This window comes from Pseudopipra pipra, chromosome 3 (genome assembly GCF_036250125.1).
Source record: "Pseudopipra pipra isolate bDixPip1 chromosome 3, bDixPip1.hap1, whole genome shotgun sequence".
NCBI lineage: Eukaryota > Metazoa > Chordata > Aves > Passeriformes > Pipridae > Pseudopipra > Pseudopipra pipra.
In genome coordinates, this window is record NC_087551.1 from 8,323,595 (window position 1) to 8,395,683 (window position 72,089).

The window sequence follows — 72,089 nt, forward strand, 5'->3', positions numbered from 1 at the left end:
TGACTCATTTGGAATAACTCTTTTCCTTACCTTTTTTGAAAGGTGCCTTAGTGAAAGCTTGTACTATCACAATTATAAAGGGGCGTTGATATAATTATGTAGTAATTGCAGTAAATTATCAAGATGAAATCATTAAGGCAGCTTTTTCTATTATTGCTGCTTAAAGTAGATATTGTATATATTTGGAAGAGAAGAAAAGAAGAATTCTCTTGCAGCTTTAGTATTACTAAAAATAAAGGAAGATTGTGCTCTTCTGCTGCTTCTTACTGACACTGTCAAGAATAATGTGAGTGACATGGAACCAAAGCAAAGTGTGTTCTTCCCTGAGCTCTGAGTAGCATTTTAGCTCATCTTATCAGGCTTTCAATCATGAAATGGTCTTTTTTTCTTGAACTTACAGGCAGAGGAAACAACTTCACAGAATAAGGATATTTTTATGCTTATGAGTTAGCCATTTGCAGAGAAAATGTTATTTACATTGATGAATTCATAGTAAAGAACATTAAATCAACCATTCTCTTTTCTTTCCTTATGGAAACCTTGTGTGGATATTCTTGTTTTCTGTTAGGGTTGTAGGAGGAAAAAAGGGGGGAATATTGCTTCAGTCTGTTCCTCTTAATAGGCTTTTTAAATGGGCATAGAGTCCAGAAAATCTACTGGTGGCAATGATATATCTGGTTTCCAAGATTTGATGTACAGCAAGATATTAACAATGATGCAACATTTGTATTACTTCATTCTTGTTTATTCCTTTGTGTATATTTATCTGTGTTTTCAAGGCAAAACTTAGTAGTGTTTCACTCAGGGGATTGGTAATTGGATATAGAGCCTTTCACCTCTAGGTCAGCAGTTCAGATTTGTTACAGGTCAGTACTGCCTGGGAGTTGCTACCATGTGACAGCTGCTCGGTGGCCCTTTATGAAATGAGTTGGTGGTCCCAGTTCGCTGCTTTGAGAGCAGGTGTCTTCAGCACAGATCAAACTTGAGGGCACTGGTGCAAAACCCATTGTTGGTAGAAAAGAGGAATTGCACTTGGGTGTAGTGCTCATAGTTTGCATGAACTTAAAAAAAAAAAAGAGTCAAGAGAGCAAATAGACGTGTCCAGATCCTCAGCTGGTGTAGATTTGGCATAGATCCATTAAGTGTAGCTGCAGTGATTATCGCCAGCTTATTAAAATAGTTCACTGTGAATGGGCTGTTCCAGTAATCTAAAGGTTACTGACACTTCTGTAATATTTTAATTAAGTAAAGACTAAAATTTTCAATCCAAGTACCTTAGAATTGAAATCACATTTAAAAGAAGGCTTCCTGAAATTTGGAATAAAACTAATTCTTCCATCTAGCGATGCCCTGAGATAACCATAGAATTATGGATAATGGATTTTACTGTTTGTTGTCCCAAAGGAGATGAGATTGGATTTCAAAGACACATTAGTTTCCAACTTTTAATGACTCTCTGTTTTTAATGGCTTTGCCTGTGCTTCTGCCGAAATTTCCAGGGCAACAAACCCAGGTAAGCAATTCTGAACTGTTGAAGTGTAGTAATGGAAGTGAAGTCTTCCACCAAGAAGTCTTCTCCTAACACTAGAGGAGCATAAATGTCTCACAGCACTTACTTAAAAAAAAACTTTTAACAGTTGAGAAGTAGTTTAGTTATCTCTGATATCACTGAAGTCTTGTTTAAGAGGAGTCTCAGTTTTATCTGACAGTATCCAAGAGAAGGGTAAGAGAACAATTTGCTCTAGAAAAAAGTATTTCTGTTATGCTCAGATTTTGCTGCAGTATTTCAAATCTGAGTTATTCTAGTACAAATTTCAACTGGGACAATAAAAAGGCACAGGGTGTCTTAATTTTGTTATCAAAATGAGCTTGAAGTGAAATATTTATAAATTCATACAAGTCATTCTGTGCTTTAAAGAGCAAATGCTCTGTTTGTAGAGGGTTCGTCATGGAAAGAAGTTGAACTTCTTTGAAATGCAGACTTCAGCCTTAATTACAGAGCAGTGACTAGCACTTCCATTGCTTTAGGCTTAAAAATGATGGAGACAGATGAGTAGCCTCTTCTCAGTAATTGCTTTTCTTCATAATGTATAACTTACGTTCTCTTTCTTGAAATTCACTAATTCCCATGGCTGGTATAATTTAGGGAGCAGGCTAGTGCACTGGTTGTTGCTTTTCCTTACCTTAGAGCTACCAGATGATGGGACAAAAAGGCAAGCAAGTAAAAAGGAGAGAGGGTTGAAACTACAGAATGGGTGGTGAAATGGCATTTTTGGTGATCCAGTCCGTGCTGGATGATTTAGTCTTATTTTCTGTGGACCCTTGGCTGGCTGATGATTATGGAGAAGAACTGGAAGACTTGCTAGGTATCTTAGAGGAAAAAAATAAATTATCAACTTGTTCTTATCCTGTTTAGTGTCAGATTCCTTCATGAACTTGTACATTGTGTCATTCGTAGCTCAGTAACTCTGTATATTATTTGTTTCTCTAAGTCTGACCTTATCTACTGTCTAGAAACAATTAGTGCCATGACGATACAAATACAGTATCCAAGGATGTTTACTTCAAAAGGATCAGTTTCAATATTTACAAAACTGAAGGTGGTGGGATTCAGCTACAGATTAGTCCAGCCATTAGAAAAGAAGGCAAACATTGCTTGCGCAAATACTTCTGCTACATCTAAATTGAATAAACTAAGGCTTTGGAAGAAGGAAGGGTAAGAATTCCAGCTGCCTCCTTTCTTTCTAGATGAAACTTGGAGGTACAAGGGCATATTTAAGTGTACCTTATTCAGTCACCCAGAAAAAGACACCATTTGAATGCACTCTCTGAATAGAAGGCACAATGATAATAGCAACGTCACACAACAGAATGGCTACTGCCAAATCGCTTTAGCCTGTCTGCATGATCATCAGGGCCAGCAATCTGTTAACCAGCCCATTCTCTAGTTTCTTGCTGTAGCACTATGCTTTAATTTGAGATTACTGTTCTACCTAACAAGAAACAAACAGTTCTTGAGAGATGTTTTAAAAAGATTAAAGAGAGAAAAAAAAAATCAACAAAAGAAATCGCACAATCCCGAAGAGCCAAATATTGGAAGGTGAAGGGAAGATTAAGAAGAAATTGCCTGTTACAGAACTTCATTAAAGCCATTTATTAGCTTTGTAATGCCTAACAGTCCGCTGGCTCCAGAATTTTTTCATATAGGGGGGCGGATAAGGGAGCGTTTCACTTTCATTTGCATTCTTGATCCCTGCTGCTCTGTTTATGGCATTGATGCTATTCATACAGTCTTTGCAATATTAATTTTTAATTTATGATGCTCATTAGGAGACACTTAAAACAGAACAATTATCATTTATCTTGATATATTATTTACTAAGACTTGCTGTCATGGTTAGGGACCTGTGATTAGTGGGAGGGGAATAGAAAACAGCTCCGAAAGGTGCTTGGCTGAAGGGACTGAATCTGAGGAAACAGTTGTCACCACCAAAGGCCTGAAGTTCTGATGTCTAAGCAAAAGACTTGCAGCACCTAATCAAAACTCAGGAGGAACCTTCGAAGATGAGTCTGGGACAGTGGTTAATGAACCTGCAGGATAATATTAATGAAACTCTCTTGTAAACCACCAGCTCATCAATTATTCATCCTGCTATCATCCTGGTACTTTACTGTCTTCTTTTTTTGTCTCAACATGATTACCTTCTTTTTTTTTTTTTTTTTTTTATTCTCTCTATCCTCATTTTCCTTTTGTGGATTTGCTGACATGTACCCCTGGTAGCACTTTTTCCCTGGGAAATTGTGTTTCTCGAGGCAACTGTGCAGTATCCACAGGAACAAGATGGGTAAATTCTGCTCTTTGAGGCATTTGGATAAAAGTGCTGCATTTATTAAGACTTAATAAACCATATCACTGATATGACAGCCCTGGAGAACCTGATTTGTTAAAGGCTACCATATTAGAAACTCATCATCATCTATACATTTCTTAATTTGTAGTATTTAGCAAATTGTTGTGACACTATCTAGATAGAAGTCTATATGGCAAAACAGAATTTCAAATAGTAGTGACCTACTAGGAATACACAGACATGCTTTTCCCTTCTCCCCTCCACAACTGTCCCTCATACAGGACTTCTGGGAATCCCTGCCTTCAGTCTGAGTTCCCAGGTTGTTTATAATGTATGGTTGTGCAGGAGAGAAGGCAAATTGGATGTTTTGGAGCCTGATAATTGCAGCTCTGCATCTGAAACCAATTGTGGTATTTTTAACTCTGTTTTATTTAGTTATTTTTAGACTTCCTGAAAGGGGTTTTATTTCTGTTTGTTTTCTGTTTGACATCAAAGCAGGAACAACAAATTACTAATTTTGTAACCTATTCCCTGGACACTTGGCTTTCAATTTTTTGAACCATTGCACAGCAGCAGCAGAACTGCAGAAAACCTCAAGGACTGATACCATCAAACACCTTTGAGTCACACACACCGTTCCCTGCCTCTGTTCTGTTGAAAATCTTGACAGTAATCTCAAAGGCAACCACTGTATTGATAAACTATATTTTCTGGGGGAAAGGATAGAGAAGGAGTTATAAATTCTGTGGTTCAGCAATTCTGGCACTTCCCTACACCAACACCCTCCCCCTCACCCCCCTGGATTTTGCAAGCTTGTATTTAAAATGTATTTGTACCAGAAGGGGAAAACAAAAAAGTCCTCTGCCTGGTGTTATGGGAAAGCTGATGCAATAGTCAATGATGACTCTTTCAAAGTAGTGTAATGAAGACAGCTCACGAAGCTACAGCCAGTATTTATGCTATGTAGCCCATTTCATCTCCAAGCCAGTTTAAAACCTTAGCAGATTGATCTCTGCAGCACCCCTGTGAGCGAGGTATGTGGGCATTGTTAGCCTCTTTGTTATATTGCATCAGAACTTTGTTAGGCCCTGGGATGCAAATGCAAAAGGTATGGGAGGAAGTATTCAGCACACAAATCAATTGCTTACATTATTTTGCTCCCTGTTGTAGATTTAGATTGTTTTGTAAAGAAGACACTGCAGAATGGTGATTTCTGCCCCTTCCCCAGAAAGACCAGCTCTGACTACTGCTGTAAATAATTGCTGGTGTTTAGAGCTACTCATATGCTAAACCCAAGCAAATTTATCTGACGATATTTTCTCCTCATTAACTGACAAAATATTCCCACAGAATTTCCCGAATTGTTACACCACACGATCTCATTTAGGTAGGATTTCAAAAACCACGAGCGTGATTTGGAGGTGTAAATCCTGCGCTCTGATGTGACACGAGCACTCAGAGCTGCAGCCTGACCCACATCTGAGCGAGGTGACACATCCACATGTCAAAATGCAACCCCACACAGGAACTAGCTTGTCTCCTGGAAACCTTATAGCTGTGTTAGTGTGGCATGTTCCTGGTCTTACTGTGAAGGAGCGGGGAGATGAGGAGACATGCAGAGTTACACTCGTACAGTGATAAATAGAGGTTTCCTCGTGGCCCTGTGCTCTCTGTGTAAGCAGGCACCAGAATTTGGACAGACCTTCTTGAAAATGAGTGCTGGATTCAAACCATCAAGACACTCCAGACTTTTCTACCCATTCCAGCTGGTTATAGGGGGTTTCATTCATCACCTCTAAAGAACGTTTTTTGGATTAGTCTTACATCTTTCCAACCAAATCCAACCTTTGCTGCTCTGGTAATTTAATGTTGGAATCGCAATTTACTATAAACCTTCTTAGCAGGCAGGTAATCAACTTAACAGAGTTTATTGCACAAGCAGCTGTTCAGCAATCTAATATTATTATTTTTTTTTACCTGTTATTTGCAGCTGCAGAACAGGATAAATCCACATTAGTTCCAGTCTCTGCCTGACAAACAATCTCATCTCTGCCATGTTCTAATTTTCGATAACTTTCAAGATCTGGGTTCTGCAAACTATGAAGAACATAAATTGAACAAAATAACTTTGAATGAAGCAAGCCTGCTTAGTTTCTCTGTTGTGTTACATGCTGAAGGCTTAGCATTTATTTGGCATGTTCATGACTTCTTTTTGTTTGGTTGGTTCTGGCTTCTGCTTTTTTTGTTTGTTTGTTTTCAAAAAGGGTTCACCTCCTTTTGTTGCTGGTTAGCAGAGTTGCTAACGTTTCTAACATGATAAGAAGAATAATAACCCCAGGTGTTTATAGCATTTGAAACAAGGCATGGCAACAAGCTGAGATGAATAGGTGTGTTCTTTCTAAAGATGGTGTGTGTTGTATGCTCTTGCAGTAGCAATGTCAGGGCTTTTAAACAACAATCCTATTTCCCTAAAGCTTTCTTCGGCTTTCTCAGCTTTCATTGCAGCTGGCAAGGGGGGAAATCTGGTAGTGTGTGTGTTGCAGAGTAGCATGGTGTAGCTCTTTTAATGCTGGCTCTTTATAATCTTTGTAAGGTCATGTAACTTTTCTGATTATTGCCCAGGGATAACTTTTCCCTTATTTTAACATATTTCCTTTTGTCTGGTTTGGCCAGTAATTGACTTTGTCCTTTTTTCATTTATTTCTCTGCCTCCTGGTTGTAGCATCTTCTCCCTGGAGTCTCAGGTTAGAAGTTTTCCCTTTTGTGAAACCATGACAGGTGCCTAATTGAATGATGAATGTCCCTTTATTACTCTGTAATTGAACTGCCAGCTTTTTGATTGGTTTGTAGAGATGCTCCACTCCTCATCAAGCACTGCGGGGGGCTCCAGGGCTGGCAGGCTGGGCCTACCCTCCATCTGTCTAATCGCATCTCTCCCCTACTTGGGTTTTGGGTGGGGAGGGGGCTCGGGGGGAGGGAAGTCATAATAAATTATGCTAATTCGGCGTCGCTGTGACAATAAGAATATCGCATTGTTACGTGCGTGGTGGCGGCAAATGCGAGAAGACGTTTTGTCGTCGTGGCTGCCTGGCCTGACAGGCCCTCGATGAAGATTAATGGCCCTCACCTGAGTGACAGAGCGGGGGATTGTGGGGCAGAGAGGGTCATTCATCATACTCTGACAGGTGTCATTCACTCCGACAGCCGCACCACTGTCGCCTGGCTGGCGGTTCCATTTTTCTGCCAGTTAAGCAAGGAGTTTAATAACATCCCCAGAATTAAAACTCATTCTTTGTAGCAGGTCTGACAGCTGAAAATAAGAAAATCAATTCTTCACATGTTATAGCCCAGTTAACTGACTAGGGTTTTGACTTTAATTTAGTCTTTGGGCTGAATTTCAAGTAGGCTGCTTTTGTAAGACATCATCTATTAAAATATACCAATAGCATTAACTTCACTGTTATTATTGTGGCTGGATTAAAATGCAGCCTTTAATAGTGGATGTCATCTTCATTTGGTGCAAGCTCAAGCTCTTGCAGCTCTGGTGGGGGATATTCCACTTCATCCTCATTAGTGATGTTTATAGCTTCTCTCTTCATTAATATTGATCCCTTAAACTACAGAGAAAAACAAGACAGACACTAATTCGAACAATTTTGTATCATTAAACTCTTTGAATTTCTTGGTTTCAGTCATTCTGGCAAGCTGAATAAAATATTTCAGAAATAAAAGAAGAAAAGAAGAGACAGCACAAACTTCTGTCAGTCTTTTGCTGCTCTTGGTGGGAAGAGCCAGGTGAGCCTTATAGCCCTGTGTTTCTGAGGTTCATCTGCTTCTGAATGGGGCTGGCTAATCCTGGGGAAGGCTTGGAAGTAGCCCCTGAGAAAACCGGCCTAAAATAACCACCTTAATATATGTTTAATATCTCAGCTAGTGAAGCCAGGACGAAAATATTTGTTGCCTGTTTCATTTAAGTCATTAAGACTATTGTGGCCCAGAGGCAGGCGTGACTAGCTGGAAGCTCTGCTGTGGAAACACGCATGGAGAAGACAGATTGATGTCTGTTTGTCTAACTTAGGAGGTTTGTGAATCATCAGTGTGACACCACTATGAAAAACGCAACCACGATGCAAAGAAGTGTGAGACTGAGTATTTCCAGTGGACCTAGAAGTTTTATTGCTGCTGTATAAGAACAGAATGAGGCTGTATCTGCAGCAGTGTGTGCATTTTGGGTCAATGTAATCGTGAAGGATTAATTCAATTGGAATAAGTGCCAAGAAAAGGCTACTAGGATGATCAGAAAAATGCAGAGCTGTCTTACAAGGAGGGAACAAAGGACTCCAGCTTGTTTGGACTAGAAAAATGAGGGCTGAGAAGTACTGTGGCTGCTCTCTACAAATACTTCAGGGCAGGTAAACATAAGGAGTTCAGGAGAGCGGAGTCTTCATGGGATAGCCCAGGGCATTGCTTCCAGTCCTGTGTTCTTATAAAAGCAACAGTAATTTGTCTCCATGTAGATAATAAATCAAGAACTGTGAGAGAAATTGCATGTGTACCTCTCGCTCTCACGGAGGGGTTGTGGAGAAGGAAAGGTTTTGTTTAGGGGTGGTGGGGGAGGACACGAATTTATCACACTTTAGGAAATTTATTTCTGTCTCTGTTGCAAGTGGAGAGGGAGTGTAGGACAGCCAGGCTCCTCCACAGACACCTCATTCGGGTGTCTGGAATTATATGGGAAAAGTTTGTACACCTCAGTTGAATATGAATAAGGAGTTCTGCCCTTATTTTGTTTTACAGAGAGGATGCTACAGCACACTTTAAATTCTTGTAAATTTTTCCCTCTTCTCAATGTAAAATGTTAAATTTTGTCCTGTGGATGTCAAAATGCTTTGAAAGGAAAAATTTGCTTCTCTCTTTGTTGTTAGAGATCTGTGTTATGCTAGTGGTATGAATGACCTGCATTTAAACAAACAGTGTAGAAGTAAACAGGGGCATAGTGTAGAACAGCAGTTTGACTATGCAAAGTAATAGATAAGAACATTTTACAAGTCTCTACTTGATCTTAAGTGATTGTGTTAGTTCGATATTTGATATTAGGTTCTTCTTTCCAGTGCAAAGAAGAGTCAAGAAGTTATTCTTTCATTTTTATTTTTTTTTCTGAAATCATTAACAAATGAAGTTCTTCCTTGTTCCTTCAGGTTATTGCAGTTTTTTGCATGTGAGGCATTAAATAATAAAATAATACTGGGCAGACTCTGGAATATTGTATGGATGATGCCGTATGTGCATATCAGAGTGAAGGAATATCTCTGACCAAAAGTATAGTGGCATGTTAGAGACCTGGCTGACTCTTGAAAATTAAATAGCCCCTTGGGCTCTTTTTGGTTCCAGTTCAGAATGGATTGGAAGAGAAGGATCATCAATGTAGCTGAACTGATATAATAAATTGGTTGTAAGTTCGTTGTTATTATTTTTAACTGTAGTTCTAAACTACAGTTTGGAACTACAGTTTATTCAGAATACAGTTTATTCAGAATAAACATATGTTTATTCTGAATATTTTTAATGTGGAGCTACATGGTGTATGAGTGAAGCAAAAAATAGAGAAAAGGAAGGGTTTATGTGTTTTCTAGTAGAGTAGTTCTAGTCTTCAGTATTGCTCATGGAAATGAGAGCTGTTTTAACAGTATGTGAATCACTGGCTATTTGGAAAGCAAGTCTTTTCATTAAAGGCAGGTTCTTCATAAGGCAACTCTAAATAAAACAATACTTAAGAACCTAAAGAAATATGCCCTATAATAATTTTTATTTCAGTTAATAAGAGAAACATAATTAAACCACTCCTGTTACCTGACTAATGCAAATGCCTCTCTGTTAAATTATTTTGATTTTTCCCTTCTCAATCTGGCTGGGTGGGTCTGCACTCCAGATAGAAAATTCAATGAGACTTACATATGCAAAAAATAGAAACTTCACAGTCAGAAATACCTGCTTATAGGAACAAATTAACATAATTTTGTTGGGTTTTCTTTTATAAGCTGCAACTATAGATTTATCACCTATCTGTCCTCATCTTTGTCATTCCAATCTGTTGACAAACAGTTGCCCTAGAACTTCCATGTTTTTATACATTAGTGCAATTTATGTGTTCAGAGGCAGCCAGTGATCTGTCAGAAAAATACTGTAGAATGTTTTAGAAGTTTCTCCTCAGTATGAAAGGGACCATTTTGGTGCTTTCTGCGGTACTTTTCCGCAGAAGAAATTCTAAAAATGCATATTGTGCTTGCTAGGCTTAGTCAATCACAAGGAAGATATTTTTCTATTATCATTTATATGTAATATAAATAAATATGTAATATATGTGTGTTACATATTTACAGTAATATTACATTTGTAATATATGTATATTACATATATATGTAATATATGTCTATATGCTTTTCAGTTGCTCCAAAAATTGTATTAACTAAAGAGCACTGGAAAGTTGTGGATATTTTATACTTGTAGCTGCCGAAGACAGGATGTGATATTAACAAGGGCAGGGTGGGAAAAGTGATACTGAAGGCCACAAAGTGAGTGGGTGACTATTAGTCTAACAGGTTTCTTTAAAATCTGACTGTTCTGCCTTAATTTAACAGCAAAAAGTAACCATGTATAGAACTTGCTATGCGACATCATCAATTAGGACAGGATGCGTAATTCCAGTTTAGGAAGTGCTGACACTGGTGAATTGTGAGGCAGAGATGAAATTAGCACCCTGTTCTGCGTTCCCTCAGACAAGCTGGCCTAGTTATTTTAAGATATAGGAAGGTATTAACCAGTGCAAATAAAAATAGCAAAAGGAGTGTTAAAGTAGCTTCTACTGAGCTGACTGTATTTCCTGTTCTAATTATTTTCACCAAGCCACTTCTTAAAGTACTGCTGATAGTTCACTCTCTCTCTTTTTTTTTTTCTTTTTTTTCCCCTTCACTGTGATTCCTGGCACCTGTATGTACATCATGGCTTTGTTCTGGGGAACAACATCTGTATGGAAATCTTCAACGATGTTTTGGGTTTTTTGAGTGGATTCTTATTACATTAGTTAATGAAATGTGTTTCTAGGGCACGGACAGGTGCCTGGCTTAGGATGGAGGTTTCAATGACTATAGAGGGCCTTGTTGACTAGAGTAAATTAACTGTCTTGGGCATTTGGGGTGAATTTCCCAGCCATCCAGAAGGAATCTCTTAACTACCCATGCCTAGAAGCCACAATGGAAAATCTTGAAAACCACAGAGCCTTTGGCTATATATTGTACTGTGTCCACTCACTGCTGTGCCACACAAGAAGAATCCCCTGACCCAACTGAAGTCAACAAAGTCACCTAACTTAGCTGAATGGACTGCTTTTTAATTTTGCCATTAGGTATTGACCTATTGTGTCAGCTGTCTTGTGGCTGTAAAAAGTCATTCAATTCAATTTTTATGTAAGAGATGTTTTTATCCAAGATGACTTCAGATGCATAGTCACTGATGAAAGCGTAAAGTATGGAAAGTTTGACATTAAGTCATGTTCTCATTGCTGTACACTTAAAGAGGAGGTTATGCAGGCAATACAATTCTAGCAGGCTCAATTAGAGTAGGATTTAATTTGATAGGGATCATAGACCTACACTGTAGCCAATTAGTAGGATGAAACTGGAGTACACACAACAAAAGGGCCTGATAATAAGCAAAGTGCTTAGGAATAGAAGCCAAACGAAAATGAAATAAAAGGCTGTGATCCAAAAATCTCTGGTCTTGAGAACATGAGACAGCCTCCAAATGGATGATTATGGCATTTATCACAAGGTACATTGGGTCAAAATACTCATTAAGGTTGGTACAGAAATTTCGTAAACAGGAAACTGCATAAAGAAAAAGGTGATTCGGAAAAGGAGAAACATGTTAATCTAATTTGCTATCAGTTCTCTTGGATCTAAAAAGACAATATACATGCTTAGGTTCATTCTGCCTAACTTTCAGACCATAATTCCTCATCTGAGTAGGATCCTGTTTGCTTTAGCTTTGGTAGTGGTACCATGGCAGAGAGAGGTATTTCCAGAGGCTGGCCCCGACCTGGGGTGGTGACTACACTTTAGAGGTGACCATTTTCTCTGACAGGCAGGGAGTTCAAGGTGCATCAGATCGGAAGTTAAATTGTGGCACCTGTAGTATTACAGGGATCTGTCTGGCTGTAAGAGAACAAATGGAGGGGTGGACACAACCCCAAACACAGGCACTGCACGGCGACACCACAGGTAGATGCAGTTTCAAGGTGTTATGCCACAAAATAAGGTGTATGATTTTAGGTATAATGCTACAGCGTGACTTCTGCAAGCTGCAAATGTTACCATAATCTAGAAGAGTTAGAATAATAAGGAAAGAGTTACAACAAGTAACATAAACCAGGTCGGTAATATGGACCAGATCCTTGTGGAAACTGGCCTAATGGCACAGGGGCACAGTGAGGTGATATACCATGGAAGCCTCTAGGAAAGCTGATACACCACTAAAGAGTAACCCTCCAGAAGTTTTGCTGCAGAAGGAATGAAAATGACACTGCAAGTAGAAATAGCAAGAGACAGACCCCCACCACATTGGGATTAACAATTCTGAGGGTGTCCGAGAGAGCTTCATCAAAGGAAGAGCGCTTGAGATCATGCTGGGGATCCATGTGCTGCACATTGGAACCATGCTAATAGTTTCATTTTAGGGCCTGAAAAGGCCGTTATGATTATCGCTTTTGTAACACAAACCAGAGCGCCTTATCTTTTAATTTTGCATTAAGCTGCTAATGTTTATTATGTAAGTGCACCAGATGCTTACACTAAGAAGGCTGCTTTCTAGAAGGTTTCAAATTGTGAAGAATATACCATGTTTTCCTTGCTTAAAGCGTTCCTTTTGCTAGTTATTAATTTTGTCTTTGTGGCTACCAACTATTTCATCATGTTGCACATATTTCCTGCTGATTTAGAGATCAATGCATGGATATCTTTCTTTCATATTCAGAAATGGAAAGCTTTTCATCATGTGATATAATAATCAAATTTCTAACCTTCTTTTGGGCAACTCAGACACCTTACAGAAGTGTGTCAGTTAATGTTATTGCCTTTAACCAAAAAGTAATTTTATTACTGATTGTTGAGTTGATAAAACCTGTCTTTTTTCCCTATCATAAACTAATGAAGTAATTAGTATTAATTAGCATTAATTAGAATCTTTCTTATTTTTAGACATATCTCATCCAATATCAGCCTTTTCATGACTTTTCATAAGGCCGATGTCAGGCTGTTCATCTCAGCATTATCTTAATCATCCTATTTATGCTTTTTAAAACACTTTCCAGTCATTAGCTTTCTTCCAGACAGTGGAGGAAGCAAATCAAAGACACGGATGGAAAAATCTGTGGCATGCATGACACAATTATCAGTATATTTAAGAAATTTAGCTAAAGAGCTCCTCTGCCATGTCTGGGAAATTATTCTGAATGTCTCTCCCATTACACAGGTCAACAGCGACCTGTTCCTCACAGCAAGAATGGAGAATCTCTGAATCTGCCATAAAAAGTTGAAAATATAGTCACTGTGTTATAGTGTGGCTGTGGATGTGCAGAGCCCTGTGGTTTCCATTGAGTTTTCACAGGGATTGTCTTTGGGCTTTAAAAGCTCTTTAAAAAATGAAGGTGCCTAACCTAGAAAGAAATTCTTGCAAGTAAAATTCATCTTAGTCTGAATTTTTGGGTTTGCTAATCAAGCACATATTGCTTAGAAAATTTTCCAGATTTTGCTGTGTTGAAAGCCTCCTGGGGACTGAGTTTGAGCTCATGCCTGTTGTGGGAAGGGATCTCCCAGTAAGGCTGCGGTGGTCAGTCCGGTTGAAATCAGGCAGCAGTCTTCTAGCACACGCTCCTCTTCCTCCTTAAACAAAGTCAGTAGTGGGAAGGTGCAGGGTCTGTTGATGCTGTTTTATGGCAGTACATCAAGTGATTGACACAAATCGGTTCAGAAAAATTTGCCTGGTATTTCTCAAGGTAAAAACTCTTATAACCCTTATTACTGGCTGGGCACAAGGTTCAGTTTACAGCCTCCTGTTATATTTCCCAGAAAGAGGGCAGATGTTGCAATGCAGATACCTTCATTCATTGCAAAGAGGGAAAATGGTTTACCAATTTTTTTAGATTAATTTTGAGAATCTGCTTAAAAGGAAATGGTAGCAACAATGTTTTTCCCAGTTCTTGTGGGTAACAGCAGATTTCAGATTATTTTGTAATTCTCCCCTGAAATTTCAACTGCAAGTTCATCTCTTGAAGGATTTGACACCTGAAAAATAATCAGCTTCAGATATAAAATATCAGTTTATCAGGTTGCAGTTTTCTGCAAGGATATAAAAAAAATGCTGTGCTGTTTAAAATATTTCTGTGAGTTTATGGATATCAGATAACAATCTGGAAATGTACGAACTCAGTCTGCAATACTACAGGAACCACTTCAAACATCACTGTCACTCTAATTCTAGAGGCATTAATGTTGATGATGAACACAAAAAAGAATGGTTTCAGTATGTCTAAAGAAGTATAATGTAGTGGCAGAAATGCAGAAAGTGCTAGTAATTCTTCATTATAGAAACTCTTCATGGTGAGCTACTGGATTACAAGTCCATCCCAACTGCTTTAAGCACTCAGCTGACTTATATGATTTCTATCCCTTCCTTCTTATTGATAGATCTGGGGTGTACATGAATCATGGTGTCATTCTGTCTTTTTATACTGGGAATGACGTGTAGAACTGGATTCTTAAATTAGCCATCTCAGTTAAATGTCTGAAGCTCAGTGAGATGAATCTCCAGGCTTAAAACTCCCTGACCTGGCGTCCCTGTTGGCAAAACAAAGGTGGCTGAGAGAAGAATTCCCTAATTCAACAAAGCTCAAGTGAGATTTTTCATCAGGTTAATAGAAATGTAGAATAATTTAGTTCAGAAAGCAACTCTAGAGGTCATCTGGAGCATCCTTACAGCCATCAGCTGATCATGGCTCCTAGTGCACAGCCTGGCTTTTAGTTACTATCTTGCTAAAGGTTAGGTCCTTGTACAGGCTGGGGGCAGGAGAAAGAAAAAAAAAAGTCAAAATCCCATTAAACTGGTTGTGACTATGGTGGCTTATTCATAGAACTTGATAAAATAGCATCACGGTGTGATTAACAAATAAAACCAAGTGGGTTTACTTAAAGTTTTCCACATTCAGATAATTTATATAAGAAAAACAGCTGAGTTGATGTAATAGCTGATGTACTTCTGGAGGTGAGCAGTGTGGGACATAGTTAAAACTAATTAAAGAGATCAAAATTAGCACAGAGACAAAGTGTAAAAATAAATGTAGTCACAAGGGAAAAGTAATTCTAATTAAATTGTCAGAAAAATGTCAATTAAAAAACTTTGTATTTAAAACCGAGAAAAATATCTATGTAAAAGGCCTTGGGGAGGGTCATTAAAAAGTAACTAAATAAGCTAGGAAAGAACTTATCCACCTTTGCTGTCTGTCTGCAGTCCCAATTGCAGCGGGATCTGGTTAATCTGAAGTCTTTGGGATTCTACTGCTATGCAAATGAGTAAAAATTTGTGCAAACACAATGTATCAGTTCCTTCCATGCACATGCATTCCTCAGATGAACTTTTGTTTGCTTTCTCTGAATATGAGTGTTGTGGTGTAGGAAACTAACCAATGAGTGATTTTTAAACTAGTGCTTTAAAATATCGGAACTAGACCTGAACAGTCTCCAGTGACTAAAGCAGATTATTAGCAAAGCTGTCCAGTTGTATGTTGAAAATAATAATAAAACTGTACAATGCATGTGGTTGAAGTGCTATAAATGGTGCTGCTTCCAGACTGTGGTATGCCATCAGTAAATCCAGTGCTGTCATAACCCGTCAGAAACAGCAAACACGAGGCTACTGAGAGGTTGAAGGAATCAGGGAACTTTATACACAAAACTTAAAAACACACATCACCTGATGACACCATTATTTCTGGTCTTAGGACATTGTCTTCCACGTCTCAGACTTTTCCATTTTTGACACAATTAACTGTTGTCTGGTGAAGCTGCACTTCATTGTCTGACGTGTCTGTCCCTTTTCTTATAATAATTCTTATGAGCTACTTGTTGCATTTCCTTTTTATAATATAACATAGGAGAGAATTTCTTGGCTCCCTTCCTGGACTGAGTCCAAGGTGTTTTAGGTAAAAGCTAACGTGCTTTTAAACGTTCTGTGCATGCCCAGTGTTAGAAAGTCGGCCTAAACCCTGAAAATATTAACTACCTGTTTAAGGCTTTAGATGAGCAGATCAACTGGCAAAAGCTTTTTTAAAAAAGTCCCTATCATTCTTTTTCTTATTATTTTTAAAACCTGGCAGGCCTGGAGTTGTGGAGTCCCGTCACTAGAGAGTGGCCCCAAGGGCAGCTGCAAGTGCTCCCCTGTGCCAGCTGGTGCATACAGCTGCAGAGATGTGGTAGCCCTCTCAGGGATTAGGTGCTTCTGCCACCCCAACCAATAACTATAAAAATTGGAAAAAGAATACAACAGCCTGGGGCCCAGGTATTTTGCTTAGCTAAAAGTGTTTTGCATTTTGCAGAGCACCTCTTGAAAATGAGGCTGGGACACTCCAATTTCTCCAGCTGCTGGCATTGCATCAGTATTTAGAGCTGTTTCTTGTTCTCACTTTTATTAATTTGCCATAAGAAGTCACCTCTGCCTGATTTCCTTCCTTCCCACACTGCAATGTCCATGTCTGCTACAGATGTGGGAAGCAGTGGTTAAACCCTTCCCTCCCTCCCACTCCCCTTTTTGGTCTGTTTTCAAATAATGATGCCATTATCTTTTGACAGCAGGATTGGATAGCATTAGGTATCTCCATTCATTCAGTGCATCAGTCAAACCAGCCAAAGAATATATTAGATAGAATCACAACTTTATCTGCCCAATACATAATATACCAATGTAGCACAAGAAGGGCTGCTCAAATTGATTGAATTGGGTTTTCCTACAGTGCTGCTTTGTGTATAGTGGGAAATATACTGTATCAAACAATCTACAGGAACAGCAGCCATGGTGTGACTAATCTCAGCAATACTAATACTGAATAATCTCAGGAAACTTGAACAGGAGGATCAATGTTCCACTCACTTCATATAAATGGCCTATATTACAAGAGCCAGCAGATAAAGGTTAGATACTGCTACATTTAGAGCCTAGCATATATGACATAGGTGGGGTGTATCAAATACAAACCCTGATCTCACAAGTGCTTGCAAGTGACCTTAGATCTAAATGACTAGAACCATCAATATAGGAGGCCAGCCACCTTAAAATAAATAAATTTTAAAAACCCTTCCTTCTGTTTCACAGTATTTCTGAAACAGTGATCTCCACATAAATTTTTCCATGCTGAACTTCTTGTGTCCAACCCCTCAAAGCAGTAAGTCACTCACCTGGGCCAGCTGCAGAGGACAAAGTGTTTGAAGACTCCAGGGTGATGGGAGGTTGTCAACATTATTCTGCAGAGGAAAAAAAAAACCTAAAAATCCTAGAAATAATGCCCAGGGGAGTATGAAACAAGAACTTCTGCTAGGAAAAGCTTTCAGCTGAAGAAAGCTTATTTGAGCTCCCATTATGGTGTGGAATAAAGGGTTTGAACAATTTCCTTTTCCAGGTCCTGCAAGGACAGAGCTGGTGGCTTTGATGCACCTTGGTTCAGGCAGGAGGGAAGATGAGCTCCAGGGATTTGCTTCCCTAAGGGAGATGTTGTTTGGCACAGTGAGAGAAGAGAACGAGGAGCAGTGACCTGAAGAACAGTAGTTCAGCTCCCAGCCAACACTGCATTTTTGGTGTGCTGTTCTTACTTGTGCTTCCTCTACAGTCTGAGCAGCTAGTGATAGGTCATTTCTATTCAGTGAGATCAGCTGTTTAGAAGGTTGTTTCTTTGGGGGGATTGATTGTTAGGTTTTGTTGTGTTGTTTGTTTTCTTTTTTCTTTTACCCTTTAAGCTCTAAAAGCTAACTGCCAAATAATGCTAATTCCTCTTCTGTTTTAATTCTGAGCTGTTTCAGCCTTTTTGTGCTGGCTTCTCCCAACAGCTGTGCCAAGGCAGTGCTGCACTGGAGTCTGTCTTTTACTGCTTTTTCCTCTTTTCCATCATGCTAAAAATCACACTGATAGAACTTTTTGATTTAGACCTTTGTTGTCTCAAAGAAAGAGGGAATTATTTATAATCAGAGGGGAACAGGTTTTCATCACTATAGATTGATGCATGTTTTAGAGCATTCACCTTTAAGGTATCCAGAATCCAATCTGCTTGATCCTCTGTGGATTGTAAATTTCTAGAGTTGGGCTTCTTTTTTCTTTTTGTCTGCTGAGAAAAAGCTTTATGATCACTATTACATTATCTTGTCTGTAGTACTGTGGAACTGGGACCCTTCTTCCTATCAGGAAGTCTTTTCTTTACTTTCATACCAATAACGTGATTCTTAGACCAGGGTTCATCCCTAATAAGCAACTTGAGAATTGCACCTGAACTAAGAAATATTTTTCCCCTCTGTGTGCCCTGAGCTTCAGAATATCAAGGAGCCTACATGCTTTGAATCTAAGACAGAGCTTACAGTCTAACAGCTTTTTTATCACCTTCCATCAAGCAAAAAAGCCTCCAGGTGGATTAAGCTGTGTGTGTAAGAAGCTTACAAGGTAGCAGGTGTCAAGTCCCAGTAAAGGTCATTCCATTAGGGCTATTCTCTTCTCAGACACAGCTTTCCTTGTGGACTTCTGTAAAACTGCCACCGAGACATTGGTGCACTGCTTTACAGAGCAGGGATGTTCAGCAAAATGCTGAAGCGTGCACAGCATATTTGCCCAGGGATTTTAGGCTGAAGTCTAGCTTTAGGAGTGTGGCCCAGATAAAACACAGAGGCACTGCTAGAGACTGGTAGCAGGGTAGGAAAAATGCTTTCCCATGTTTCCAGTCCAGCTATCCGAAAAGGTCCAGACTAGATGGACAGGGTGTTGACAATATACCACAGAAGAAGTAGTAAGTTGTTAAAAAGAATTAAAAATCAAAATCCTTGTTGCATTATGATCGAGGGCCCGCAATGAACTTGAAACACACTTGATGCATCCCAGTGTCTATTGTTACTAGATCAAAGGAGAAAGACTTGCTGTAAAAATGAGTAAAAATCATGTGACAGCTCATTCTGCCAGACATTTCAAGGCATGAGCAGACAGCATTCAGTCAGCACTCTTGGATCATATTTCTGATTGTATCTTCACAAAAACAAGGATCAGAAACAGAATTTCCTTTTCTTCTTCTTTTTTTTTTTTTTTCCCCTCAATAGGAATGATGTAACATGAGGAGCTCTGGCCATACACATAAGCCTTTCTTGCCCAGACTGTGCCTGTAGGTTTGCCCCCAGCTCTAGGCTTATGGGGGTGAGCAGGAGGTGAAGGGTGGAAGAGGCCAGCAAGGCACGATGATACTTTCAATATTTGATAAAGCTGCTCTAAGTGACAACTTGGGAAGGAAAAGTTTGGAAAGCTTAGTCAAACTCGAGCTATTTCAAAGCATGCTGTATGAAATCTTGCATGCCTGCTTAAAAATTAAAGCTGAAGAAGTGACTTGCAGCAAACAATCACCCTTCAGGAAATGGAACTGGTCCTATAGGAACCAGACTATACTGGAGGAAAGAAATGGTGAGAAATCTGATCAAAGGAACACAAACAGAAATGATTTCAAGTGTATCTGTGAAGTAAAAAACCTGCCAGAAAAGTATGTTAAGGACATTGCAGAGAAGTCAAATGATTTTGCTGCTTCTATCTTACTTCAAGTATCTTGAGCAAATACTGCCTTTCAGCTAGTAAAGATGAGCCATTCATTGATTGACATACCAATAAAAGAAATGTTATAACCAGATGATAAATCATGATGATAAATCATCTGAAAATATATACGTAAGAGTTGTGAAGGATCTTAAAATAGAGAGGCTGAACCCACTGGGGAGAAAGTGCAGTCTTTGCTAAAGTAATCTATTATACCAGGAGACAAAGAATAGCACAGGTTTATCTATCATTTAAATAAGCTTCAGTAGAGATTCAGGGATTTTCCTGATAGTAAGCATTGTTTTCGTACCTGAGAAATTGGTTAAACTAACATTAAAGACTGTGTTACGAAAAATATAGATGGTCACAATGTTAGCTCTAGCTGGCATAGTTTCTGCAGATTTGATAGGGTTAGAAAAGATCCACTTGCAAAGTTATTTGGATTTCAGAAAAATCTTTGATGAGCAAGAAGCTTTACTGCAAGTTTTGTAATGGGCTTCTCTGAAAGTGAGAAGCTCAGTGGTGTGAGTATTAACAAGTTATTGAACATCAGTGATCCAACAGCAATTGCCTGTGTACATGCCCTTAGCCTGCAGCAACAGTGAGGGACTTTGAATTGCCTATATCCTCTTTCACAGAAACAGTGAGGCTGTGCTTGTTTTTGTAGAATGGTATAAAAAAAGATGAGTTAAGCATTCCTGTTTACTGTTCTGCAAAAACATGAACCAAGAGTTATTTCAGAAAGGTAAAGGAGAGGCAGCGAAAATGGGTTGAGAGAGAGACTTTGTAGGCAACAGATAAGTAACCTGGTGGAAATTGGTTGTATGAATCCTCATAGGCTTCATTTCTAGGTCAGGTTTAGACATCTCTGTGTAAAATGAAGGCTTGCACATTCACATTAGATGGAGATAAAAACAGCCCTGAGGGCAAACAGACCTTCAGGCTTGGGAACATAAACTGTGCTCTGAATAATAGGGTAAGGAGGAAACTTCTCAAAGATGGTGGGCTAGGCCCTACCTGCTTGCTGAGGGACTGCCTTTGCTTAACTGCTGTAGATTTTTGTATTGACTTCCTGATAGAGAAGACTGATCCAATATGACAATTTCTGTGTTTTCTCCTAGTGTGATATATATAATGACTATCAGTTGAATCATACATTAGATCATGGCACCATGGTGGACTTCTGCTTTCAGTTACTGAACTTGGCATTTCAGCAGCTCCAGTGACTCCCAGACTTGCCTAATTTTGAAGTCCCTGTTGACTTCGTGGTGCAGTTGTTCATGTTTCCTATAAGCACACTCTTCATGTTGATCCTGCTTGGCAAATGGTAGTAAGCTTGTGAGCTTTGAAGGCTGGCTTGAAAACTGCGAACTCTGAAGATCTTTTGCCTTTTTTTCGCTTTAAATATTTTATCTTCCAGCCTGGAATTATTCATTGGATTAACATGTGAGCTGCTCCCATTGGAAAGAGACTGGCTGTGAGGACTTTCCCTGTGTTTCTTCTTGAAAGGAGACCGTTTATGTTCAGAGCCACTGTTCTTGCAGCATGGCTGGCTTTGAGTGTTTTCTCCAGAGAGAGACGCTATGGTTGGGAGCAGCTGCCGTTGGCAAGCCTGAGTGGAAAAGATCTTATCCCTGGTGGTTTGGGCTGAGTGGAGACCCTGTTGCAGGGAAGTGCTGCTGCTGGAGCAGGGCCAGAGCAGAGTGAGTGAGCACGGGAGACTCTCTTAGCAGGAATGGCTTCTCTCAGATCCTCTGACAGGCCGACAAAGAGCCCGCCCGTCTCCGATGTCCTTAACCAAGTAGGGCTCCATGGCTGGGAGTTGTGGGATACCAGTGCCGGTAGTGCATCCCTGGGGATGGATCTGATTGCTGGGGTTGCAAGAAAGGCTTTGTGCAGCTTTGTGCACGTTGAGTGTTTGTTTGCATTGCCTAACAATGATTTGTATCACGTTCAGAATATGTTTGATTTAGTTTCGCCGCTGTTACGGTGTTTAATATTTTAGTGTGTGTTTAATAAACACAACGAAACCTGCACAACTCTCCACCTCCATTAGGCATCCCTTGTCTTAGGGAACCACTTTAAGAGATCCCTTAGGTTTCTCCTGCAGTTTTATCTGACCTTTAGTAAAAGAGCCCTCAGTCAGGCTACTGATCTTTGCTGCTCCCTTGGGTGGGCTGCCTAAGACAGGTTTCAGTCTGTTTCACTAACAGTAATTTGTTTTCCCTATGTGTGAATGCGTGTCTGGCTGGTTTCTTCTTTCTCACTTCTGTTCTGGAGTTGACTTTTGCTCAGGTGGTTCTGTTCTGTTCTGCGTTGGGTTACTCATCAGTAACAATATATTTCAATTATTTCCTTTCGCTGATTTCTTTTGGGAGAAAGGGTATATCCTATGAACAATATGGCGTTAGCTTATACACATACAAAAATATATGCACATGCACATTTTCTTTAGCATTTTTTGTGCCATTGCTAATTATTTCACCTCCTCTCTCCATTTCTTTCTGTTTTAGCTTTCAGTGAATGTTTCTTATTATTGTGGATTCTACATGTCTGGGACTTTAAAATCATTTTACTTCTAGCAGAACCAACTCCTTTTGCGTTTGTAAGTACAAAAGCAGTACCTAGAAATTCAAACTTAGATTTTATGCTGCTAGCCACTCTATGTATGAATAGTAGAAGAAAATATATTCCTGGTACAGGCTACAAGTTATCTACACAGAAAGCAGTTAATATTCTCCTAATTAGACAGAAAAGGAAACCAAGGAACATGAAGTTCCCTATTTAAAGGTAATTTTAGGCTTTCCTTTAGCAGTGCTGACATAGAGACACTGATGTACCTGTATAGGGCCCTGGAGGGTGCATCAGCTTAAATAAGATGTTGCACCCTGTGTCAGAGAGCTCTAGGCCACAGCTGGAGTTCAGAGTCCCAGTCACCTTCTTGAAAGACTGCTGAGATTCTGGAATTGGAGCAGAGTATTTCAGGCTAGCACACCAAAGATCTGACTCTTAACTGTAAGTCTGTGCTCACTTTTTCTTTTTTTTTTTTTTTCCTTCTGTAGAGTTGACCTGGATCCCTATTTTGTTTAATTTAGTTTTTAATTTACCCTTGATACCTGTTCTAGCCAGCTCAGCCTTTGTTGCTTGGAAGGCATCAGTCTTGTTTTCTCAATGCAAACTAAGCAGAATTAATATTTTTTCCCTTTTTTTTCCCCATGCATGGATTTATTTGGTGGCATTGAAAAAGGTACAGCAGGAAACAAATTGTCAACTATCTCACAATCTCTCTTTCAGTGGGGTTTAGTTAAGGGATTATTCAAGAGGCAGGAAAAATGTATCTTTAGCATGGTGATGGTTTGAATTCTAAATAGTCTAGGATCACAGAATCGTAGAATGGTTTGGGTTGGAAAGAACCTTAAAGATTGTTTAGTACCAACACCCCTGCCATGGGCAGGGACACCTTCCACTAGACCAGGTTTCTCAAAGCCCCCTCCAACCTGGTCTTGAACACTGCCGGGGATGGGGCAGCCACAACATCTCTGGGCAACCTGTGTCAGAAACTGGGCTTTTGGGTAACTCCAGAAGTATAGGCATTGATGCAGCAGGCTACAAATATTCTTGAGCATCTAATGCTTGCTATGCTTTTTTTTTTTTTTTTTAAAGAAAGGACAAAAAATCTTTAGCAATAACTGCTGTGAGTCACATTATAGCTTCAAAAGTGTTTTGTGCCAGCAAAGAAGGAAGCCAGGAGAGAATCTGAGCAGTGAACCAGCCTTGCTGGTTCTGCTTTGTCTGCAGAGGCTCTGCATAAGCACTTACCTGGTCCTCCCAATGGCAGGAGAAAAATGGGGCACAGGAAGGGGGAATTGGTTGTGATGTGCATATCTACATAAGAACATGCAGGTATTTCCACATGAATGAAGCCATGGTGTTTCCTAGAGCTGTATGCACTGTCCCAGGCTAGATTAACAATGAGTTTGCATATATTTTCTGTCAGGATCATTTCATTTGGAAAAATAGGGCTTGAACATAGGAACAGTACACAAAATAATCCAATCCCTAAGGTTCATTCCCTCCTTTGTTTCTCCCATTGAAACCCGGTGAATCTCACCTGTAAATTTATAATCAAGGACAGGTCTTTTTATGTGGTACCCAAATAAAAGGATGAGCTTGAAGTGCATCTTTGAAGGCCTCGCTGTTCACTACATAAAGTGATAAAATTTGCTCAGAGTTTTCATCTACTAAAAAAAAATCCCAGAAACAGGCAAAAGGTATTTCTGTTTAATGACCAACCACTGGCCAGACTTGAGAGTAGGACTGGCCTTGAGTAAATTCAAGGTTCAGGTTATACCTTCTGCACATCTGTGATCCCAGGGCACAGCACACTGCATAAATTATTTCTGTTTAGCAAGAATGGGATGTTTAAAGAGGCCGTGTCTTGGGTAGGGCGTATGTGCATCATTTTGCATTCCTTACTACTTCCTCAGTGCCAGCTGAGGTTATTTGGATATTATTTAAATCTAAATTCTTATATATTTTTGTTTTTATGCACAAACACACGTGTACACATAAGGCACTTGGCTCGAGATTTTCAAAAGCCGGTCGTGAATTTGGAGCCTAACTCAGTAAACTTTTGAAAGGCCTGATTTTTCAGGGCATGCTGTACATCTCATGATCCTCATTCTAAATGGCCGAAGTTCATCTCCTCAATGCTATTGTTTTCTTTTGACAGGACTCTAAATCCCACAAAAAAACCTGTGTTTTCCTCATAGAAATGAGGACCCAACTAAGTGTTTTGTCATGGTTGGTGACACCGATAAGAAAAAAAAACCTGAAAAGTGTAATACACTATCAGAAATTACCTTATTTTTTCCCCCTCTAACACATGTTAAATTAGCCAATAAGCCTTGAAGCTGTGCATACCTGATGATTAATTTATGTTATTTTGTGGGTTCATTTTTTTTTTTTAAAGGTTCTATCATGCTAGATTTACAGCATTGCAGAGTTTCACAATGTTGCAATGCTGTCTTCAATTCAGCCGCTTCATATTGAAATTTCACACACAATAATTGGCTGACCTTCACAGCTATGGCAGAAACTAATTAAAGCTGTAAGGCTTTGCTAGCTATGCTTTTGTGTGAAATGTGAAGTTTGGTGATAATGAAATATGGGGTGCAGATGTTATTGTCTCAGATAGTCTGTGTCCTTGGTTCACACTAATGAAGAACAGCAATTATTAAACAAAACGTATTGTCAACCATTAATTATTTGTGTTTTGATAGACTAAATGTCCCAGCAGCAGCTCCTTCTTCTTCTTCTTCACTTCTTCAAAAAGTCATTTAATGTAATTTTACAAGCTAATGGGAGAGTTCCCAGGATGCTGCATGAGACATTTACTGCATTTGGAGGGTTGGTTTTAGGCTCATTCTGTGGTGCATTGCATAAGACACTGCACTAAAAATAAAGAATTTTTTTAAATGGGATGATGTTAAAAATTGGGGATTTCATTCCTCTAGACAGAATCTGAATAACACAATCATTATTCCTGTTAGATACATAAAGCAGGCAGAAGAGGTACATGCAGTGGGCTTTTATGGGTGGATGGAAAGGGGTAATATCCTGCATTCCATCTTTTTTTGTGCCTTTAAATGAGTCCTCTGTGATGTGACTTACTTAAGCAGAAGTCCGTTTTTAGTTATGGTTAATTGGCAGAGCTGTTCAGGTGTCCCCTCATTCCTTAGAATGACTGTTGGGAGAATGTTGGGAAAAACTCAGTGGGGTTTTCCCCACTGAGTTGAAATGTGGACTGTGTGTACATATCTTCACCTTTCTCTGTGATGCTTGTGTGTTAGTACTATAGTTCCATGAATTTGGAACAGCACTAACTGTGATGGTTAAGGATCACTGTGATTTGCGTCTTCCATCGCTTTGTTTTTTGTTTTCTTCCCCTATACCTGTTGTCAGTCCTTCTCTGTGTCATTCTCCCCAGTGCTGTGTGAGTTTCATGAATAGCCAGTTCTCCTTTTACCTGCTAAGCTGATCTGTTTATGTCAACATGGTGTGACACTGTTCCACTTGAAGGCTGCAGGGATAATTCCTATGGGATTTCTCAGAAACTGGATGACTCCTGTGAAAATCCAGCCCGGTCATTGAGCAGCAGAGGTCTTATATTAGAGTGGTGTTTTTCAGGGACAAATTACATGAATATGTGCTTGTTTGCTTCAATACTGTTGCTGTTCCCGTGTTCTTTGCATCTGAAACATCAGCTCTTAATTGATGAAATATATGCAGTGATAATAAAAGATGAAACTGTTGTTAGGGACATATCATTACATTTTTGTCCACGCTTGGAAATATGTGAATACTGTCCTGCCTGACAGCCATGATCATACAGAAGAATAATTCCTTACAGAAACAATTATTTCAGAGGACTCTTTTGTCTAAACATTGCATTGTGGGTTTGTGGACAATGACATAAGAAGACAGATATCTAAATGCTACATTCCTATGCATCTTGAATAGATACTGTATCTCAAAAAGAGAGAAAGAAAACTGAGACAACATCAAAGACTTGACTATTTCCAGGAGTTGCTTCATTTGGTGTTTTCTGAGTAAGGTTCTCTGAAAGTCTTAGCACTTTAATACCTAAATATCTTCAGATTGATAACACAGTTCCTCAGCTGGGAATTTTGTTTTCTCCAAACAAACCAAACAACAACTTGTTAAGGATTGTCTGTAATGGTGTTGACTAGATTTCCCTGCCCCTGAAGTCCTCTTCTTGGTATTAGTGCCAGAGAGAGTCCAGTAATGGTGTCATGTCAGTTCAGATCCAGGTAGATGTGGCAAGCTTGGCTCCCAAAGATAAATCCTAGTCTTGAATGTGGGTGTGGGCTGTCTTCTTAATCAGACAGGGCTTTCTGCATCCAGGCATTGGTGAAAGGCTGCCTGCAGAGCAGCCCTGGATGCAGGGGGTGTGTGTCCCTCCGGCCCAGTCTTGACCACAGCAGCTCCTGTCCTGCCCTCCCAGTGTCATTGTTGACTGCAGAGGGCTTCATATGGGGGGCTTGACTTGTGTATATTCATGTAGTATATTCCTATATATACCTTTCGTATATTATATAGAACTTGGCATACATGCATGAAAAACAGAGGTACTGTCAGCAGCTCAGGGTTAAGACTGCAAGGTAAAGAAACAACATGTACTGATATTAAAACACTATTAATAAAAAACTGAAGCTTTCCAGGCTTTTCCACTCATGTCTGCTCCAGATTTTGATGGCATCTTGGCCATAGTTAGTTGCTCTTTGAAAGTGTAGCACATACATGGAGAAGTTCAAAGCTAAAAATGGGGAGGTGTGCATGTGTGTGTTTGTGCACACATGCATGCAAATTACACAACAAGGCAGTTTTCTATTAGTTTCACTTTACAGCTTCTGATGTTTACTGGGACAAATTTCAGTAAGAGGGGATTTTGTATGCTGATTTATTTGTGAGGCCAACTTTATTTGTGTGACATTAATATATTGTGTATTTTTGAGTGACCTGCTTTTTGTGGCTTTTGAAAGAGAACCTGGCCTAGAAGGGTGAAATTAAATGAGTGAGCCATCTCTTGCACTTAAAATATATTTTAAATTGCCAAAAGCTTTAGTTTTCTCTGAATGATATTAAAACTGTAGCAGGAAGATGAAATTCAGTGCTACTGATGCAATCTGACAAACACATGGAACACAGTTGCTTGTAGTAGTGGTGTTTACAAGGTGCAAAGATGTCAGTGTACAGGGTAGAGAGGTGAGGGTTTACAGCTCAGTGAAAAGGATATTCCCTGTGATGTAAATATTTTAGCAAGCAGGACTGTAATAAAGTAAAACTAATGAAAGACTGACAAACCACTAATCTTCCAATCCTGGTGAAGAAATAATTGAGCTTTTAAAAAAAGCCAAAACCCAAACCCCAGAACTATAAAGAAATTATTTCCAATAGTTTGGCAACTTTACCCTGTTACTGTTGTCTTTCTGTCAATATATATAAATTTATGTGTGCAAAGATGTTATGTACATGCTTTATCTTTCTCATTCACAGAGAGAAATGAGAAGCAGCATATAAATAGGTGCTTCTGATGATGCAAATTTCAGCTCCTTAAAATAATTCCCTGGATTCCTTTTCCAACTGATGATGTGTCAGCTCATATCACAGCTATGGAAGAGTCTGAAGATGAGGCTGAAATCTGCTGATTGCCTCTGTTAGTTGAACTTTTTTGAGTACTTGATCTCTAAGACTCACAGCTTCTCTTGCTTTGAGGGTTTTGACAGTTCCAGGGTTAAGGGGTAGTATCTTCAGAAAGCTCTATTGTGAAGTTTGGTAATTGACACCAATAACATAACAACACTAAATCATCCACTTTTTTTTTTTTTTTTTTTAATAGTGGATAAGCCAGTCTGCTTGTAAATATGTTAAAGGATAGCGTGTAGGTGGCAGAAGAATTATGCTACAATTTTAACAGCTAATAAATCTTTATTTAAGCAAGGGACCGCTAAAATTTAATTAGGCATATAAAAGCAGAGATCATTCTAAGGGTAAAAATATGCCAATTCTCACAAGAAAAGACATCTGCTTCATGAAAAAAGAGCAAGCTGAAGTGTACTCCTCTGTTACTATGTCAATAGAAAAGCTTTCATTAGGGGTTGCAGGGGTCTAAGTTTAAAGAAGGAGGAAAAAAACAGAAAAGAAAATATTTTTTTCAGGCTGTGTGCATGGGTATAAAAAGCACGTTATCCAGTTAGTAATCCTGCCTGCTCTGCTTGCTGGTGTTATTGCCAACACAACATCTCTCTGCTTCCTGAAGGACAGCCCTTTGGAAATACCATCTCATCACACTGTTGCTCGTGCTCCGCAGCCAGGCCTCTGTACTTGGGTGAGCTGGAGCCTTTTTTTAGTACGAGCTGCAATGCCTTAGAGAGGGGTGCTGCTCATGGAAACCTTTGTGCACATCGTGAAATAAATTGTGAGTGGCATGAAAAGTCGGACTAAGTCATTTTGGAAGACGAAAATTACATTGGACAACACATTGCTCATGGCGGGTTTGCTCATGTGCCAGCCAGAGTGCTAGTAGGAAAAAAGAGGAGTTCCTGGTTTTTTACATGTGACTTAAGTTGTTCCTCTGGTAAGCATGGTGTCACCATGGCAGTAAAAATAAAGCACCTCTTTCTGGCTCAGCATTACCAACGTCTCTGAAAAAAAATCCTTGACATTTTATATCTTCTCAATCTGTTGTTTCTTGAAAAAAAAAAAAAAAGGTAAAACTACATGGCCTATTAAAAGATCTCTTAAATTTACAAGTCTGTATGAAGTTAAAAACAAAAGTTTCTTTAGATTACATCTTACAGTGAGTTCTGTCATTCTTGCAGAAGCTGCTCTGAGTTTTATTGCTGTCCAAGCCAAAAAGCCAGGCAGCACAGGCTGCTGCTCTGCTCTGGTATGACTGTGGTGTGCAGCAAGCTCAGGTCCCTGGTCACTGAACCGCAGATGTAGGTTATTATTATATAGATTGTTCATACACTTTGCTGTGAGTGTTGAAGAGTCTGTGGAGCGACGATAGAGGCTGCTTTTGTATCACCTTAGATAAACGTCTCTTCACTTGGATGTGCTGATTACCTGGAATGCTGTCACTGGGCAGAGCTTTGTACAATGGAGTGTGGAGCTCACCCCAGGGGCTTTGCTTGCTTTCATAACATAATTATTAAATAACGAATACTCTTTCATTTTGCCCAACTAGGACACAGTCTTTATTTGACCTTTCCTGCTCTTCCTGTTATACTATCCCCTAAGCCTTTTGGAATCCTTTTGTAGCCAACATGAGGTGCTCCGTGGAGTGCAGGCACATCTACACGGTGCAGAAATTGTCTTTGCAAATTGCTGAATCTGTACTGAAGGTTTTGAAGAGCAGCTTATACAAATATCTGTCAGAAACAACACGGTGCAGCTCATCCTGCTTTAAGGGCAGGAGGTAAAATGTAAATGACCTTTTAATTAAGGTCACCCTGTTTTCTGTGTTTATTTGATTTATGGTAAAACTGAGGACAAACTCTTATCTTAACATAATATGTTTTAAGCTGGTGTTTTGCCAAGTGAGGTGTACCAGAATGTCATAGTGCATGTTATCTAAAATGCCTTCTTCTCAGCAAGGGCTATGTTTGTGTTGCTGCCCATTCATCTTTTTGTTTTCTCCGGGAACATGACACAACTCAGCAAAGCTCATTCCGTGGGGCAGACCCTTTTAAATGCCACATACTGAGTGCTCTAGGCAAGGGTAGTCACAACTTGGCTAAGGAAGGTGTCTCTCATGTCTCAGCTTTCAACATTAATTTGTTCTGGCAAGAGTGCCATATGTGCACTGAGTTACTCACATTCATATAAGGAACTGAACTTGTGATAGGATCTAAGTGCTTTTGATTTCACTTGAACATACATATTCTTGGATTTGCCTTCTCTGGGGCTAAAAGAAACATAGCAATTTCATATATCCAGTGCCTCCAGTTTCTTTGAAAAATGAAGGAATGTTGTTAGTAACACTTGTGCATGCAGCGTGCAGGTTTAAACAAAATACTAATTCTTGTATTCAGCTGTCTTGATTTTCTTTGTTTTGTAAGGTAGACAGAGCTTCTGTAGCTAGGCTGTTTTGCTTACAACGTTGACAGTTAAGATATGGATGTAAATCATTTGGCAAGGAGAAAAACTTTGGTCTCTAGTGAACTTACGATGTAATGTGAATAGACTCCTGTTATTGATGATGCAAGACCACAGCAGATATTTTGACCTAAACATACCGGACTAAATGGGCCACCTTCTGCCTTCTGTTCCATCCGCATGATCCCGTAGTGGCCTGCTGGACAGATGGTTTGGTTATGACATGGTGAATTGCAAAGATTTTTGTTTCTCCAAAGTAATTGTTTGTACAAATCACAGGCTTTGTATGCGTAAAATTCCAGCCAGATGTTAGGGCCAGAAATGAATCATGTCACCACAAGTCCTTGATTCTGCTGGGAACCGTGGTGGTACCTATCGCGATTCACAGTGGGACATGTCAGTGGGAGCAGAGGAATAGCAGTGGCTTCCCTTGCAGCGTATTTCTTATGCAGAACAGATCTGTTCCACAATTCTTAAATTTACTGATACAGCAGCCTGAATCATTCACAGCATTTGAACTGAAATCTTTTGGATCTAAAATAATTGAGACGGCTGATTTATCCAAAGTAGATGATTTTTGTGTTAGCTGCTCTCCCTCTGTCCTCACATCCCATGTATTCCACACGTCTTTCATATTCCTCCTCTGCTCATATCTATAGCTGATGCAGGAGGAATACCTGGAATTCTCCTGTTTCTCCTGAATTGCCTAGCCATTGCATTCTTCACTTATCACAAGGAGGGCTGCAAGAAAAGGCATATCGCATGTTTTCACACAGGCATACACTGTACAAAGCAGTGCTGAGATTTCAGAGAATCTGGGTAGCCATGGATGTGAGTGGGGTGGATAGGCAATGCCTGACAGATCGGAGAAGATTTTAGCACCTTCCAGAAAAAGATGTCTGCAAGAGAGCTGGGACAGAAGCTGAGGAGAAACTAGCAGACTAGCAGAAGGGTAGCTAAGGTTAGAGATGACGTCAGTTAGAGTTTGTGTGGCTCCAGGAATGATCTGTGCAATTTGAGCCCATTAGAAAATGATAGTTAGCCATGTGTGGAGTCTTGGAAACACAGGAGTGGGCCATTAAAAGTCAGGACAGAAAGCTGGGAAGAGCCATCAGTGAAGAAGGCTGGTGCAGGAAAGGTGGCATTTGGGAGGGCTGGGAGAGGAATGCAGCTGTGAAGATGAGCTGTTGTGAAGAAGACCAGGGCATATGTTGAAACCTAAGGCTGGAATACATAAGACAGACTGTGGGAACTGCAAGTGTTACTTAGCTTTGAGCTCTGGATGTGCATCCCAGTCTACTCCTGGCTTTCTGTTGGGATGAGATGCAGGAACTCTCAGAAGAAGCCCAGGGGTGAGATGCTGTGGCATCCCTGGGCACACAGGAAGTTTCCTTCAGGTCTGCCCACTTGGAAGCCAGGACTGCAGGATGGCATGGAGTGTGTGGGGAATGCTCATTGTTTCCTTCTCTGTTTCTCAGCCTGAGGGAAACATACATATCCTTCCATCTACTTTCACACTAGACACCTTGCTGAATGATTCCCAGGCCCTGTTTGTTTTTCAGCAGTGTATGGCCAGTGCTAAAAAACAGAGAGAAAGTTTGGGCTGGAGCTGTGTGGAAAACTTGTCAGATTAGTGATAGATTCTGGCTCTGTTTTTAAATAAGTGCCTCCTGCTTTCAAATAAATTGTGAGCAGATCCACAGCAGAGACAAAGCCATTTTGAGTAAAGCTAAGGCCTTCTGTCAATAGTGGCAGTTGAAGGATCGGATCCCTCTATTCCTTATTGTCCTGTAGCTTTGAAATGCTATTTTTTCGCACTTCAGTCCTTTCAGGAGCGAAACTTTGAAAAGGTTATGCATCCTGAGAGCAAATCAGAATCTAAATATAGGAGAAAAAAAATAGATTAGTTGTCTAGGTTTTGAGAACCACGGATTATAACCCATCCCCTTTAGCTGACGGCTCCTGCTGACTAACAGACAGGCGCGGTATCCTGTCTTCCCCCTCCCTCCCCAAAGTCTGCTGCTGCCATTTCTCTTCTTGCAGAGGACAGCCAGCATAAAGGACAAAAGTTGAGAGGAGAGATGTGACTCTAGTTGAGTAACATGATCCCTTTACAACTCTATTTCATGAAAATTTCTTCCCTTTTCCTGTGGTAACACAAGGGAAATATTTGTTTGCTACACATGCTTTATTTAGATAAAGGAATAAGGGACACCAGCATTTAGAAATCAGAGAGGTTAGAGACTAATTCAGCCTTTTATTAATCTGTAGTTAAATAGAATTTTGCTATTTATGTGACACTAATAAATGTTTGAAGGAATATTTGACTTTTTTTTTTTACCCTTTTGCTACAGTAACTTTGCCAGCAGTAACTGGCTAAGCAAGAGCCCTAAGCCAGCACATGGAGCCTCTGTTTATATGGTTCAAATAGCAATTTCTTTTCTGCCTTGTCCACAAAAATAAACAGAATGAAAAAAATAAAAAAGTGTCAGTAACAACATTTTGCGACTTGGAAAAAAGGATTTGAATTACTAGTAAACTTAACCCCATTGCACACTACGCCCCCCCTGCCCCAAAATCCAATTTAATTTCACATGTTTCTGGCTTTAGTTGCATACAGCTGTGTTATAGCTTAAAACAACTAACCTTTTTCTTTTCACTTTTTTTTAATATAGTTTTGGTTTACAGGAACTATTAGTTGTTTGAACACATCTTGCAGCACATTTTCCTGGTTTAATTTATCCACAGAATACATAAATAAGGGTTTCATACTGGGAATTTCTGTTCTGAATTGTATTCGACGAATGCTTTTAAAGCAAGCTGAGGAAAGTGTTTAAGATGTGCTCATCCAATTTATATAGAATTAGAAAGGAAATTTGCTGCCTCAGAGTTTTATACTTACTGGGAAAACATTTCGTTTTCTGGATGTTCATGCGTCGGGGTTATTTGCTTCTTGAGTGTCTCTATTGGCATCTCAGTGTATCACTGTTTCCTCAAAATTTGCGCTGAATTAGAATTTGGGGGAAATCTATGAGAAATCCACATGTAATATAAAAAACAGAGACTTGTGGTACGATAACCGGCCCCCCCCCCCTTTAATCTCAGCTGACCAGGCTGTGTCATTTTTCAATAATGAGCAGGAGCAAAGGCTCGGAGCCTAGTTTAGTGTAGGAAGCTTATCCCAGTGATGAACTTGCTGCGTTTGGGGCGCTTTGCTGCGCCGCTGGCGCGGTGCAGAAGGGTCTGAGCCGTGGGAGCCCAGCAGGGGGTAGCCAAGCACTGGTAACGAAGGAGGCCTCCAACTTTGGAGTATCCTTCATTCGAAGGGCAGCGATAGTGAGCACGCACTCTCTAAACAGATTTTGTTTCCTGAAGGCTTGGGTTATTTACCCTGCTGGAGAGCGATGGTGCTCTGTTTGCTGGGAGAAGCCACGGGCGCGGGAATTCACGGTGCAGAATAATGTGCTTGCTTTCTTTCCCCCCTCCCCTTCCCTTTGGAATGTTGAGATTTTAGATTGCTCAGGTGAACATTCCCCAGCTAAATCCTTGGAAGGCTAACAGGAGAGGAAACTGTTTTCTTCTGATAAACTACTGTATTTTTGGAAGTATTCACATTTCTTGGCATAGAATACATCTTTTTTTTTTTTTCTTTATCCAAAGCTGCTTGCCAAACGTGTACATAATTTGCTATGCCTATGGAGTTGCATCTCTAAGTGAGGAAGCTATGCTTTCCAAACAGAGACTGGCAGCTGGCAAACATAAAATATCTTGATGTTGGCAAAGTCACACAAAAAAATTAGACACCTGGTTTTGAAAAATGCAAAGGCTGGGTATTTATTTAATGTAAAGCAACTGATCTTGAGCCTGTGCTCACTTGTCACAACTGAGAACCTGGTCACACTGCTCCATTCCATAGCTGAATCTGCCTGAGGATGGAAACTGAAAGTGTGTATTCTGCTATCAGCCTGAAAAAAACGCTGGAGAATATTTCTCCCTTTCTCTCCCACCTCCAACAAAATAATGGGACTTGGCTGCTGAGCTGACATACTGCAGATTGCCAGGATGTAGCTGCTTATATTTAAAAAAATGACTGTCCTTCCCTTGCATTGCACCCAGGCACGCCGGCTTAGATCAAGAGCCTGCCTTGGTAGGCACTGTGTCAGCCAGGCTTCACACAGGCGGCGTGGAGGCAGACAGTAGTCCCAGAAAAGGATTATTAGGGATCACTTAGATGCTTGTCTCAGGCTCTGCTCTGCGTGACTTTGGTGGCCCAGCCTTTGTTTCTGGCCTCTGTTCCTCATCTCCCTCCTCTCCACTGGTGAAGTGCTGCCTGGGTGACTTGTGTGCTCCAGCAAGGGCCAGAGTTACAGAGGCTCTGGAGATTGCGTCGGTTTGAGTTTTGACTTGATAGATGGAAGGAGGGGAGAAGAGTTTCAGCCTTCAGAGAAGGTGGAGGAAGCAGCAGCAAAGCTGGTGGGAGCTGCAAGGTCTGCTGGGAGCATGAGGCCCCCAGGGAGAGGACTCTGTCTCCTGCCATGTATCCATTTATTCAGGGGAGAAGTAGTAGGGAAAGGTAGTAGGGAAACCCCCACTCTCCAGAGCTACTGTGCCCTGAAATTTCATTGATTCCTTGTGCAAAAGCTTCATGCTGTGTCCATACTTGGTGGCACTATGGCATATTCTTTTGCCATTTTTACTGAGGAAGATGAAAATGCTTATTGTCAATCCTCTCATAAAATCAAGATGTTACTGCATGCACAGTTTAGGAAATAACATCCCTACCCTTTCATATATATATAATATAAAATATATATATGTGTGTATATATTTTTTTATGAAGCCACTTTTGAAGGGAAGGAATGCATCTTGATACCTGTTTAAGTGAACGTAATATAAAAAAAAGCCCCTTGGTTTCCTGTAGTCCATACTTACCTTGTTGCTACCTATGCCAGGCTGCTCCTGTGTTGTTTCCTTTGTTCTGTTTTTCTCAGTGCAATGAACCCTTACGTTATGAGTTTCTGCTGTAGTTTTAACCTCTAATATGCAACCATTACAGCTTATCTCGTCTCCTAAATTACTCTAAAATCCAATTATAAAATCCTCTTTCCCTCAATAGCACACAACTTGCCACATTACTGAAATGCTGGGTAGCTCTTTTGTTTTTTCTAAATTAATAATAACTACCATTTTCCGTCTGCTCTTAGTATGGAAGTCTTTTATATCACTATGCTGCTTTCCCATAATACATATTATGGTTCTTTTAATATGCTAGTTATGTTTGGAAAAAAAGAGAAAGATTTTGAAAAGATGTGCCAGTCAATTTTTGTGTATCAAAATATAACAATGAAAATCCTCCTTGGAAATGTAGGCAGAAAATTCCTAATAGTAATGTACCCTGCCAGAGGAAAATGGCAATTCATCGTTTGGTGGAACCTTTATTTTGGGCAAAAACAGTTGTTATTTCAAACCAGTTTCTGATGATTTCAAAATAAGGATCCTGAGGCAATGTCTCAAAAGAATGCAACAGGGCAAGTGAAAAGCTCTATATTCAAAGTATTCAAAACTATTTGTGTCTTACCAGTATGGTTTCCAAATTTTTCATAGGTTTTGCTTTTTAAAAAATAAAATTATAGAAATAGACATTATTTACTTTGGAAGTTTATTGAATATATGTCCTGAATTCTCAGGTTTTCCTTTTTCAAAATGCCACAGTCTCCATAATAATAGCCCCCACATTAATTGTGTCCTGACACTAAATCTTTTCCTCTTAGAATATTAACTGTGTTGATAAAACCACTAGGCTGTTTTTAATAAACTCTCCAGTACTGGAAGCATTTTCTGTACCCCAATATAAAGATCTAGTGATAAAAAGGATGCAGTGGAAATAAAGATGCACCACATGAGCTTGAGTGAGATTTTCCAGAAGGACATATTCATGGTAAATAACATCATCACTTGGTCACATACAAACACAGATATATATGTTCCTTTACACACAGAACCCAATGTTACCTAGTAATTAGTCAAGTGCAATAAATTAATCAGGGAAGGAGTGCACACCAATGTAAGAAGGCTTACCAAGGGAAGAGTTGTTTTTACTTACAATGGCCATCAAAATGATGATAATCAAACCTCCACTCTATGACAAATTGAAGTGTCTGGTAAGTCTTCTGTCTGTCTTACAACTGAGCGAGAGTGTCCTAAAGAGCACACTGGGACTGTCGGGTTTTATGAGACCCCATGTTGTAAGTAATGCCCCCTGGAATTGAGTGGATTTTTGCAAGTTTACAATGCAAGCTGTAAGACCCCAACCAGCCATAACTGTGTGTGCTTTGGGATCCCAGTCCACCACCCTGAGGTGAACCACCAGTGAAATGAATGGCACAACTCCAATTAGATCCAACAGTGGCTGACTGGACCCCAGGCCAGCTCCCTTTGGTTGAATGTTACACACAGCCCCCTCCTCTTTCCCAAGAGTTGCATGAAGCACATTAAAACATTTTGGTGTTCAGCTTTCTGGACTAGTAAATTCCAGTTTGGCATGCTACAGTTCTCATATATTTGGTGCTTTGAGGTTATGCTATTTTTTTTTTATTTTAATGGTACCTGCTTCTTAAGTAATTGCTTCTTTGAGCTTGGGAAATATTTCACTTAATTTACTTTAGGTCATGATAAATAAACCCGTCTCAGCACAGAGGTAGAAGACATTGAAAATATATTTATATTTTAAATTGAATTTCAAGGTAACATTTAGGTGAATAATTATTTACTGTTTTGTTAAATGCTGACATATATGACAGAAATCATACATTAGTACAAATGCTTTTCTGTTTTGAATGTCTCATTAGTTGCTTTGCAGGGCTGTACTGTTTTTTTAAGATTCAGATTCAAAATCTCTTCTGATTTCTGCTGTTTGGTTTTTGGCAGTGGGCCAGCTGCAGATATGCATAATATTTCACTGTTAGACCTTGCAAACAGAATATCCTGCTGTGCTAAAGAAAACATTGTGTTTCTTACCACATGAAAATAATCCATCACTTTTCAATCAGCACACATGCATATGCTGGTGCACACACACACACACACACACACAAACCCTCTACCTGCTTTTCCCATCAGACTCCAGGAAAAAATTAATGACTATGATGTGAAGGGTGGACTCTTTGTACTTGATCCATTAAAGTACAAACTAATCAAAATATATCTAGCATCTGATTTGCAAAGCAATGTGGAGCCAGAGGCACGCTGAGGAAATAGACCATCTGAAGACCTCTCTGACCTTGTTCAAGTAGCAGTATCTTTTTGTTTGTTTTAAATGTTACGTAGAAAGTGGGAGCACAAGTTTAAGACAACCTAGAACATCCCTTTGCACAGGTCACCACTGGTATGTAGAATGCATCATATACAAAAAAGGAAAAAAAAAAAAGCATGTATATTGTACAACCTGCAAAATGCACATCATCTGGTTTAATGTGTGCAGCTGATCAGGAGTGAAGATTTCCACCTTGGGAAAACATATATTGCACAGGAGGAAGTTTATTCATGGTAGAGAACAGAGAATCTGTTGGTGCATGTGCACAGGCTGTGGGAATAATAGTGTGAGTTCTTTTTTTTTGTTATGTTGGGCCAGACATTATTGTGCATTTATGATTCTTCTGAAATCTGGGTGTTTACCAAGGGCAGTGGTATCTCAAAAGTTTCCCATTCCAAGAACGGGGGTTAAACAAAGGAATAATTCTGCTACCAGACTAGTCTATAGTGGGTATCCCATGTTGTTTTCTGTAATTCATACTTTGTTTACAGGCAGACAACATATTCAATACCAATACACAAGTGCTGAAACAGTAATCAATGAAACTACAGATATTTAGTGGAATAGGTGTAGGAGAGTAAATGTATTGTAGTCCAAGTAAGTATTTAAGCACCTAACTCTTACTTTACAGTGAAATTAGAACTCCAAGCAGGAGTTCAGTCCTGTTTAAATGTTGCCCTTTTCTTCTGAATGTAATCACTGTAGAATGTCTCTACAGCATCACCTATCATGAGTAAACTATGAACCTGGAGTTGGGTAGGAAGAATCATGATGTATGACCAAGATTACTTTGTGGAAACTATCCGTCTTTCCTCTGCAATCCTCAATATTTTGCTGAATGGGAGTGGATTAGGAAATGTAGCATACAGTTTTTATGCCTGTTAGTAATACACCAACCAAATGCACATGGACCATTCAGGTAGGTAAGATCATGGGAGCTTAGGAGGATTTTTTTTCCCCCCGTCTTTGCAAGGTCTAAATATTTTTATCCACTTGTGCCTTAGACCTAAATTCAAGGCAACAGGATGTAACAGCTGAAAGAAGCATGCAGTGGGCAAGTTTAAGCAGAGACAATGAGAACTGGGGAATCATCAAGGCTGGAGGAACCTGGCTTTTAATTTCCAAACATTCTTTGCTGCCGCTCTTTAAGCATTTTTAGTCATGCATTTTTAGACCATTGAATTTTGAACTTCTCGTCACCCCTTTCTTCCAGATGTGAAAACAAGAGCTTGTCAGTGGAAAAAGGAGTTCTCAACAAAACTGTCAGAATGCAATTTGTGACATGAGTCAAAAATCAGAGGTCTACTTTGTTGCCATGATAACACTTGATTAAGATGACTTACCAGGCTGTCAGCTCAGCAGTTTTGTTGCCAACCACTTATTTTTTACTTTCTCAATTATTTTTTTTGCTCTTTATCTAGGTTTAGGAGATCAAAAATGGATGCAACCCATTCTGATATCTATGAGAACATTTGGCCAGCCTTTTTAGGATTGTTTTTTAAAACAAATTACTCCTTTGGAGTCCCTCATCTTTCAGCTCCCTTTCCCCTTGTCATTTTAAACATGGAGTTGCAAGCAAGAGAACATTGAAAGGGTAAATAATGAGAAAAGGCTAGTCTAGTGGTTGGAGCGAGAGATATCTATTTTCAGGCAAGCTAACTCATGTCTGACCTTAACAAGACAGTTACCTGCTTTGTAGTATCAGTTTACTCATCTGTGAGATGTATAAAAATAATTTATGATAGACCGATTTTATTTGAAAGAAATAAAAGAAAGAAAATATGTATTTGCCAACATTTTTAAATGTGGAGAAACAAACATTTTTCACAAAACCAAGACTCTTTGTCTGACTTTTCAGGAGTCCTTACAAACCCAAGTGCAGTCAACTGAACCTGTGGTCACTTTGAAACCACCCTTTGTGGTGGTTTTCTGATCTTAAATGTGAATGAAGTTTTGTGCGGTCATCTAGAGATTCAGCTCACTTTCCATGAGTGAAGAGAACCTCACATACACTATACTTACTTTCCTCATATACACTGTACTTACGCAGTGAAAACAGAATTGCTCACTGATATAGGTGCATTTCAGTAGATCACTTTTCAGAAAGTTATCTCTTTATGTGCCAGCCTCTTCAGTGTCTCCTCATCCCAATTACAGAAGCATCTGAGCAATCGTAACACACATGAAATGCCAGAAAATTTGAGTGAACTCTTTTTGCATGTGACATTATTTGCACTATTATTTTTCACAGCTGAATGTTTTCATTCAGCGGGAGCTGAAGAACGATGTCAGACAATCACTTGAAGTCCTCTTTCAGAATGGCTTGCCTATTTCACCTCATAATTTCCAACAGTACAATTTTTTATCCTGTTAATTCAAAGGCTCCATAAATACAAGTGTAAGGGAGGATAATGCATCTAGCATGTAAAATACTGGTCAGCCATGTCATTTGTGTTAATTCCATGTGCTACAGGGTAGAAAGTCTAAACCACTTTACTGTTAATCCCTGGTTGCTGGGAGAGAAGCTAGTTTCATCCTTAGGAATGAACGTGGACCCTTTCTTTGACTTACAGTCACTTCATCGAGTCAGCATCTAGAGGAGGTCTCCCAAGTTTTTTCCTTGTCCAGAAGGCCTGCTGGTGTGACAGGAGGGACTCTGAGGGCAGTGGGATGGAAAAGGAAGAATGAGAGGAAAGGGGGAGGAGGATCTCTCATTATTTACCTGGGGAGGGATGGGAGAAATAATCTGAATGTCCTGGCAGAAAGAGACTGGGGTCTGGGGTGGCAAACAGGTGAAGAAGAAGCTGCCCATAAAACATGATGAAGTAAAGAAAAGAGCAGTACATATGAAGCCTGGTGATACCACTTTGGATCACCAAGAAGCAGCTGATGCAAAAAGTGAAATACCAACAGTTCCCTAGTGACAGGCAGATAAACGAACAAAAATAACCAACAAAATTCAGAATTGACAAAGCACTACCAAAAGTAAGAGAGGCAAGTGCTGTTCCAAACATCTAGAAGTGCCAGATGTCATCTTGTGGAGGAAGCATCCATCAGCAAAATGATGGGGATTTTTGTTCTTTATTGACCATAGCAGTGTTTGTCCGGGTATTTCCTGTGTCTTATATGAGTATTAGTGCAGAAGAGGAAAGCAGTCCTCAGTGGCCCTGTAAAAAAAACACTTAGAGCAGCAGCAGCTCTCTTTCCTTTTTCATAAGGAGACATTGTGACCAGAGAAGGATTTCCAGTTGGAAGAGGTATTGTTAACAAGGAAGCTCTAGATAACGAGTAAGGAGATGAGAAGGAAGAGTAATTGAAAGGGATGCCTCCAGCACAGTTCAAGATTAATGTTCTTCCTAGTTTATCTCATATTTCTTCCACGGATGATGTTCCAGCTTATTTGTATGGTTAACACTGGGAGTAAAGAGCTTATGAGGCATAGAAGAGCTCCACAGAGTCTGCTAAATTCTTGCCATCACCATTTCAGCAGAGGGGGAAAAAACACCTACCTGATTCTCCACATGTTTGCACCAGGGTAAATGGGGGATTAGATGGATTGTCTGGAAGGAGGTGCTACTGCTGCTGATCAGCATTGGCCAAGCCAGGCCACACTTGTGCATCGTGTGATGGAATTGTGGGTGTGCAGCCATAAATTGGGGAGCTGCTTGTGGAAGAGTAGATTCTGTGTGAGCTGGAAGGAAGACTTGGTGCTGGGGAATGGAAGGATGACCTTTTGCTGCAATGATTTCTACTCTGAAGGGAGTCCACTGTGATGAAGCTCTGATAAATCAGAAATGCTGTAAACTATGTGGTCAACTTCTTGGTGTACCTACAGATATTAAAAATTTCCTATTGTGGTGGTAATTGCTAAAAACTTCCTATATTTCAGATGTTTGTGTTGACAGTGTTATTTGCAGCCTTCAGTCCTTCAAGAAAAGTGATTATAATTAAAAAATGACAACATGCAACTGTTGATGCTTTGTTTTCAAAAATTTTGCACCGAATGTAGAGAATTTGCACAAAGTGTTGGCTTCAGTCAGAGGACCCACTAGAGGTGAATGCCTGGCAGGAGACTGATGTCCAAAGAATGACAGTAAATTATTAACTTTTAAGCTACTTTTAGATTTATTTTTTTGTCCCTTACTGTGTAAGAGAAGCTGTATTTGGGAAACAAGCTCATACAAATATGTTTTAAAATATCATAATATTTGGTACATGGAATATTAGGTGCTGAGCACTATATTCCTCTTAAAAGAGAATCAATGTAACAGGTGACCAAAAGACTGGATATCTCTTTTCATGATGTAATTCACCTGAATTCAGACAGATATTCTGAAACTCTGTAATAGCAGAATAGGTCCTCCTCCTGTCTGTCCCTTCTGGTATCTTTCACAGTACTTTTTCCAGTTGTAAATGAAGCAGTCAAAGAGAATATCATCATCTGTCTTGCTAAGAAATATCCTGTTCTAATATATTTCCCTAATATATTAGGATTCTTCTTCACCCTCTACTTTCCTTGTTTAATTTCTTTCCATTACACCCGTTTGCATTTTAATTTAGCATAGCAGTCACCTGCTCACATTTTTTTTCCTCCATCCATCTTCACTTCTTGCTCTGACATCAGCCGTTGTTTCTGGAGGAATCAAACTACAGCTACATGGAATAGATAGTGAAATTCAGGGTTTGATCATTCCTCAGCCCCACAGCTGAAGGGAACATACCTTGTTGTTTAGATCTAAAAAAAATATGTTAAAATATTGAGAGGTTATATTTCACTTGCTAGAGTTTCACCCAGAAAGATTTTATAGACATTTCTTTTTCAGTACTGGAGGTCCTAGGCTTCCCATCTTTTCCTGATGTCTCCTCAGGTATAATTTGATACAAGTTTATACCAATGCTGACATTTTTTTATTTTTCAACTAAGTTTGAATTTTTGCACTTCTGAATTTGTGCATGAAAGTGTTAAAACCTTGCCCATTTAAAACAAAGAATAACTAAAATCACAGGTTCTTTGAATGTGAAATTTATTTATGTGTAGCAGATTGACACAAGGCTGAACATTCACCAGAAATCTTATGTTATGTTCTCTGATTTACTGTGAATCACTTCACATTTACAGTAGAAGTACAGATAAAATCAGATCCATAACACTCTGATGACTGTAAGTGGTCTGTTTAGCTGCTTTTTAACAGACAGTTGAATCAAATAATTTTAGAAATCCCATACCAAAAACCGTTATGCATTTTCCTTTCTCTCTTCCACTCTCTCTCCACTACTGTGCATTTCTTGCTGGTTAGAGCAAACTGAGTGTGCTCAATTTAGCCTGTTATTGTGTCACTGACATTGATGTTTTATTTACTGAATTACATTTATGTTTGAGGCCTCCTTTATTTCCAAAATGTTTTCTTAAAGTCTTGCCTACATTAAGCATTCTCCATTCTTTTTCTATAAAGCATTTCATGATGTGCTGATCCAGTAGGAAATTTTCTTATAAAGTCTGGCAGGAGCTGCCAATAGTCTGGGCTTTTGGAGCAGCAGTGCAAACTTTATTGTCTGAGTTATCACATCCCCTTTCTATTCACCTGCTGTGTTTTTATGACTTAGAAATCACAACACCTTGTTTATGATGACAGTTTATTATAGAGTAAGAATATACAAAAAATATTTTTTCAATTATGGCAATAAAATATTTAAGATTCTGCCTAGGATAGAGGTTAAGGAGAAATGGAGGGAATGTAATTCCCCTTGAGGAACCAATGCAATTAGTTTAATAAATACAGGGAGTGCATTAATTATATTAATAAATTAAGAGAGCTGCTATTTGTCAGTGGTTGATTATAGCCAGCTTTTTGTTTGAGTATTATTTGGTTGGGAAGGGCAGGTGTTTCTGCAATAGGAATTACTGTTATTCCTGATTTTAAAAAAAAATTATGTCACAGTTCAGTGTCTTTCCACTTTGAACACATTCAAACAATCATTTACAAATTTTGACTGAATTCTTCCTTGGGTTCCCCAACCCCAATAACTGAATATTATATACAATGATACTGCAAAAATGTCCACACTGATTGTATTACTTTCTCTTGTTAGATGTAATAGCCCACCTTTAACAAGTAAAAAACCCTACAATCACTTTGTCTAATACATTATGCACAGGAGGGCAAATTCGGTACCATTCAGTACTTCCAACTGGCCAAAATTTGGTGGGCTTGATGTATGTGGAGAAACCAGTAAAACAACCATTTTGGTACTTTTGTTTCAGGTCAGTGAGTGTTGGTGCAGCCCCATAGACAGGCTGCAGGTGTAGAGTGCTCAGGTGAGCAGGTGAACAAGTGACAGTTTTGACTTAATTAACATTGAGCTGAACCTCTCAGCTACTCTTCTAACTAAGCAAATTACCTGGGAAACACCCTTACAATATAAGGTCAGTTAATTCACATACCTGCTTAGATGTACGTTTGAGCACACATTAAATTAAATACTCCTATATAACTACTGGAAAATCCATTTATTTTAGCACCAGTGAAATCTGAGTGAATACAAACCTTGATATTTAAAATACGTTTTTTTAATAGGTGGCAAAAAAAAAAGAGATTGTTTTCGGGAGTGTTTCTTTTCATGTGTGTGTGTTGTGCAACTGAAACACATCTTATAAATACACAGTTTTCCTAAGGTGTTTATTTCTCAAATTCTTGAGCTTTGTTCTGTGGTCAAAATATCAGCTGCCTGTAGAGCACTTGGTGGGGGCCTGTGGAAATCAGTGAGCCTTTCCGAGCTTGGCCCAGGAAGGCTCCATCCAAAAGAGATGGAGACAAGAAAGAAAGAGGTGTCATACAGTTTGAGTGTAAGTCACATCAGTGTGATCTGCACATCACCTGGGGCAAAAAAGCCCCCCAAAAATTAAAGTGAAAAAGGCAGAGACCCACCAAGTCATGGCATACGACTTTGTTGCTTTATTAATCTGGGGAGCACCAGCTCACAGCTGTGATCTGCTTATAGTCCCCGGGAATTTTGCATTTAATGGTATGAATTATCATTCCTGCAGTTGATGTTGTCTTTTTATTAAACGTACTGCCCACCATCAGTTGCTGGCATTACTAGTCTTGTCTTATGACTTCATTGTCACTTGGGCACTAGGAATTTAAAAGCCCTTGGAATACCCCGTTTTCCTGTCCAGTTTGGCACCTGTACTAAACTGGGAGTTGGGGTCCTGATTCAGGGATGGGCTTGGTGCTTCATTTTAGCCAAGACAATGCAAAAATAGAAAGAAAATCTTATTCAATGAAGTAAAAGTAGCACTTAATTTGGACAGCATAGGCACATAAAGATGTGTTAGCTGTAAAAACCATTATCTTTTAGCAAACAACAGTGGCTTATCAGATAAGACAACAATTTTAATGAAGAATCATAGATAAGGATACAGCAGCACATTGATTAATGCACACAGCAACTTCTTCTGAAACATGACTGCATTAGGTCTTCACTCTTTTGCGATGATATGCAAGCTGTAATAAAGCTTTTACAGTTATTCAATATCATGAATAGCATTAGCAGAATGATCAGAGTTTCTGGTAGAAATGGATGACTATACCTGATGGACTAAAACTTCCCACTTTTTTATACATACCTGCTTTGTTATTAGACAGAGATAAACAAAGGAAAGAAATGTTCAAGAAAAAAAAATCCAAGGGGGAAAAAGTGAACAACCTATTATTTTTTGGTTAAGGTGCAATGTAACTTGGATATATTGTAAAGTAATTAGGAATATCCTAATTTAATCCACAGCAATATACAGAAACACACTACCATGTCTTTTGGCTGTGTTTGGCTTTTGTAAATGTGCTTTAAGAGAAGGGTGTTTGTCACCAGTAAAAAATCAACTAGTCTTTATAGCTGGACAGATTTATTTTTGAATGCAGGGCTATTGTTAAATATAAAATAATTTTTTTTCTTTCTTTCTTTCTTTCTTTCTTTGAATCTAGTCCATACATCACACTCTTGTCATGAAAAAAGACTATACATAATTCCTGGGGCAACATGTCCCCATTTCCCCTGTAGATTTTTCTGATCATTGAACCCTGCAATAAAACGGTCCCGTGAACACCTGTTTGACACCTGGACGGCGCATGGGCTGTGGTTTGAAGTGCTGAGGTAGAGTTGCTGTGATCTTGCCCGAATTTGGGAGAGCAAAACTTGTTTGAAGGGGAAGTCGTTAAGACCTAGGTGGGATTCTGGAGCTGGAGAATGGTCTTAATTTACAATCACCTTCCTGAAATCAATTATTCTTTAAAACGACTCCTGCAAGTTTCCAAGCTCACTGGCTGTTTTATTGTATTGCACGTGCAGTTACATTTAAGAAATTTTGTATCTGCTTGCATGAGTAAAAATGTGCAGTATGAGGCTTCTTGTTTTGATTATCTTTTGACCTGCTGGCTTACCTGAGATGAGAGGGAGAGAGAGAAAAATAATGCAAATGGCTGTGAGCTGGACCGTGCTGTGTGATGTGTGAAGGAAGCACAGAGCACATGTGCTTTGTTGATGTGAGTTTCTCAGTTAGTAAGCCATTGCATATTAGTAATATCATCATTCAGGAATAATTAATGCATCGTTATGGTGTTCTAAAAGGCTTTTGCCAGTGTGATGCTGAGTGCATGGGTTAGTATTTGTTCTGGAAATGTTTTATTATTATTGCTTTATTGTAATGTGGAAGCTGATTTGGTGTCTTGAATTGCACTCACACCCCCAGAAGCATTGTTTTAATTGGAGATATTTGCAACTAAAAATACCAGACATAAAACATAGATGAATTATGTGTAGTGGGCCATTTTCTAATTCTATAAAAGGACAGTTTTATCGATGGTAAAGAGATCCAGATATAGTAGTTTTGTTGTCCTGATCACAGAATGAGTTTGAGATCAGGAGTTTGTCCCTAATTTTCAAGGGCTGATCTACCCATTCTCCTTTCTCAAGCCTGTTTAGGGCCTTATGGGGCATGCACAACTTTTGAGGATCAGATCTGAAACTCTTCCCAGGGAACATGCTTTTGGAGAACATCTGTTTTGAAAACACCAGGCATGTGCAAAACAGAGTAAGACCAAGGTCATCTGAAGTTTAGCTTTCCTGTACCCAAGAGCTGCCTGTAGTCATTTTGCTAGCTTTATTTTCATCTGGTCCCTGCACAGTAAAAGTTCTGCTCATAAAGCAATCACAAAAATTGTTATGGCCCTAAAGAATGCTGCTTAAAGCAAATAAGTGCTGTAGTTTCCAGATTCCATCCCTAATTAGAAAGAGGGGTCAAGTGTCAGGTCCATCAGTGAGCTGTAGTATTTCAGTTTTCCATCAGGGAGGGTCATTCATTTAACAAGACAAAGAGGCTGAGAATTTTCTTTGTGACATTGTTCTGGGTGCCTTTCCTTCTCACGTTGCTCCTAGCTTTTTCCTGATGGTTTTGCTTGGTTTTTTTGAAACTAGTCTCTGGATAATACTTTAGTAGACTCTTAAATCACCCTTTTTTTTCTGCTCCTTGGCAATATAGTGGCTTCCTTTCCATTAACCTACTGCCTGATTACACCAACTGTCTGAAATGCAGTTAGAATGACTCTTTGCATACGATCTTATCTGACACTAACATCTCCTTCCATTTTTTAATCTCATTTTAAGGACATGGAACTATTTGAAGTTCCTTTTGCCTCTTTTATCTAGATTCCATTTTCTTAAATGAAATCATCCAGCTTTTCTGAGGGGAATAGTTTAATTGTTCAAGGTGCATGATTTGTAGTGACCTTACAATTGTGCAGGACCACAGTCCGTGGTGTTCCATGCAAGTGATCAGAAGGGGCCATGCTCGCCTTTGAAGTGGGGTAGCTTATTAGAAAAGTAGTAAGTTGTATCAAACTTTCTTTCTAATTAACTGTGTCCTTTCCACCTAAGAGTGGTTTTTTGTGTTGTGGGTTTGGGTTTCTTTTTTTTTTTGAGTGAAATTTACTGCCAAATCTACGTTTTAACCAACTAGCATAAAGTATTTTCATTCTAACCACCTATTGATTCATCTAAGTTCATAGTCGAATAGTCATAACCTGGAAGATTTATAGAGTTCTGGGTGTCCAATTTATATAGCTTGTTTGTTTTCCAGTAAGACCACTTTTCTGCCTCTCTTGTTTTCTCTGTTCAACTTTACTTGCTAAAACTGTGGCTTATATTCACTACTGCTTCCGTGGGACCCATCGTATGATTTGGCTTTGTATGGTTTTGATTTAATCAAGAGGAAGATGAAAGTATGTGTGTGTTACTTTCAACTCCTTAGTCATTTTGCCATTCATCTTAGTCAATGTGTGGTTGCCCAGGACACAGCATTAATGATAGCTGTCAAAATAATAGTCAGAAGGTTAAAGGTCAAGAAAAATATGTAAAAGACTTCAGGGTGAACCAGATGATAAAGTAACTCATTTAGGCCATTAAATGCTAGCATAGTATGGACTTGATGGGTTCATGGGTTCCTAGAAGCAAGAAGAGTAAATGGGGACATCTTCAAGTAGTTTACTCTTGTTAAAAGATGAAAAAAGATGATAATAGCATTACCAAACAACCGCACTAAAGGCAATTTTCTTAATTACCGTGCTGACCCAGCAGTGCACAGAGAGAGGTCTTGTTATTAGAATGAGAGCTTTTACTTTCAAACATTATTAACCCTTCTCGGTACCCTATGTCTTAATTAAGAGTATTCCTGGAAGTTCTGCAGCTGTCAACATTTTTACATTTCTCTTTGGGTTTGCAAACCAGAGAGCGAGAAACAAACAGCTGCATCTGTCTGCATTGTTCCAGTGGTCTCTATTTCCTTGTAGGTCTTTATCCAGTGAAGCAATGAGTCTTACATTTATGAAAGGAACAAGGCTGAGCAGCTCACTTGCCTCTGACTGTGTATCCATGCACTGTATTTATATTTAAGCAGTCTTAATTGTAAATTGATTGTACAAGACCTTATGTGATCTTAAATTACCCAAAGAATGTTGTGAAAACAGCAGTGTGAAGTTGTCTCTCTTTCCCTATTTTTTTTCAGCAATGCAGGTTTTTTTACAGTTGTTTAGTATAGACTCATTTTCCAAAATAGTCTAGGTAGATAAGAAGATAAAGTTCTGGACATTATTATACTTTTCTGTAACATTGAAATGTCATAGAAAACTGGAAAGTCTTATAGTTATAAATAAAAGGGTTTCAATTTCAGTATCAGTACCGGGGGCATGAATTAATAACTTCCTCAAGCCCTTAATAAAAAAAATTCTAGCAAGATTAATGTATTTTGTAGATATTGACTGTCTTCTGTTACCTAGCTGGCCACAGTTAGTGAAGGCTTCATCCAGGCTCTAAGACTTTCCAGGATGTTGAGTGTCTGTCATACCAGAGAGACTGCTGCTTTGGCTGGTTTCTTAATGGGTCTTCCCAGCAGTATTACTTTAGTTTGAACTGGTTATGTGTCAAGCTCAGATATGTTCTTCTTGCAATCATTGTGTTGTAGTTACATTTGGTGCAGAGGAAATACAAATCTTGGCATCAGCAAAATGTTATAAGCAGAGCAGTTCTCTGCTCTTACAACATCAAAATAAAGATATGCATGTTCAGAAGACTTTAATAAGAAGAATGGGATATTACTGGGAAGATCATTAAAGAAAAAAGAAGCAACAATTTGAAATTGTCTGAAGTTATGACATTGTACTACCATGATGAAATCACAGTGCAGTGTAGTAAAATCAGCTGGACTGAAAGCTTGGGGAAAGTCAATACTGATGCTGTGACTATCATCTTTTGCTTTGAGAAGACTCTTCATTAGTATGGATAATTCAGGAGTGGGGAAACCAATAAATCCAGAGGCAGAGATTAAAACATCTAGATTGTCTTGCCCTAGAAGGTCTTACTCATTATGTCTTATTTTTTGCCTTCCCAGTTGCCATCAGAAGACTTTCCAGTGACTGTGACTCAAAGTAGAATGTCAAGCAACCTGTTCCCAGTCTTTGGAGATGGGAGAATTATTGGTAACATGATAACAAGGACACAAAGAGCTACCAAAGGATCAGATTGATGTCCCTGTACTTTCCCATCTGAAGCTGTCTTTGAAATGGAGTTTTAGTCTAGAGCAGAAGCAAATGATCTGATTTTCTTTGCTTATGTCACATTAATACAGTTCATGGTGATCTTGATGTGGGGATAAACTAGATTCCTTCTAAAGAAAAATGAACCAGCAGCTGAGCTTCAGGTACTCACCAACCACATACCAGCCCCCTTTTGAGGGAGGAAGTGTCCAAAATAATGACTGCTATTCAGTCTTAAAACTACGTATGCGGTAGGGATATTTTCTCCAACGAATCAGATGAAATCTGGTTTAAGTAACCCCTGAAAAGGGCATATTCTATAGATGTAGAGCCTTCATCACCAACTGCAGTAATCCTCCGATCTATTCTTTTCACACCAAACTTCTTGCTATTATAGAGTCAAGGCACCTAATCTAAAATGATTGTCCAGACTGGCGTATTTTCTGTGGCACTTGGTAATTATTTTAATTATATTATTGTGAATCAGCAGTATATCATACTACTATATCAAATCCTATTTCTTTTAATACTGTAATATCCCTAGCAATCCCTACTAATGTCATGAAACTGCTGGGCTTGGCACTGTAAAGACATGTAGCAATTTTGGCAAGAGCTACTTGAAAGAGCTTACAATCTACCTCAGTGCAATAAAGTGAATAGCACGAAGGGAGGTTTTTTTAGCCTTACTTCCTGGAAGACAGCTAAAGTGATTTGTTCAAAATGAAACAGAAAGTATAAGGTAGAACTAACATTTGAACTTAGGTACTTTGAAAATCATTCCAGTGCCTGGACCAAGAGACACTCTAGCTTATTTTCTATCCCATTTTCAAAGCAAATTTTCTATCACATTTACACTATTTGTGGGTGTATAGCAGAGCATTGTATCCCAGCATTATAGTGAGTTTAAAATCATATATCTTCTGATATCTGGTTTGCAAAAATTGTTAGCTGACCAGGCAAAGAACATCTGAATGGCTAATGGAAACTTTCTCTTCCCCCTAAATGGGGTAGTTGGCTAATTTGTTTAGCTAAACTACATTAGCCATTCTGAAAGTTTTATTATCACAGTCAAAAGCAGGAAGCAGGGAATGGACATGCTGTATTTTTAAAATTAAAGTAATTTTGAAAAACAAACTCAGTTTCTTATTGATTATTTCAGTTGTTAGATTAGAGGCTCATTACTTTTAATAATAGGATAATAGCAGCTAGAAATGGAAAAGATCTATTAGATCATTGAGTCCATCCCCATTACAAGGGCAGGATATAGTCAGGTATATGTGGATGGATGTATCAAATATTAAATTCATATGACACAGTAAATCCTCTCTTTCCTTCACAGAGTGCTGATGCTAAGAGCTTTGACAGTGAGTTGTTTACTCTTAAAAGCAGCTTCCGAGCTACCTTCTGGCCAGCTCTTAGGCAGATGTTTAGTTGGGAGAGAAAGATCCCAGGAGCCCAATGAGAAATAAGGTCATGGTATGGCCTTCTTTTCCTTCCCAAAGCTGGATGCCTGCAGCCACTGGGAAGCGTGTTTCAACATGCACTCAGGCACAGCCAAGAGATGCCTTTGCAAGGCTGGAGTCCTGCTCCTGACACTGAATTGTTTTTTCAAAGTTACAGTGAGAGAAAAGGAGAGACTGAGGGGCAGCTTCTCTTCACTCCATAGTGGCAGTGGGGTAATGGGGCAACACCAAGACAGCAAATCCAGTGGTTGTTTTTGTGTACAGTGCAGCAGCTGCCATGGAGACAGTGAGAGTCAGGTGAGATGTGCACGATGAAAGTGCATTCCAGATGCATCATTTTCCCATCTGCTCAGCACCTGGTTTCAGGTAACTGATCTTAAACCTCTCCATGTCTCTGCAAATAAGTCTTGTAGCAAACAGGCCTATTTGGAAATGCACTCCCCTTATCCATAGAGCTGATCCTCTTTCCTGCAAAGTTAGGTTCCATTTTATGCTCCATGATATTTATGAGGAATGTATGAAGGCCTGGGTTTTTTTTTGTGAACATTATGGAAAAGGTAGCAGAGGTGGAAGTCGTATTTCACATGTCCCTGATTTAGCTTCTGTGAAGCTTTGTAGATGAGGAATCCTGAAGGTTTTCCCAGATGTATAAAAATACCCAGTCTTTAGAGACTGCCTTCAAGGCAGTCAAATAAATTTACTTGGTATAAAAACATTTGGGTTTTTTTATAATTCATTCCTGACTCTACAATTATGATGGTGGAGAATGGGAAGACCTTCAGCTCAAAGGGTTACTTCAAGCGTTAAAATCTCCAAAAAGCAGAGACTGAGGGCATCAAACAGGTATATCAGAACGGACTGTTGAGAAGCAGCAGTGTGGTTAAGTCCTTTCAAGCATCTGGCACTGTTAATACTTATGTCTGTGAGCAGTCCTTTTATCTTCTCTAGGACTCCAGTAAATCTACTCATGTGAGTAAGGGAGTAGCATTCATTTACTGAGCCTACTCTAACAGGTAAGGAGCCACATTAAGTTCAGTAAGACTACTCTTCTGCATAAAGATTAATCACGTCACTATGCATTCAAAAGATTTAAGGAGAAAGTCAGCCCTTTTTGATTCTGTCCTCATATTGATTTTGGGAAAACTGCTAAATTTAGAGCAATTAGATACATTGAAAGTAATTAAATGCAAAAGTGCTATAGCAATTAAAATGGGAGCCCATGCTGCATATAGAACAGTTCAAGCATTTTATGGTGTTTCTTGGTTTCCTTAAAAACTGCAAGAGTTTTTCCAGATTGATGCCTTCTGGAATGATGCACACCCCATTTTGTCTTTTAAAATTGGTCCATGGTAGTCCTCAGTGGTTTCTTCTACTTAGTGAAAACTGAGGGTTTTTTTAAAAAAAAGTAAGTATGGACATAATAATTTTAAGTCACAGTGTACTCCAGATGCCCAGAAGAACCTCGATCATTTCCAAATTCAAGGACTAATAAAAATTGGAAGCACTCCAGTAATTTTAAATTACTTTGCACATTGAAGAGTGATTTAAAATCATTGAACTGATTCAATTTTTTTTTATATATGCACTTCAATTTGGAAGTGAGTCAGACGGACAGCAGCGGACTGAGGAGGTTCAAGACATATTGAACTAATTTAAACATTTTTAATTCAAGAAAGAGAGAAAGGAGGAGTAATGAGGTTCCTAATAGGAACCCAGAGAACACCCCCCATTTACTGCCACTGCATGGGTAGGAGTAGGATGATAAAGCACTGAAGGAGTTACCAACATGATCAAGGAGTCAGCTTTTTTAGTATTAGTGTGGTAGTGAGCTAAAGGATCACCAGAGCTGGTAGGATCTGGACAAAGCCCTATGATTATGCTTAATTTATTACCACTATTGTTTTCAAAGAGATTTGCACAACTGTGCATTTTGATTTTCTCCCTGCAGATACAGATGACAAACATGGAGGGCTGACTAGCTTGGGGAAAAATACACACACACACATGTGCATACATGTATGCAAATGTAGGCAATGTGCAATTTGGCTTCACAACATTTGTTACCTGAGACTGGTATATATGCAGAAAGAAAAAAAGCTGGCATATGGAACTGCCTGGCAGCATGTGAATATTACTTCAGCATTCATGCACATATGCATAAAATTAAAATAAGAAAATACTTCTGTTTTTCAAGACAGTGACTTGGTGACCATTCCGAGGTCAGTGGAATTTCCCCATTAATGAGTTGCTCCAGTCCTGCATAACATGTCCAGTGGGAATGTGTGATATTAGTGTCGTAGTTGGGTTTTTTTTCAAATTGACTTAACAGTCATTGTAGACCTTTTAACTTCATGGCAGTAAGCTGGGATAAGTTTCTTCTAACCGTATATTTAGCAATGGCCAGCTGGCAAGATGTGAACGATGGTTTTACTTTGCAAAGCTGTGTTTTGCTTCAGTTACCTTACTCTGCTCCTTTAAGGTGTGAACTAAAGTGACCATACTTTTAGTGATAATCCTCTTGACCTCTGAGTGTTTGTAACTACAGAAAGAGGAGGCCTTCTTTGTATAAAATATTCCCATTAGGAAGACATTTTGCATTCTTACCGTGGAAAGAGGGCCAAGCCTTTATCACGTTAACTGTCTCCATGCTTTTCCATCACTCTGCAGAGGTAGTAACCCTTATGTACTTCCAACTACATAAAGTTCTTTCAGAAAGGAGTGACACCTCCCCTAGTTTTCCAGAGCGCCATAAATCTCAGATTTCTGACCATCTTTCTTTTTGTTCCTTACTTTGTGAATTTCCATTCACCTCTGTGCTTTCCCTGGTTGATCATATCCTAATGGTGTCCACCGACCTTTAACTCTGTTCAGTATCCATCAGTTAGCTCCTGGTTAGGAAAGAGGTTGTTCCTCACAGTACTTGTAAGAAGGCAGAATCTAAGGCTTTAAGTAAGAGGAGGGGATTTGTAGGTTGAATACCTGTCTATGTCTGCTAGGTTGAGCTCATACATCCCCACTGAGGAAGAGATGTCTGATGTTCAGGCAGTAGCTTTTCTTGTTCTGCTTGGGTTTGGATGCAAGCAGGAAACCTGGTACAGAGAACTGGCACATGGAGACTCCAGATTCCTTGGTAAAACCCAGGTGTTCCTAGATGATGAGTGAGAACTGAAAATTAGCTTTAGGCAGCCATGCCCTTTCTGGTCTGTGTTGCAACAACTTATGTTTGGCAAACAACAGCTTAAGAAGGCCATGCTGCTGTTCATTGCTCTGTTTTCATTCGTCATATGCAGGTTTTGATCCTGAGTATGTCTTTCATAGAGAGGTTTCTAGTTCTCTTACCATCTTCTGTTGAGCTCCCAGGGTTTTTCAGGGTGTGCTTTTTCATTTATATCAAATTAGATAACATCTCAGACACTACTATAATTATTGACTTAGAGTGACCACTTTACTTGAAGTCATTAGGGAATTTTCCAGTCCAACAAAATACAAAGGAATGACCCACTGACAGGCTTCAAATGCTGAACATTTAGTAAGGGAAATCCACAGTCCTCATGAATCTCATCCTAACACACACAGCAACTGGATACTTTCCTGGCTTATGCATGAATTCTTGGTTTTACACTTCTTTCAGAAAGGTTATTCATGTTTTCACTTCAACAAACCAAAACCCCACTCTAAAAATCTATCCTAACCGTTCACAAACCCCACTCCTGTCCTTGACGGCATTTGTTCAAAAATAATACGAATATCTGACCCTCAGAGTGGATATTTCACACTCAAAGATAGCGAAGATAGCATTGTCAACTCACCTTTTAAAACTACTTAGGGTTTCTTTAAGAAGGTGCTCCATCTTGCAGAGGCAGCAAAACAATGCAGTAGATATGGTGGCTATTCATTTTCATTTAGCAGATAAATCAATACTCACATAAAGCCTGAGTAACTTGTTGGCACTAAACTATGCATCCCCATTTTCACTGAAATTTGTCAGGTTTCTAGTGTGTGGGCTTTTTTATTTCTTTAAAAGGAGATACATGTTTTCATGTTGCATTACACGAAATTGATACCAATAATAAACAGTAATTATCAAGTTATTCATCTTCTCCATATATTCCAAGGGAAGGGGGTTTTCTCAACATAAATAGAGTAAGTAGAATTCAAAGAAAAAAAGCTCCACTAAACCTTTGTGTGTGATTGAGAGAGGGATGTTTCATACTCTGTAGTTCACAGGCGTATCTTATGCTGTACACACCGTCTGCAAGCACTTTAGAAAATCCTGGATGCTTAGCATAGTCTTAAATCAGGCATGTTGCCAATTGTGGATTAAGTAGAGGATAGCTGGGTCATTTTCCTAGGAGTTCCTTTACAGTTCAGCCTTTTTTCTTGGTGTTAATGCTTTTACCGCTGTTGGGTGAAGGGAGGAGAGGCTTGGAATACCCTGCCCTAGGGCCTCCTAAACTGTACATCTGTCATGGATCATGTCATGGAACAGAAATGTTTGTTTTTGCTCCCATTCATTTCAACTGGCAGCCAGTTATTATTAGAATGAAAAATTAAGCTATTATGCAGTGGAAGCCTTGCTGGCTCTATCAAATTTATGGAGTTAATACAGCAAAATTATCCTTTATAGCGGGTATAAGCAGCTGTATGTATAATGCAGGCCTCTTCTTGATCAGTCCAAATACAAAATGGCAGTCTTGTTTTCATTATCATCGTTAAAGCTCGATATGATATGTCACATTATTTCAAAAATTCCAAGGGAGCCGTTGCTGAGTTAAGGGTATTGTAGGTGACTTGGTTAGACACGTAAGTCCATCCTCTGATCTTCAGGGTCTGCAGGCATGCTGAGTTGTTCTCAGAATTTCTTAGGCCTTTCCAAAACATTTATTTTAAAGTGTCCCTGAGTTTTTGCTTGTAGGGGGTGCTTTTTAAGTGGATTTATAATTTTTTTTTTTTTTTACAATGAGGAAATTAGCCGTATCTTTTATTACCAAAAGAGAGGTGTGAATATTTTTATCAAGCTTCATATCCCTTGAGAATCTGAGGTCTCAAAGTCTAATGATGATATACACTCAGACATAAGGCATTCACTAGGAACAAGGTACCTGGTGAGAATAGATGGGGATGAATTAAGCAAAAGACACAAAGATAAATGAATAAACAGATGATACATCCAAGAGGAAAAGAATTTTAATAGTACTTGAAGCTGTAACTCCCTCACAAGGTGTACATGGAGGGCAATCTGTTGTTCTGAATTCAATTCTTCCTCTAGCTAAAGAAATTCCAGATCCACTTTACTAGAGTGTGCCAGTGCAGTAGAAGAGATATTTATGACACCAAAATTTTGCCCCCGCTTTCTCCTCTCACTCTGAAAGTAGCTGTAGTGAAGTTGTCAGGATGGGGTTAAATGGAGGATCTACTCAGATACGGGATTGTCTTTGCAACTCATCCTCCCAGTGCACTGTGTCTGTCCCTTCTGTGTCTTATTGGCACATTTGGGATGGACTTGAAAAGAAATAGAAACAAGTTTCTAGCATTTTTTACAGTGAGTAAAACCATCTTTGGCACTAAGCAGTTATTTTACAGAAATCGTATCACAGGAAAAGAGAAGAGGGAAAGAAACATCATCTGAGTGAAAGAGAAGAAATGCATTTTTCAAAAGTAAAAGTTCTTTGTGAGAAAATGTAAAGAGATGTTAAGTACTTAAAATTCTAAGCCATTCACTCATTCCTGCTGAAATTATCCTTGTGGAGTTTATCAATCTGTGTGTACCAGTATCATAGGGGACCAATTAATTGCACTCATAGTTGCCTTTGAGCTATTTTGAAAGTAGGAAGAACTAATTTTGTAAATGGTTTTAACAGCACTACAGTCATTACATACAGTTTCTGGCAGATATTGTCTTTATAGTAGATGGAAGAACAGAAATACTGTTATACTTCATGACTGCTAATGAATTTTGATGAGAAACCTAATAAAAAGGAATTACAATCTGGTAATTAAATACAATATATAGTTATTAAAAATAAAAATAAAATTTGCTGCACCGCAGCTCTTGTCCAGAACAGGATCCTTCCCAGTATTTAAAAAATTTGCTGTGAGGAGCAATCCTGAGGAAAAAAAGTAAAAAACCCTTAGCTGTAACAAACCAAAAGTTGCTTGAAAAAGAAGCAGTAACCTATAAAACGTGGAGCTGGCACTCAGAATTCACCAGGAGGCAGGTGTGGTTCCTCTTCTAATGGACTCGCAGGTTAGCTCAAGCCTGGAGAGGCTAATAAAAGGCAGCTGTGTATTTACCACAGTTCTCTGCCCCCACCTCTTTTTCCCTGGACTGAAGCCCCTCTCTGACCAGTTTTCTCAGAAGCCAGATATGCCTAAACTTTGCTTGTCTCTTCCCTGGTCCCTCTCTATGTTACAGGGAAGGTGCTTTTCCCTTGGCATCCCTCTGGGAGGCTGCTGTCCTAGTCTTTGGTATATGGAGCTTTTCTGGGCAGGACAGATTTACTTCTACCTTGGGAGGGCTTTATTTGTTTTGTTGCTGGATAGCACCAAGCATGGGACAAGCCTCTCCTACTCCTAGTGAGCAGCAAGGAGAAGGCAGTGAACATTTCCTGGGCCCTTCTGTAGAAATTTGGAAGAACAGTGCCTAAATCTGGCAATCCCTTTCAACAGAAATTTCTGACTATCAACTTAAATATTTGGAGAGCAACTGCCTTGTATTTATATGGTAGGATCCGTGTGAAAGGAATATGGAGATACTGATTCTGGCTTATATTTAAAAAGGCCCTTTTGCACAGATGTGGTGCAAGGTATGCACAGATTTTGCCTCCTTACAGATCCTGCTACCCTATTGAAATTGTATGAACAGGCTGAAGTGCAAAAGACAATCAAGCACCCAGTAGTGATAAAGGGAAATAACTGGATACACAGAGAATTTATTAATTGGGGATGGGCAACAGCTATGTAACTGTGTTTGGTGTGCTGCCAATCACAAAACACAGAATCTCTTATTCTCCTTCAAAAGCAGTAGGAACATGGGGAGACATTTGCAAGTTTTGTCACAGGAGCTAATTTCTGCTAATACCGTGATAATTTAAAATGGTATGATGAAACCTTTAAGGAGGTTTTAGATCAATTTGGAAAGATTCACCTGCTGACCTACTACTACTGGTCTCTTCCGAAATTATCTGGGGAGAGCATGGAGATTTTGCATTTAAACAATGACACAGCCAATTCTTGCAGAGGTCTCAAGTGCCAAGGAAAGCAAACAGCACATTGATTTTTGTTAATTTCCCATAATCCAGAATTTGCAGTGAAGTGGAAGTCAAAGTATTGTTCATCTTTAGATAAATCTTAAGATCAGAAACTGATGAAATGCGTAGAAGAATGACAGCCTTGTGAGTTTTGGAAGCGCATAAATCCTGGGCACTGTGTTACTTCTGGCTAAACATTTCTCTGTTCATCTTGAAGGGATATGTTTTCATTTTAGCCTATTAATCTCAGTTTATCTTTTTTTTGACACAGATCTATTAGGAATTTTAAAGACTACAATATAGACTCCAGATGCTAGGTGTTCCTTCATCTTTTTGGTACACACTTTAATCCATAACAACCAACACATTTATTTTATGAGCCTTCGCAATCAAGAGAGTCTTAATATCCTTTCTGGCAGGTTTTCACTCTTTGATTTCACATTATATAGGGGACTGGATACTTTGAACACATTTTAGAAAGTCTCAAAAGTAACTCCTTTATGGTGAGTTCTTTACATCTCCATAGTAAATCCTGCTTTGCTTTTAAAATATGCTCGCAGGCACATGTATGGAAGTGTAGCTGCATTATAAACTGAATGATAACACATGAGATTGTGCACTGGCAGCGTGCTGTAGGTTGACAAGGTTGACTGTTTCACACAGAGTGACCGAGCCTCATTAGAGACGTCTATTATCCAGGGGGAGCCTCCCTCTCCTGGTTTTGTGGCAGTCCTAGTACTCAGCAGTGAAATAAAACACATACTGATCAAACTGCATTATGAGTTGGTGCTTGCAATGTGTCTCTTCTCCATCACCGAGATCTGTTACGGTGAATGTAACCATAGGTTTTCCTCTGCTGCTGGAATTTCAGGCTATAGATTCTTTTTATTTGTTTTATTTATTTCTCTGAATGAAATTGAATTCTGTGTTTGTTTTCACTAGCATGCCCCAATTGATGATGTTGGGGTTACTGCAGACTTACATGAGTGCAACTCCGATTTTGGCTCCTGGCAAATAAAAAAGTTTTCTCCCTTTTTCTTCTCTCTGTGTCTGTGTGTGCCTCTGTACCTCCTTCGGAAATGCAACTGTTAGAATTTGTAAATCCTACCAGCGAAAAAATGACACACAGGGAAAAGCAAAAATGTTTACCCATCACTGAGCTAGACAAACATCTTCATTTCAGTGATTCAGACAACAAATCAAATAAAGAAAGAAACCCTCTGATGAACTCCTCCCTTGCTTCCCTTCATCCAGCTCATCTGATGCTGAAGTGAAATACATTTCTGCAAGTACAGTCAAGCCATAAATTGAACAATGAATATCTTGTCCAGTAAAGCTCATATCCCAGCTGGGGTTTTCAGCAGCAGCTTGAGCAACATTTCTGAGGGGAAGACCTTTATGAAGGAGATTAAGGAGTGCCCGCGTTCAGCAGTCAGTGCTCTTTTCCCATATGACCGGAGCAGTAATGGCTGTGCGTGAGATCCTGGCTGCTCTCCTGCATGCAGAGGAAAAGAGACAGTTAGATTCCCACTATTTGTGCTTGGGAACATTTGGAAGTGAGTTGGGCTGTACATTTACCTCCCTCTTCAGCGACTGGCCTCGGTTGATCAAAAGGTTCTTCAAGTTTTTGAAGGCATTTTTGTGCCTTGCTCTCTTAGTGCTTCTGTTCTTAAAAATCTGGTCCCTTCTGCTGGACAGTACCTGTGTAGCTGGCTGTCAGTTGTGGCCCCTTTAGCTGTCATCACAAGAGGGATTTTGTGCTAAGTTCTGGTCCAGGCTCTAGCTTCATTCTCTTGTGCAGTCTCTCAGAGTACCACGGGTACAGAAGTACCTCTGCAGATCTGCTTTTGAAATCCCTTTCCAAATGATGTGATTTGTAGGTGCATTGATGTGAGTCTTTGAGTCTGGTATGCAATGGAAACGACATACTAGACAGTTGTAATATGCCACTCAAGATGTCATCTTACTATTTTTTTTTACCTGTTCATCCCTCTTTGTTGCCAAATAACTGGCATCTGCATCCACAGTGGTGGTCCTGAGAGGGCCCCAGGAAGAGAGCTAAATCCTGCTGAATGTTGCATACTAGAAAGAGCCCCACATATTACTGACCACTTCTTTTTTTTTTTTTTTTTTTAAATCCTCTTGGATTTTTTCCAGTGGCTTGGAAGGAGGCTGGATTTGCACTACTGTGTTTCCTTTCTCAGACAAGAGACTGTGTCTGAAATTTATTAGGGTTTTTTAGCAATGTTGAAAATTACAAAAGGAAGGGCACACGTCAGTGCTAGTTTGAAGCTGTGCTGGTTTAAACATATTTTTCCTTTTCAAGTAGTTGTCATATTCCATTTGGTAGTTGCAAATCCATAAAAGCAAACACCTTGTAATCTTTGTGGCTTAAGGCTTGGCATGTTATGTGTAGTGTGCTGATGATACAGGAGGTGGGGTCTGCTGTATCTGTTTGAGAAGGGCCCAAACACCCAATTTTAACATACATTGTAAGTCTGCTGATGTTGGAGTTGCCTTTAGTGCTTAAGAAAGAGGCTCAGGACCCAGAGGACCATGCAGTCTTAAAAGCCTGACATTAAAGCTGATTAGAGAGGAGAAAAAAGCAGCAAGAGAACCAAGAGTCAGGGGGTCTACATCAGACTTTCCCCTTTGCTAAAATAAATGAAGATAATTCATTGTTAACACTATTGTCCTACAAATATGGATGAGGATTGCTCTTGGGATAATTCTTTTTTTTCATTCTGGGAACAGTTTTTTTTAGATTTGAGGACTGGAAAAACCCTGTTTCCCTGCCATTATCCCAATATTTTAGCAGGGGAGGGAGGCTTGCATTCACATTTAAACCATGTATTCTCTACACAGACACTGAGAAGCACAGACGTGCAGATAATGTCACCCACATCTTGCCCAGGCTTCGGGACCATGAGCTAATTTTATAACAATTGACGGTGACTTAAACTAATGTTGCTAGGGTGCTGTCAGTGATGCTGAATAAATAGGGAAGGACTTCAGGAGAACAGCAAACAGCAGCTGTGACGACTTTTGTTCTGAAGCTACCTCTGCATGCCAGATTTTACCCTCCAGGCACAGCAGCAGAGCACAACTCCCACCTGTTATCTCTCACCATTGAGGCTTGCTTCTTTCTGTTTAAGTTAGGTTAAATATTTCCCCTTTTCCCAGGATTCAGAGCTCATCAGCCCAGCTGTGGTGCACAGTCTTGAAACACAAAACAGCTGGAGACATAATGTGAACAAAGTTCACCTTTTCTTGTTTACATTTGAAAGCTGCTGCACTGTTTATGGGATGATGCATTTGTTTAAATGAATGTCCAGCTATTATTGATTTTTCCTCTCCTTTTTTTTTTCTTTATGATTGTGTCACTGGTGTTGTGCAGCAGAAATCTCTCGCTTTAGCACACCTGCTCACATATTGACTGTGGAAAGAATTAGGCCATGTTCTCCCTACGTTTGCTGTGGGGAAACTCAGGCATGGATTTACCCAAGAGACCCCGTGGAGTCTCTCTCCTTCTTTTCAGCACTCCCACGGTTCTCTGTGAGTTTGCATCTACCCATTTTACAGCATAACGAAAAGTCAGCAGGGTCTTACCCTCTGTCTCCTCTCCCTTTTGCCCTATCCTCTGGTCATACTTATATCCTTCTAGGCTGAAGTAATGTAAGATGGAGCAAGAAGTAGGGATAGCATTTGAGAATTTCAACCTCCTCAAGGATTTGGAGAACTGGTAGCTTAGAGATTGTATCACAGGGTATAAGTCTCAGTCAATAATTTAACACCCCCAAAAACTTGCATTGAGCTGAGCTTTAAGAACACTACTAGCAATGGGAATGCTACACCTTTCAGGAGCTTTTATTTATCCTGCTCATTTACAATTAATACCTTGTTTTGTTTTGAATTTGTCCAGATTCAGCTTCAAACTAAGAGGGTAACTTTTATATGTTTGCAATATTAACACTGTTGTGATTATTTATTTTTACTACTGTCTAAAAAGAGCTATTTGAACCCCTGAAGTTGCATTGGCCTGGTTGAGGGAAGAAGAAATTTCCCTATTGTGCAAGTACCATGGTTGAGGCATCAGTGTCAAACACCACATGACCTCAGTCGGTTGGGTGAGGCCCTTCTCTGTGGTTAGAGGTGACGCTTCTCCCCAGCACCATTGCAGAACAACCTACTTGGAAGAGAATTTTCTTCTCAACTTTTCAGAGAAAAGTTGGCTTATGCCTTAAAACCTGGAGATTTACTTTCTTTAAAATGTGTGTTGTTTTTTTTCACCCTGTCCAGTATAGCTGCAGATAGTCTCCATAACCATATAAATACCACGTTATTCTTTGATTCCAGCCAAGACCTTGGCCTCAGTGATACCTGGTTATAATGACTTCCACTGAGTTACAGTGAAGTTAAATATATTAATAAGGCTCCAGTACTTAATACAGGGAATAAACTTGCTTAAGTCCAGCCAAAGGACTTAAGTAGTATATTGTGTGGATCTTCTCAATAAGCCAACATTTGTAGCAAGCTAAATGTAAGCATGACCTCTCTCACAGTCTGTTTCTTATTGTAAGGATAGATACTGCACTCCCAAATGGCAAACAAGGCAATTGAAGGTTGAAAATTCTATTGGTTAAGACACAGGCTGAAACCTCTCCAAGTGTTGAATTTAATCCATAGGGAAAATTCTTGAGAAACTTTCTTCTAAAAGACTCTGTGTGCGTGTGTTTTTGTTTTTGCTTTGTCACTTTTGCACATCCCTTCTTGCCTGGGTTTGTCTACCAGAGGCATAATTTTGGGAGATATTGCTCTTGGGAAAAACTGTTCTCGTTCCTCTTCTTTTAAAGAGTCACAGAGGTTAGACTTGTAGTCTGTGACACTAAATCACTTGATCTGTCCCTGAGACTTTTAGAAATCTGCTTTCCAGTGGATGTTAAAAGCCGAAATTTATTCATCTTGAAGAAAATTTAAGTTTTCTTTAAGGAGAAAATGAGACCACTTTTATCAGCCTTGATATTTTGCAATGTAATAAAAATTGTGGGTTTCACATCTTGAGTCTTGTAGGTGTCACATCTTGGAGAATTTTATGTTTTTTTTCAAGGCATATTTGGACTTTTTGCCCTTTTTCTGCTGGCCTAGAACTTGAATATCATGAGTATAATGAGACTTGCATTGGTTTTTTCTGCATGTAGTATAAGGTTAAGGCTTAAAAAAAAAGACAACTCCATATGTTATTTGAAGTGTAAATATGACTGTGATATACCTAAATATACCTTTTATTCCTATTTTTTAGCTATGTAAACATCAGATTCCTGTAAACATGACAAATCCACATTCCAATGAAGCCTGTAAAAGTCATTGAAAGTCCATCTTCTCTTTTTAGTAATAGTAACTTAAATCTGGAATAACTCAATTCACTTAATTTGAATTGCATGAATTGACATAGGTGTGGCTGACAGTGAAAGCTGGCTGGCTGTTCCCAACACCAGGAAATCATGAGGTCACACTTGCTTCTTGGTCCAAAGATATCTTTGTCTTTATTCCAGATGAAGCCACACCAAAAAAATGTGATTCATAATTTTTTTTTTTGCACCTGAACTTTTCACAATTAGCATGTGGGGTACAGAGGCATCAAAATACTTTGAGCAAATACAGAAGGTTTAATCATTATTGCCTAATAAGGTATTACTAGGAAAAATAGATATAAAGCAAAATCCCCTTTCCCTTTTCTTTGAGTAAGATTAACATCCAAATATATGAAAAGTTACACTGAAACTGTGATGAAAATTGCTGAGAATATTTTTTCAAGTCTGTTTGACAGTTTTCTGTATTAGTTCTTAAATATTTTCACTTCAGATCTTCTCTCCTCTCTGTTCCCAGAGACAACACTCTGAACAAAGAACTTGAGGAACTTCCATAGAAATAAATAGTATGAATGGTCTAACCTTCACAGAAGTGTAATAAAATAAACCAGACTCAAAAAACCTAACCCCAGCCTTCCAACACATCCTCTCCTTGTAGGTTTAAAAGAATCCCAAATCATCAGGAATAGTCAGTCCTTCTCACATTTTCAGTGTGGCTCAAAAAGATCAGGGAACACACAGGGGAAGGAATGGGGGCAACAGGTTTTACACACTGAAGTGGCTTTCCAGTAAGACTAAACCTGCAGGTGACTGCACACGTAGGTGAGTCATGGTGCAGTATTCTAAAAATAGCAAGTAAAACAACCCAACACTTATTCTAATTATTCTTTGAAATATTGCCTTTATACAAAAAGGGAGAAAAGAGCCTCACCAATTAAAGAAAGGACAGAGACTGAGAACAGAAAGAGTCGTATAACTGGGGAACTGGGTTGCTCTCTTTCATTTTTATGAAGGCCATTCATGAAATTCTTTCCCAAAATACTTACTAATACCTCCAAATACTGTTTCTGTAAAAGGACTTGGAATCATTAGATGAGATTTTTTCTGAAATGTGGTGAACTCATTGACAAGATTTATTTGGTTATTTAGTTTAATAAAGATTTGGTTGGGTTTTTTTTCTTTTCTTTTTTTTTTCTTTCAGAAGAACTAGAGACTTGTCTCAAGTTTTTAAGAGCATGAATAAGCCTACAGGCATTTATACCTTAACATTTTCTGTCCTGTGTTAGTTCATACAACTATTGCTAGATTGTGTTGTATCTATTAAGAAAAATTCTTGTCTGTACAGTTTCTCAGATATTGATAGATATAAACTGGAGATGTATGGCCTAACTAGTCTATCACTAGACTTCTTAGAGTGTATTACTATATTAATAATGAAATATAATAAAATGAAATATAATGAATGAATATATAATATAAATGAAAAATATAGTGAAATACAATAAAATGTTAATCTAGTATGTAATATTAAATTTATTTTAAATATTTTATTTTAATTTAAATAATTTAATGAATATCAAAATTATTTTAAAAAAATCGAGATCCTGGGCATTCAAAAATATTTTTAGTACCAGATTTTTATAGATTTTTTTAAAATTAGCGCAGTGATTTATGAAGCACTAAGTTGGGCTGAGCATCCCCTTGTTTACTTTGGGCAAACTGAGTGACAAAAATAGGCTGTTTAATAGCATTTTCCCGTACCAGGCAGTTTTCATTATGCCACAATATATTTATGGTATGGCAATATAAGTTGAAGTAGATTGTATTGGCACTGCCAGTGTTAATAGAATATTCTATTTGTAATATATCTAGCACTGCAGGCCTTTATTGTATTGCCAGTGGGATTTTCAGAATATGCATGATTGACTTAAGTCCCCTCTCCCCAAAGTCAGTGTGGAAATGTTAGATGCTGAAATAAGAGCAGAATTTAGCTACTGAGAACTTTTGAAATGGACAGTTGAATACAGGGCAATGATTTCTTTTTTGGGGAAAAAAAAGAGAAAAAGGGGTTGTGCGTTCTAACAAAGTTTAAAGAATGTTCTTGAAAATGTGCAATTGCACAGTTACATGGCCATTTTACATTTCAGACAGTATTTCTATGGCTACATTCCAAAAATTATATCAAATATAGTACCTTTGTCAATGTGGTGAAGTTAATTTAGCCTTTCTAGCATGTTTGCTCTGTGATCCTCTCTTAGAGTCATAATATTTCTTCCATACTAGCTGGATTCAGGGTACAACATAGACTGGGAATAAATCAGGATTATGTAGAGAAAGTGACTGTTATTTATGGGGCTCTTGTTCACTGGTGAAGAAGTTGAAGTGTATGTAGCTGGTACTATGGGAATGGTGAGGAGGAGACCCTCGAGACTGCAGGAGACGTTTTCCTTTTCTCACTTCTCTGCCTGGCACCTGAAGAAGAAATTTTAAGGAAAGCCCTGCTTTGTCTCTGCAGCTTCAGACAGAAGCCGACCCACTGGAGATGCAGGCAGGAGAGAATTTAGCTGTTAAAGTCAAAGAAATATTTTCTGATTAGGTGTGAAGTGATTTTATTATTTTTCCCTAAAGGCTTATAAGGTGACCCACTTTAGGTAACTTTTTATGAAGTACCAAAAAGCATTTATCCAATGCCAGAGCAGCTGCTGACAAATTTCAAGCTTTTATTTCAAAGCATGAAACAGTTAAGTGGTTGGAAGAATATTTTTAAGCATGAGAAAAGCAAAGTAATGTGAAGAGCTGTGCATTTATTTTGAGATGTCTGTAGTCCCAGTTCTCATGAATTTTTACTTGGTGTAGTGATCCAGCCAGTTCACATGATACTTCCCAGCTTCTGCCTCAGTATTTTTCTTAATACAAATAAAATCAACAAACCCCCAAACCAAACCAGCAGCTCCCCCAAATCTGAATGTAAAACCAAACTGCCAATTTGAAAAATTTCTTTCCAAGTGACTGTATTTGTCTGAAAGCAGTGTTTTAAAATGGGAAATGTCAGTTGATCCATTTGATAGGTGCTGTGGCTATTTTCTGATCTTGCAGAAACAGCAGGCAGCTAAAATTCTGACTTTGGTATGTGTGTAAGACTGCACCAAAAAGGATCACTGTCCATATACAGGGTCAAACTGATTTCATTTGGGATAACTCCAATGGATGAAGTACCTCGCTGCCAAGTCCCATGCAAGGTCAATATACCAATAGTTATGTTTTTTGAAGCTTAGGTCTTTCTAAAATGAAGCCAGTTTTGAGTCAAAGTCCAGATCTTACTAACACCCAGCACAATTTGTGGTAAAATTAAGCAAGTTTGTGGGATGTTTCCCTGTAATTTTCACTTGTGACTAGTTAATTCTGCTTCTTTGAGATTTAGAAGTTTGGTTGTAAACATTTAAAAGGAGCTGTTTTTCAAAGGCATTCTGGGGAGACTGCTTGCTGGCCTTCTGAGATGTTTTTCAACTAAGCACTGGAAAATCAAGACTACTAAAATCACCGGGAACATGACTTGGAGCAGTTTAGCATTCCAGACCTGACTTTCCTTTCTCCCAGAGAAGAATTTCACTGGGTACTGATTTGCACTTAAAGAAATGAAATTTGCCTAAAGTGTTACGTAGCATGTATTTTCTTTCAGGGAAAAAAACCCAAAACATGCATATTCAAGGTGTCCTTGACCAGGGCCTACGAAGTTGCTGCAGGTGGGCCTTCCTGAAACAGCCCGTGTTACAGAAACTTAAATTTATAAAGCAAACACGTCCCCCTTGATCAATAATCAGGAAAATAGAATATTTTTAGGAACATTTAGAAAGTGGAACTCGATCTAATGTGATTACTTACGCTCACTTTAAAAAACTGTCAGTCAATAGCAGTTTTCAGATTTTCTACAACCAACAACAGTGGAGAAAGGGAGAGGCTTGTAGAATTGCGGATAAAACACAGCTTTGGTGCAGTCTAATAGTTGCTTAGAAGATATAACTACCAAACTTGACTCAGTGCACTATCAAGGCTGTCTATCAGGAAACATGCACAATCAATGACACAGCAGTTAAGTCTTGAACGTGGTGGTGTAACTTGGATATTCTCTTGATAACTGATCAAAGCATGATGGATTCATAAGATAGGAACTAAAAATAGGTAGATATGAATCTTGATCACACTAGATGGAAAAGGGAAAAGATGATTGAGTTATGCTGATTCTGCTAAAGAGCTCCAGCTATATATTAAGGCAGTAAAACTCCCTGTGAAACATGGGAGGAATGTATTACTAGTTAATTACAACAGCAAGATATGCCATTGAAGGGATTATTACCATATTTTATGATGACTGTTTTATCATCTCCTTGTTTATACTTTCCTTTGGTAATGAACTTTCCTTCTGAAGTTTGAAATATTTAATATTTGAGCACTAAATATTGTACCCCTTTTTTTATTTGATAGGAATAGTTCTTAATATAGGGAGCAAGAATACAACTGCAGATGAATAGAAAACCCAGATGGGAAAATGGCGTTTTCAGTAATTATATGTTGCGTCCAGGCATCAGCAGTGGTGTGATTGTTTCAGTTTAGGTTTTTTGGTGGTGTTGAAATATGTAAAGGAATAGTTTGTTTTACAGTGGAGAGCAAATTCTGTTCTGGCCTGTAAAGCTGTTGGATTCCCAGGCCAGCCTCAGCAGCACCTCTTCAAATGTGGATGTCTGAAAGATGAACATCTCTTGTTTTAAGTAGTTGGACAACTGTTTGATTGCTCCTTTCTGTAGGAAAATAATCTCTTCATGGTTGGCTATAAGTGGCATCATTTTTCCTTTGGGTTCCCATTGCTGTCCTCTGTATATATTACACATCTGGACTGTAAGTGAAACTTGTTCATTCCTCTGAAACATCTGTTGTGTCCTGCTGCATTGAAGGCCTACTTATCTGTTACTTTTGCTGTGCACTCCATAACTGTATTAAATCTTTGTCTAGCGGCCCCCATTCCAGACACAATCAATTCAAAATCGTGCAGAAATAGTTGATGTTTATATTTTTTTGCAGAAGGAGTTACCTTATTTCACAACTAGGTTTTTTTTGTTTATTTGCCTTTTGAGTTTTGTTTGGTTTTGCTTTTGTTTGTTTGAGTTTGCTGTTTGGAGTTTAATGTTTGTTTTCTTTTATTTTTTGTTTGTTTGTTTGTTTTGTTCTGTTTAAAAAAAAAAAAAAGCCAGGTGAAAAAAGGGAAGTCAATAAAAAAGCATAAAAAGTTTTCCCTTTTGCTTTGGAAAATGTAAATACCAAAGAAGAAAAATGGTAGGAAGTTTCCAGTTAGAAAAAAGGTTGTTCCTTTCTTCAGTTTAAAGGTATCAATCTGGTTATCCTGTTTATGCAGCTGCTCATAGAAAGGCCTTAAGAAAAAAAAAAAAGGAAAGTAATGTAATGTATTCTTCTAGCAAGAGAAAGAAAGAGGAAGAAAAATGAAAAACAAAAAAGAATAAATTACAGAATTTCAAGGTTATGGTGGTTTCTACTGCTAAACCCTGATAAAGGCAGAAAGAGCTGTGATGGCAAATATTATTCAGAGCTTTCTCATTGAGAGATGCTCAACTAAAACAACGAAAGAGAAAAGCCCCTTATCTCCCTGAACATGTTTCTTCACACCTAGAGGAGGCTCTGTGTCCTCCCATCCAGAAGACTCAGTGAGAGTCACCACATGACTCAGGGGTAATTCTTCTGCTAGTTTTTCCTTACTTTCTCAGGCACAGGATCTTCAGTTCTGCTGCCTTCTCAGAAGAAAATAAAAGAAGTGAATTCTGAGAAAAGGAACCAGGATTCACAGCTTTGAGAGTGAGTAGTAGTAGTAAGCTTCTATAACTTTTCAGACAAAATCTTTGCTTACTGTATTTCCTAGCATCGTCATATCCCACGCACTGTCCTGATACACTCCTGACACATGAGTTATGCTCCCTCCTGTGATGGGAAGGATGGGGGACTTGGCTTTCATTGCTACAAGGCTTTGGTTGCGTAGTTTCAAGCACTACCTCTTCCTTCAGCATTCAGGGCACATGGAGAAGTTACCAATTATTTTTATTTTTTTTTTTGTGGAGGATCAAAGCTGGAGAGAGCAAGGGAGATACTCGCACAAAGGAAAACCAGCTGCATTTTACAAATACCCAAATTGTGCTATCAGAGCATTAAATATTTATCAGTGAGTGTCTGCCCATTGAGTACTTTGGTATATTTAATTTCTTTTTATTGTTATTGTCTGTCTGGACTTGGACTTATCTCCTTGGCCAAAGATAAAAGATGATTTGTGTCATAAACGTACGGCATGTGAAGCAGGGCTTAGGTTTTTCTTGAGATTCAATTAATGAGGTAAGGGAAGGGCAGAGGTATGGAAGCTAAGCTGCCTTTTAAATTTCATACCATATTGAAAATGGAGCTCTGTCAGAAATAGTTTTGGTTTTGAAGGTCTGCTCTGTGTTAGCAGTACAAGAGGCAGCTGCCTAAAATAGGAAAATATTAGGAGGGTGTTTGGGGACTGTTTAGTGAGGGCAAGGCAGGGAGCTGTGGGCGGTGTGTGTTTCCCAGGCTACTGAGGGCAGCAGGGACCAAGGAGCTCGTGCTGATAACAAGTGGATGATAACACTCTAAGGCATTTTTACTTTTCGGCACAGTGTTAAGGCTAGAGAGTTGCAGATTACTTGTGACACATGGTAATTTGTTGAAAATCACTATTTGCAAAATAGAGAGGACCTGTTATATTAGCAGAACTGACAAGAAAATAAACAGCTATTTTTTGTTTTGATGTTGTTTGGTTTATCTTTTTTCTTTTTTAAATAAACAACCTTTGGCACTAGGGAAGAAAGAACGTTGGCTATTATTTACCAAATCAAACATATTTAAATGCACTGTCTTTGATACTTAATAAATGTTGTATTGTCGCTTTTTGTGGCTAATAAAACTTGGTTTACATTACACCCCTTGTCTGCTGTGATTTGCCTCCTAGGGCTCACTTAGAGTGCATTAAGAAGCTGCACACAAGATCAGGGTGATTTGCTGCAAAACTTAAATAATTCATTTATGCACCACTGCTCTCAGACAGTGTTTTTACAAACGCTGTAATGAGACAAGCTGTGAAATGTTTTACATGGTGGAAATGAGGGCTGCTGCTCAGGAAAAGTCTTTCTGCACAGATTTGATTCCTTGAAGTCTTCAAGAGGACTTTCAAAGCATTATGGTGTAGACTCCAAAGCCCACTGTCCTGTCGATAGGGCGGTTTGTCCTAACTCAGGAGTAGTATTTTTCACCTCCAAGTGCTTCCACTGTAGGACCTGAAATGAGCATGGGATTCTTTAGGAGTGCAGAATGGAAGCTCTAGTTCCTTATGCTGGGACAATGTCCTTTTCTGACTGTGACTGTACCTTGTCTACCACACTGATACTCATTCTTACTCTGCTGTCTGCAGAGTAATATAATGGGCAGAATGGAAGAAATTGGAATGATTGAAGTTAAAATATACCAGAACTAAGCTTTACTGTCAATGTCGTTGACAACTCCCCTGATGTTCACTCTAAATCCTTATCCTCTGGAGTTGTGCTTCTTCTGTGCAGCTGTAACCTTCAATACCCTCTGCAAAAGTCCTATTGTCACGCAGAAGAGCTTGAAAGGATGTCCTGCACCTGCACTTTCAGGAAGCTGTTCTCCAGACATAAAATAGCTCTATTATTTACGCTACATGTTAGAATAATTTTTATTTTTCCTTATCTAGTAACTTGGATGGAGAAGGGGGAATAGTGTTTGGGGTTGGTGGAGTAAGTGTGACCTCTCTGTCATTTTTGGATGCGTATTAGGCTGTAGCTGTTAACTAAACGATCGGATCTAATTTGTCCTACAGGAAGAACAAATTACGGAAGAATTAAAACATAAACAAATTAGTCCTAAATTAGTAATTGGGTAAGAATAATCTGTTTAGAGTATGTGTCTGACTTTGCCAGGAAAAGTATCCAACAGTTTATACTTCCCATGCACATCTCAGAACTGACTTAGAGCATGAGATGAGATAGGGGAAAAGTACTAGGTGTAACTGAGACTGCTGGATGTCTTTGGTTGGAATTTGTAACTAATTGAAAGAATGTATAATTAAAAGCATATTTTAATATTTAGCATTAAGACAAAAGTGTTTGATTT